General features: G+C 37.9%; 3 protein-coding genes and 1 long non-coding RNA gene across 10 annotated transcripts; 3 read left to right on the forward strand and 1 right to left on the reverse strand.

The window, feature by feature from the left end:
- The first annotated feature begins 545 nt into the window (after positions 1-545).
- On the forward strand, positions 546-5,716 carry LOC110708481 (cysteine synthase). 2 transcript variants are annotated; one of them, XM_021886614.1, is made up of 11 exons: positions 546-738; positions 1,687-1,741; positions 1,834-1,943; positions 2,063-2,120; positions 2,372-2,635; positions 2,725-2,862; positions 3,011-3,062; positions 4,524-4,603; positions 4,959-5,018; positions 5,142-5,222; positions 5,367-5,716. In XM_021886614.1, the coding sequence occupies exons 2-11, from the start codon at positions 1,700-1,702 to the stop codon at positions 5,457-5,459; spliced, it is 978 nt and encodes a 325-aa protein (XP_021742306.1). In that variant the 5' UTR covers positions 546-738; positions 1,687-1,699; the 3' UTR covers positions 5,460-5,716. The 2 variants fall into 2 exon arrangements, with proteins under 2 accessions (XP_021742306.1, XP_021742307.1); XM_021886615.1 differs by having other exon boundaries at positions 729-810.
- A 7,676-nt stretch (positions 5,717-13,392) lies between these two features.
- Positions 13,393-18,511, forward strand: LOC110708482 (cysteine synthase-like). Of its 3 annotated transcripts, none has more exons than XM_021886616.1 (11): positions 13,393-13,564; positions 14,195-14,247; positions 14,421-14,530; positions 14,633-14,690; positions 14,834-15,097; positions 15,208-15,345; positions 16,227-16,278; positions 16,603-16,682; positions 17,448-17,507; positions 17,610-17,690; positions 18,152-18,511. In XM_021886616.1, the coding sequence occupies exons 2-11, from the start codon at positions 14,209-14,211 to the stop codon at positions 18,266-18,268; spliced, it is 999 nt and encodes a 332-aa protein (XP_021742308.1). In that variant the 5' UTR covers positions 13,393-13,564; positions 14,195-14,208; the 3' UTR covers positions 18,269-18,511. The 3 variants fall into 3 exon arrangements, with proteins under 3 accessions (XP_021742308.1, XP_021742310.1, XP_021742309.1); XM_021886618.1 differs by having other exon boundaries at positions 17,448-17,499; positions 18,152-18,286; XM_021886617.1 differs by lacking the exons at positions 13,393-13,564; positions 14,195-14,247 and having other exon boundaries at positions 14,641-14,690.
- Positions 18,512-21,312: 2,801 nt separating this feature from the next.
- LOC110708484 lies at positions 21,313-24,186 on the forward strand. 4 transcript variants are annotated; one of them, XR_002508744.1, is made up of 4 exons: positions 21,313-21,997; positions 22,109-23,176; positions 23,342-23,758; positions 23,878-24,186. It is a non-coding gene; the product is annotated as an uncharacterized LOC110708484 (long non-coding RNA). The 4 variants fall into 4 exon arrangements; XR_002508743.1 differs by having other exon boundaries at positions 22,109-22,289; positions 22,889-23,176; positions 23,342-24,186; XR_002508745.1 differs by having other exon boundaries at positions 22,109-22,202; positions 22,349-23,176; positions 23,342-24,186.
- Positions 24,187-49,831: 25,645 nt separating this feature from the next.
- On the reverse strand, positions 49,832-50,260 carry LOC110708894. The gene has a single exon (XM_021887116.1). The coding sequence runs from the start codon at positions 50,258-50,260 to the stop codon at positions 49,832-49,834; it is 429 nt and encodes a 142-aa protein (XP_021742808.1).
- Positions 50,261-72,089: the final 21,829 nt, after the last annotated feature.

The raw sequence follows: 72,089 nt of genomic DNA on the forward strand, positions 1-72,089 counted from the left end.
ATATATAGGTTCAACTTGACCACACCGATATTTATTCGAATTGAACTTGAACCAAAACCAAGAATGATCCAACTTTAAGATTATCTGACCCAACCCTAACTTGAACCCGAATGTACCATCTATTAACCTGCCCTATCTCGACTCAACACAATCTGAACCTAAAATTGAACTCGATCTGAATTTGACTTCAATCGAGCCCGACCAACACTCGAAAATGGTGAATGAATTATAACAACTTAAATTTAAATTGACCCGACCAAAATCTGATTTGAGGTTAGATTGACCCGGCAAAACCTGATCCTGATTTGACCCGAAACTTGATTATTGACATTTTGACATACATGCCAACCAATTAAGGGAAGAACTATTTTTAAAAATGGAAGGATTATATTTTATTATTATTATTATTATTATTTTGAGCTTTCTTGATAAATGGAAGGATTGTATTTTGATGAAAATAAAAATAGAAAATAGAGAAACCTTGAATTTGAATGACAGATGGATCAATCATGAATTAGGACAACATTGTGGAAAATGGGCATATTATGCCAACACATATCCACATGTGAAATGATATTCAACATATAATTCTATATTTTTATTTAGCAAAGTCTATAAATCGTGCATGTAAAACAATTAATCATAAAATCAAACAAACGATTTTCTTGGATTATTTAATCACCTCTTTCCTCTGCAATCACTATCAATTCTTCCCCAGATTTCTATCTCAATTTTAAGGTTTGTGAACATCTTCTCCCTTTGACTTAAAATTCATTGCTTTCTACTGCTATTTTTCATTTCTTCAACTGGGTATGTTAAATAATTCTCTATTAATTTTGTTACACCCCTTTTATTGGGTTTTAATTGTTTACAATTCTGTGTTTTTCTGGGTTTTTTAGTTTATGATTTTGCCTATTTCTGTTTGCTCTTGATTGCTTGAATTCCGAAGAAATTTAATATTTGAGTGTTTTTGCTTAATTGATTGGTGGGTAATTTAGGGACTTCTGTTTTTTATTTTTTGTTTGGTGTTTTGAGGGTTTTTGATTTTGCATGGGTATAATTGCTATGATTAAATTTGTTCTGGAAAAATTGTGTAGCTAATTTTAATGGAGTATTCAACACATAATTGACATTGGTAAGAAATTATCAATGGTTTTGTTTGAGAAGGGGGTTTGCAAGCACATCTACACATGTAGCACTAGAACTAGATAGAAGCGAATAGGAGAGGATAGATTCTTGAGTCTGGAAGCTGACCCAATTCATTTTGGAATGAGGTTATGGCATTTTCTGGGAATACCACGAGAGATAAAATCAGCTGACCCAATCCAATTTAGGAATGAAGCTTTGGGGGCGGTGTTTTCTGGAGTATCATGAGGGATTGATTCATGATATAGGCAGCCGACCCAAAATTCTATTTTGTAATGAGGCTTAGGCATAGCCCGGGAATGCCGAGAGATATCCATGCTATACTAGAACTATATAATCCATAATATGAATTTCATTCTTAAGTGTCAAAAAGTTTACTACTAATAATTTGATTGAAAGTGATGTTCTTAGATATATAAGTTTCAGTCAGCAATTCCTTTATTGGTTTTTTTCATTTTGTTTATGGTTAAGTGCAATACCTGTTTGACTACCAACTTTCCAAGATGTATGGTTGAAGCTCATTGATTGTGTTGATTGCAGTATTTAATCCAAAATGGTTGAGGAAAAGGCCTTCATTGCTAAAGATGTTACTGAAGTAAGCAGCCTGACCCTTTTGTACCCACATGGTAATATATCATAATTTATTAGACCTTATCGTTTAATGTGTTAAATTTGGGACTTGTGTAGTTGATTGGAAAAACGCCATTGGTGTATCTCAACACTGTGGTCGATGGCTGTGTTGCACGTGTTGCTGTGAAGTTGGAAGGAATGGAACCTTGCTCTAGTGTCAAAGACAGGTTATTTTTGTCTTTTTGAGTGTGTAGTTATTTTATTTTTCTGGGGCGAGTGAGATCTTGGCATGGGTATCATTTGCTATATGTGTTTGACAATTCTTCAAATTATTGTGCTCTTGCAGGATTGGGTTCAGTATGGTCACTGATGCTGAGAAAAGCGGGCTAATTACACCCGGAGAGGTTAGTATACAATAACATTTCTGAATATAGAATTTTTATGTTAAGGTAGTGACAGGTAGGGGCAATAATGGCTATCTGAATGAAATTCTACATGATGAATATGTTGATTAATTAACCCCTTTTGGAGATTGCTAGGGATAATTTAGGTGGATAAGCTTAACATGGCAAGGTCTAAGCTCTGTTCAGTGTTGTAAAATTCTTTTGATGTGCTAAATTGCTGATGGATGTGTTCTTTTTTCTCTATGGTTTAGAGTGTCCTAATTGAGCCCACCAGTGGAAATACTGGCATTGGATTAGCCTTCATTGCAGCAGCTAAAGGTTACAAGCTCATTATTACGATGCCAGCATCAATGAGTCTTGAGAGGAGGACTATTCTCAGGGCCTTTGGTGCTGAGCTTGTCCTTACTGATCCAGCAAAAGGTATGAAAGGGGCTGTACAAAAGGCTGAAGAGATCCGTGACAAGACTCCTAATTCATATATTCTACAGCAGTTTGAAAACCCTGCCAATCCAAAGGTAATGCTTGTTGGTTCGCTTTTGTGTATTTCTTTATTGGATTTATAACTTATAGGAACATTGCTCTGACACTTATATCCTTTGTGTAGATTCATTATGAAACAACTGGACCTGAAATTTGGAAAGGCACAGGTGGAAAAATTGACATATTCGTCTCTGGAATAGGGACTGGAGGCACAATTACAGGTGCAGGAAAATACCTAAAGGAACAAAATCCAGATGTTAAGGTCAGTTCTGAGTTTCTGACATAGATGTGTGACAAATTTCTGATAGTGTGCTATATGAAGTTCTATGCTGATGTTTGTGAATATCTATGTCCGTTTTCTACTTCCTCTTTCGTACCCTTATCATATGTTTTTTGTCTTCGTTCTTCAGCTGATTGGTTTGGAACCAGTGGAAAGTGCTGTATTGTCTGGAGGAAAACCTGGTAAGTAACAAAGCTATAACCATTGAAACTCTTGTTGATCCCTTATTATTGCTGGGGAGAGGCCTAAAAAAAATTATTTTAAAATTTATAATCATTTAGTTGTCAGTAAACATGGATAATTGTGCTGCCAGTTTTTACTTTTTTCAAAGGAAAGCCATGCTAAAAGGTACTAGACTTGTCATTGAAGTAACTTCCCAGTTCATCTACTTGTGTTCATCCTATCTAATGATATGCTAGCCTGGACCTTGTAATACTCCCTCCGTTTTTAAATACTTGCTTCACTTTCCTTTTCCGGCCGTTTTTAAATACTTGCTCCATTTCCTTATTTGGAAAGTTTTTACAATATTTAATTAATTTATCTCACCAAGTGGACCCAACAATATTAATTTCATATTCTCTCTCCTTCAATTCTCTTCACTACTTTTGGGCTTTTACAATTTTTTATTCTTCCACCAACCCCACTACCTCTAATATTTTATTACTTTCTCCAATTTCTCCTAAAACTCCGCGCATGGAGAAATGGAGCAAGTATTTAAAAACGGAGGGAGTATTTTGTTATGGACTGATTTTCTAACTTAGTATTTCTGATTTAACAAGGCAATGAATAAAGATGAAAGCTTGATGTTTGATTGATGATGGCTAAAATGTTACAAATGATAGTTTAATTAGCTTGAGGCTATTACCCTCTTGATAACTTTAGGTTATCACTCTCTCTTAGTAAATTCAGGTTGCCGTTCTCTCTCATTTCCTCAATACAAATCTCATGCCTTCTATTGCTATGCTACTGCCCTTTTATAATCAAGAAAAACTACAAAAATAACCTGTTATTGATAATGTTTGTCCTCTACTGCCCAATAGTATCATAATTTGTTGCCACACTCCCTACTCCCTAGTGCTCCCTTAATTGATTTTGTCTCCTAGTGTTGCTCCTGTCCATTACATACTTGGCAAGGGAGGGATCCAACTTCTCTTGTTTAGATATGACCTGGGGTGTATAAAAGGAATGGAATTGGAGATAACTATTTTCCTTGCCGTTACAATATTAAATCCTTTCAATTATGGAAATATTTGGAAGGAAACTACAAGCTCGCATCTTCCCTCCCCTCCCTTTCCACAATAGCTATCCAAATATATTGCTGACCAGTCAAATTCTGTTTTGGCCTTTAGTACCCACATTGAAACTCTTTAGTGCCAAAAAAATCACCACTCACTTCCATGAACTACATAGCTTACTTGTAATTGTTGTAGAGAAAACCTTTATTGGTTTCTATCCCCAATCGTAACTCGTAGGGATATTATGTACTCAACTTTCTCTGATTATAACAACTGGTTCTTTGTCAACACATTATTCTTGGAGTTTTGAAAAATAAAAGAATCGTAGTCTAAGTTTATTAGGCAATACTTCTATTAGAGAATTAACTTGGTAAAATTGCATGTTTGACTGTTTGTGTACATGTACAGGTCCTCACAAGATTCAAGGACTTGGAGCTGGATTCATACCTGGTGTTCTGGATGTGAATCTTATCGATGAAGTGGTCCAGGTGAGCTTTCTACTCTACATGATGGATTTCTTCTTCTAATTATGTTAGATGCTAGTATGTATATTTCTCTGTAGCTCCACTTATGTCTTGTTCAGCTTAGTGGATTGTTCTTTTCTTTTATTTTTTTCTTTTTTCTTTTGTTAATTAATTAGGTAGGTGTTGTCCATTAGAATACAAGTTTTTCTCCGTTAATAGTCACCATTTACTTATAATGATACTCTCTCTAGCTGTAACTTCTTAGTATTACATACTTCACGTATGTGCTTTGATAAATATAAATAAATGGAGAACTCACTGCCTTTCATTTATCTTTTTCTTTTCTTCGTCTTTTGTGGCGGGTGGACTAAATATACAGATATCCAGTGAAGAATCTATTGAAATGGCCAAATTGCTTGCCCTCAAGGAAGGTTTGCTGGTAAGTTCTTGAAATTTTAGTGTATTCTACTTGCTTTCTCCACCTGCATCTGTCTTCCAATTTTCTTTGTACATCATCTTTGCTATGATAGTAATACGGTGTTTGGGAAAAATCATCTTTCAGGTTGGAATTTCATCTGGTGCTGCTGCTGCTGCCGCCATTAAAGTAGCTAAGAGGCCTGAAAATGCTGGAAAACTCGTAGTTGTAAGCCCACTGCTCTTTTTCTCCTATACTAGGTTTCATTTTACTTTCATAGTCTAATTAAAGACTAATAAAATGGAATATTACACAGTGAACATGAAGGGATGGCGGCTTCTTTTGACTAATTACATCCTCTTTTTTTATCAGGCAATCTTTCCCAGCTTTGGCGAACGATATTTATCCTCCGTCTTGTTTGAAACAGTGAGGAAGGAGGCAGAGAGCATGCCTATTGAGTCCTAAGCTTTGAGTTTACCTTTCATGGTCTCGGATACTTCACAGCCAGTGCTCCTTGAGGGTTATCCCATTTGTCTTAATTTTTTTCTTTTTCTTCTTCTGTATTCGTAGACTAGCGTAGCATGGCCTTTGTGTATTGGAATAATGACAGTTATGTTCCTGATCTTTGGTCATACTGCACTAGCAACCATGGTTTGCAATGTACGAAAATACTGTATTACATCCTATTATGAAACTGCAGTTATTGTACATTGTGTTGACTCCCTTATAATTTCCCAGGATTAAAAGATCCTTTACTTTGCTTAGTTTGCTAGGAACTCCATGTGATCAAATCTACCGTAATATATTTCTATTGGATAATCAATTCATATCACAAAAAACTTGATATGCTAATTATATTGAATCCTTTACCCCATATTTTTTTTTACTGGTACCTTTTTACAAAGTACTCCCTCTATTCCTTTTTTTGTGCTATGAACCCACTTTATGTTAGAATTTCATGAATCACATGGCAAATAAAGTGAGGGAAAAAAAATAGTAGTAATAATCTTTTGTTTTAGTTTCGGTGCGAGTTAGGTACTCCCTCACATAATACAAGGTCTCTTTTGAGCATTTATTCCTCACATAATAAGAGAAAGAGGCATTGTATTAAGGGACGGGGAGAAGTACTAATTTCATTCCATATTTGACTAATATTATAATATGAGGGTTTTTTTTTTAAAAAAAAATGGAATAAATTGTGATTCAACAAATAAACATTATTTCAAGTTATAGAATTTAAACAAATTTCCACATACTACATAAAATATAGGATTTTTTTGTAAAAATCCACCCCAAAATATACCATGTATTGAAATAAACACCCTTTTTTAAAAAAATTAAAAATAACCACCCATATTTTAAACATGTAGGTTTTACCACCCGGCCTATACTCCGACTAGTTTTCCGAGTATGGGCCCCACATAACGACTGTTTATTTATTTTTATAAAAGTTGTTTCTCGATTTATTTCCTCTCTTGTTTCACAAACTACTCCCAAACTAAAAATTCTTCATTTTTTCCACAAATTCTACCAAGTTTTACTCTAAGTTTTGCAAATTGAAAAGCAAATCCTTTGAAAAACGCACCAATTTTTTTACACCAATTTGTACAGCAAGGTAATTGAAGAACACACTTGAATTGGAAATTAAGATTCTTCATAATGAAATTGTGGGGCACATGCTCAAAAAACTTGTCGGTCGGGCCGGCCCTTACCGTGTGCAGGGTGAGCACCTGCACAGGGCCCAAAATTCTAGAGGCCCAATTTTTAGTTTCTTCTTCACTATATAGGCGTACAATTGTAGAGCTTTCATAAGCAATAGAGCATCTTTATATGTTAAGTAAATATAAATAGGCATTAATTCAGTCTTGCTCCCAAAATTCCCTTTAATGAACATTAATTCCTTCCCTATTCCCATCAATTTAAAATTTTTTATATAAATTAATAAATGACCTAATTTTCATAAATTTTAATTATTTATTTACTCTTCATATTATTCTTATGAAATTTCAAAACCCCTCTTAATTTCATAGAAAATAAGATTTTGCTTCAAAATATTACAGTAGAAGGGTTTTTTTTTCAATTATTATTGTTTAAAAAAAAAAATTATTATGTAAAAGACTAGTAGATTGAATGGTTGATGACCTTTAATTGTTACATAAAGTAGGAATTTTAAGAGTATAGGTTACGAGGCAAGGGCCCTGATTATCGGAGTAGTATAGGTAGGGGTTGTAAAACCTACAGTATTGTAAAATATGCGGTTATTTTTAATTTCAACAAAAATAAGTTATTTCAGCACATGTTAAATTTTAGCTTAAGAATTAGGTAGGGGCTGCGCGAACGCAAGCCCCCCTATCACAAATTATGACGTACACTCTCCCTCTTGGGGAGATGTTAGGCAGGCGCCCTTCCCAAGTGCAATGGAAGTCACCTCCCTAGGCCATGGGCCTTCTTGATCGCCCATTGACCCCGTCCAGGTAAGTATGTTTAAAGGTCGCCATATGCCTTTCATTTATACTCTTCTGAATCAAACCAGTTCCATGCTCTATTGATGTGGGAGAACTCCAAAATACTCGGTATACCATTATGTGCCGTTTTGATTTTTAATACTGTGCAAGTTTTTATATTTTGATTATGATGAAACAGATTGAATCCTTTTGTCAGGGAATAATCCTTTTTATCAATTTGAACACAAATTTGACAGTGTGAGATACAAAGTAATAGTATAATCCTTTATCAAGTTGAATACAAATTAGAGACAATGTGAGAATTATGACTCATTATGTGTGATTATCATTTGGATTTACTCATAGTAAAAGCTCAATTTTACAGCCTAGGGAAGGTAATCTGAAAGTGAACAATAATTTGCTAAATATAAGATCTCTCTAGATGGGAGCAACTTGTAATTGGTATATACTCACGCATTTTATACTTTGATATATAGTATTCCATCCTTTTTCTGAAATTTCTTCTCATTTGAAACTTAGACATGATTGGCATTTCAAGGGAATCTTCTAAATTTTTCTAATATACACAAAAAAAAAAAAAAAAAAAAACAAAAAAACAAAACTGGTGAGCAAATTTAGAACATCAAACTCCTATACTTTTTTTTACAAACATGTAATTAGAAATATCAATGATTTAATATGTATTTTTTTTTTAAAAAAAAAAAAAGGAAATGAGAAGGAAGTAGTTTTTTTTAGTTTTTTTTTTAAAAAAAAAATAGTGTTTTTAAAATTCTCCATTTGGATTTAGTCATAGTAAAAGCGCAATTTTACAGCTTAGCGTAGTGTGTTTTCGAGTTAAGCATATTTTCTTTTTTTAATCATAACACCTAAAATTTTACCATACACACTCTCTTTTAATCGTCTTTTGTAATTTATACATAAGAGGAAAAAAAATTAGTTATATGAGATCGTTTTAAACTCGTCTCCAACCCAAAACAAATGCAACCAAAATAACCCACAGCAGCACTGAACCACCCACCGCCACAAAACATCATAACCACCACCGCCCAGCCAATAGCACTTAACCTTACCGTATCCCTACAAACCAAACTCAAAATCCCAACACCAGAACTTTCCAGAATTTGAACATAAGATAGAAGAATCTTCTGACGGCTTAAATATTTCTTTACTAGGACTGGACAGGGGCCGCGCGAACGCAGGCCCCCGCTACCACAAATTATGACGTACGCTCTCCCACTTGGGGAGACGTTAGGCAGGCACCCCTCCGGTATGTGCAATGGAGGCCACTAACCTAGGCCATGGGCCTTCTTGATCGCCCATAGACCCCGTCCAGGTAAGTAATTGGAACGATGTCTATCCATCTTTATTTATACCAACTTGTTCTCGCTTTCTTTTCTATCTGACCAATGTGGGATACAAATTTGTCAGTCAGCTCAAAATTGTCCTACAACTGCTATCAATTTTCAGTGGATATATACTATGTATTCTAACTTCTATGACTTCAAAGAGAGCTTATTACCACAAATCTATTGCAATATATTGCCCTTTATTAAGTTATTATTAATCTTGATTGGATGATGCAAAATGAAATGCAGAAATATTACGTGGAATACACTAACTGAGACTTTTGTGTTAGCACTCCATACGACTAACAAAAATAATATAATTATTCATTGACATGAAAAATGACTTACCTAGCTTCATTTGTTAAGTCACCCTTCATAAATTGTAATTAAGGATGTGCAATCTCTAATGTTAGCCCATTATGATACGTTGTTTCCTCATTCTTATGTACCCTAAATGTCAATAATACGACAATTTTTTTGAGTAAAAATTTAAGTTTATAAGCTTGATAAATAGGTTGTTTATTTTTTTTACAAGAAGTCCTAAAAAGAAAATACAAACGGAAACTAGAAGGACCAACTAAGCAATTGTCAACGATGAGCCTGAGCAGCCAACCAGCGAGCAGGGGCAACCCACTGATGAGAAACATTGCGAAGTTTGCAAATAGAGAACTACAAGACAGAAAGCCGAATCTCGTGAAGCAATCAGTGGCAAGAAATATCTCCGTCACCACCATCTCGCATAAGAGAAAAAAAGATTTGAACAATCAGAGTAAAATAGGTTGTGTTTACAAAGGGGTGTTTTTGTGAACTTGTGTGGCGAGGAAGGTTTGGTAGGTAACGTTGGTTTCATTATTGAGTTTTCGAGTTTTTTTTTTTTTTTTTTTTTTTACAAAGAGATATATTAATTAAAAAAACAAGACTACAACCTAAGCTAAGTAAAAGGAAGTAAAACACCGCACAAATATACACTAAACTCTAACTCATACAAACTAAACTGAAACAAAACAAACACTAGTAAAATGTGGCTTTTGCACTTGATGGAGGCCTGATTGTTAGGCGAAATCCACGAATGGTAGTGGTAAAACCTGTCAAAATTAAACAAACAACACATATGGTATGCCTTGACATCGACCCATAAACACCTGGTTTTTGAGGTTTTAATTTGATATATTGGGACTTTGTTCTACTATTGCTCAATATATTCAATACTTGAGCAATTGGTTATTGCTCTTTGGTGCAAGTTGTTATAGGGTATACGCATTCGGTAGGATATAGAAAGAGTTTAGGTGTCTCAATCAATTTTAATCACAAATACTCGCTTCCAACGAAAAGGAAACTAATGAAGGTAATAATAATAATTGCATCCAGTTAGGATTAGAATAAATAGATCGGTTTAATATCCAGCATGTGGACTAATTTAACTACTCTATGACTTCCTCGAATTTATAACTCTCACTAGATTAGAGCAACTACAATGGTTGGCTAATTTATTTAATAGTTTGGCATGCCACATCATCTTCTTTAGCTACAACAATTCAAGCTATTTGTTGCTCCAATGGTTAAGCTAGTTGTAAATTAATTTATTTTTAAATTAATAATATTTTTTATCTAATAAATATTTACCAAGCTAATTAGCTCTACAAAGCTAATTTGCTTGCCAAAGCAAATGAACAAGATGTGCAACAATGGTGTAGCTACTAGCTTAATATTTTTAATATTTGCAAGCTAGTCCCTTTTCCCAACCATTGGAGTTGCTCTGAAGTACATGAATAAATTTGGGAGATACAGAGTAGTTGACGTGGGTGAATGTGATAAAACAACAACAACAATTATTTATTATTTATGTAATGACGTGGATGAAATCCAAGTGGTATAAAACGTGAATATAAACTTTTAATTTTAACAAATTTGTTCAGTTACAACCTCACCTCGTGACATAACACCGTGTGTTGTTTATTTGATGAATCCAACCTAATAATTTCTAATAAGAGCTAAATCGAGACACATGTTCCACTGCAAGTATCCATGTTGAAATGATTTCATTACTTTACTTTCTAGTTAATAACATATGACCTCATTTCCTCATCGATCATTTGACATATTTTAACTAGTACTCACATAAAAAAGACATAAGCATGTACTTCCTTCGTTTGAAATACATTTATGGTATGTTATCTTTATCTAATTGGATCTAAACTTATTTATTGTAACTATTTATTGTACTTATTTGAACTTGTTAAAATTTAGTTAAACTTTTTGAGTGTTTTTTTTTTTTTTTGTTTTTTTGACGGAAAACTTATTGAAATTTAGTAGACACTATTATTATTTTGTTTGTTTGGTAAAATATATCTTTTGGTATAGTACAAGTATATATTTGATAAGGTAAAATTAGAATTGCTTTCCTAATACTAACGTCTTGTTTTGCTTTGCTCGAAGCTCAAAAGAACATGGCGGCAAGGTAGAGTAGTGTGTATGTTAAGAACACAAAAAGAGACAGAGGATTAAAGGTTGAACTTTGATTGGTCTTTCAATATTAAGTTCAACTTCAATTAATTAAAAAATAAGCCAAACTTTATGGTCATTTTTCTAATATTAAGTCATGACTTGTTGTATATGAGTTACCTGTTATATGAGTTAATAACAAGTTAATGTTCCATGTTTCAAAACGTTATTGGTGAGATTTATTTTAATTAATTTTTTTAAAGTGTAATTAAATTAAAAGCTAACTAACACAATTAACTAATTTTAAAAACTTGAAAAATGAAAAAAAAAAAACCCAGCCAACCTCCTAATTGCCGGACCACCCCTCACCCCAACCAACCACCACCAAGCTCCAACCCCTATCCTTGTCGGCAACACCATCTAGCCCCCACCCCCACCCTTCCCTGCGAAACGGCGAAACCCTCTCAGACCCCAACCCCAGTCGACGACATCATCCATCCCATTCATGAACCCAAATATACTATCTTGACATGCAAAACCCCCATCCAACGAACCCATGTTCACCCCCACTCCCAACAATCGCCCTCGTCGGTGAAACCCCCACATTAGTCAATCGGACCCGTAAAACCTTCACCCTAGCCGGTGCCCATTGTAAACCTAGGACTACCTAACTCGACACCACAATTTCTAAAAAGATTATTTATGTATTTAAATTTAGGAAAATGTTAAACATAACCCTTAAGTCTACATATAAACATTAAAAAGACTCTTGAAAATTGTTTAAATTTAGAAAATCATGACAAAACACACACTAATTACACTAATCTACGCGTGTTTTTGTCATGAATTCCTAATTTTATACAATTTTCAAGGGCTATATATAAGCATTACCCTTAAATTTAATATTGAGGTTATTAATTAAGTTAATTTTATTTGATTGCGAGTTAATTATTTTTAAGTTAATTGATGACTTGACCGATCAGGTAAAAATACCAATTCATGAAAAATAGATATCAATGTTAGAATTAATCAAAGTAAATTTAATATTGAAATACTATAAAAATTCCACTTATTATTGATAATTTCTCCTAAAAGATTTGAATGCAATGGATTAGGCAAGGGCCGCGACGAGCGCAGGCCCTCTCTACCACAAATTACGACGTACAGTCTCCCATCAAGGGAGATGTTAGGCAGGTGCACCATCCCAATGATGTGCAATGGAAGTCACCAGCCTAGGCCATGGGCCTTCTTGATCACCCATTAGCCCCGTCCAGGTATGTAAGTTTTTCCGTCCTTTTTTCCTTTTGTTTTATACACTCCTCCTTTTCCTTCCCCTCTTTTCATTTTCCCATGTGGGACTTTACTTTGCCTTCCTTATGCTTATTCTACCTTAATGTTATCAAATTCTTCCCACTAAAACTATAATTATTTGGTGATTAAGCAGTTGGTGACCTGATTGAGGTTATTAATCTCAGTTGTTGCGAGGTTGGTGAATGTGGGTAGCAACAAGAAAGAAAGACTATATATAGAAGGAAACTGGTGAGCAATCAATAGGTTGGTTCGGTTCAACCTTTTTAAGACATGGAAGATTAGTTTACATAAACTTGGGTCATATTTTGTACAACTTTTATTGATTTATTTAGACAAAATAATTACCAATCAGCGCACGCAAAATATTTTTATTATTGATAAATTTATTTGAGAGCAATGCTTATATGATTTAATTTTGATGTTTAGTATACACTCCATAGTAGATTAAAAAGCAGTGCTTACATGGATCATATTTTAAACTTAAGCGTTAATACATCAAAATTAGTCATATTCATACTACACAGTAGATTGAAATACTTTGCTTTTTAAAACATTTACGGAGTAGTTTCTTAAAAAGGTTTTAATACATGACCACACATTTGAATCTCAGCATATAATACATCAAAATTAGTGGTATTCATACTACACAATAAATTAAAAAACAATGCTTACGTAAATCAAATTTTAAACCTTTAGTACCTTAAAAATGTCAATGACTTATGCTTATCGCTAACCATATGAGTATATCACATCGATATAAATAAATTAAAAAAACCTTAATAAAACCAACAAAAACAGTCGTGTAGATAATGCTTACTCCAAAAATAGTGTTTTATATTCGATCCTTAAAAAAAGTGTTTTATTAGAGACTACCGACCTCTTTTGACCTCTAACATTCAAGAATTCAAGATCAAATAGCTTAAAAGCTAAATGCATACTGATTACTGAAACTCTCTTATAATCTCAAAATTTCACAAATCACCTTCCTAATTCTACTGCAAAACTGGTACAGTTTTGTTATCCTTTAACGTTTTTGGTTCTTATGATTTTTTTTTATTAATTAGATTTGGGTAAATTAGCTGTGAGTTAGAGGATTAATAATTGTGTTTGGTAAGAGAGAAGAATGAAGACAGTGAACATTTATTTTTGAATCATGTTAATTTCCACAAAATTGCTTGTACTGTAGTGTCTGTACTGCTTGTTTGTTATGGTAGGAGGTCGAGAAAAAATAGTAATAATTGTCGCATTGTCCTAACCCCTCAAAATTAAGGTTACGAGTCTTATATATGACTGAATGACTAAAAGATGTTTTGTTGTTCTCAGTTCTCTAAATGATAGAATAATACTCTGATGCAAGTGAACTTGCTAGTATAAATTCTCAGATTTTGTACTATGAGTGGCATTTTAGTAAAAGTCAAATGATAAGGAGTTCAATTATTTCTGTAAGGTGGGTTGCAATTAAAATTGTTAGTATAAGTTTAATTTCTTGAAAACTATGAATGGCATATCTGAGTATACTGTAATCGGCTAAAGTAATTTGAATGGCAAAATCCAATCTTTAGTAGTACATGATGTTTGTTCTGTTAGATATGTTAAGGTATATTGTAAATCTATTTACAATTTTAGATTTTCGCAGTTGTGTTTGAACATATGGAAGGGGAGTGCAGTATTGCGAAAGATGTGACTGAAGTAAGTCTTTCTGATTAATATTGGTCGACTATGTCATTGTACATTTGACGGATACTCATATCTTAATTATTTCAATGAGCTAGCCAATTTTGTGCCTGATTTATAGATTAAAATTACAGGACTGTTGTGTAACTTATGATTGTTTCTGATGCATCTACTTTCTTAACTCGCAGTTGGTGGGAAACACACCTATGGTTTATCTTAATCATGTTGTAGATGGTTGCGTTGCACGCATTGCAGCTAAGCTTGAGATGATGGAACCATATTCCAGTGTTAAAGACAGGTGATTCACCCCATAAAGTTGCACAAAGGCAACTGCAAATTCACCTATTTTCATCCAAACAATATCAAAAATAAACATTCAGTCTTACTTTACTCAATTCAGGATTGCAGTTACTATGATTAAGGATGCTGAAGAAAAAGGCTTGATTTCTCCGGAGAAGGTGTGTCTTCGTATACCATTTTTATTTGTCATTTTTACTTCTTTCTCCACTACTTTATTGAGTGTACTCAGTCTAGAAAAGTGAATGTTCTACAAAATGTTGTTGCTAAGTACATACTTTTTTTTTTTTCTGGATGTCTAAAGACCGTTCTTATAGAAATGACAAGTGGTAATACTGGCATTGGATTGGCGTTTATTGCTGCTGCTAAGGGCTACAGGCTAATCATTGTAATGCCTTCGTATGTGAGTCTTGAGAGAAGAATAATTCTTCGAGCTTTGGGAGCGGAGTTGCATATCATGGGTCCAACAAAGAGCTTTCCTGACTTTATGGTCAAAGCCAAAGAATTATTGGACAAAACACCAGGTGGTTATTACATTAATCAATTTGAAAACCCTGGGAATCCAAAGGTATGCTGATATTTGTTCTAAGAAATCAGTGCACAAACTGCACACTCCATAGTTCAAATGGTTTTTTAATTGCTTTTTGGTTTTTCCCCATGTGGATTTTGTGCTTGCAGACTCATTATGAAACCACTGGGCCAGAGATCTGGAGAGCCACGGAAGGGAAAATTGACGCCTTTGTCTCTGGCATTGGTACTGGTGGTACTGTTGCTGGGACAGGAAAATTTCTTAAAGAGCAAAATTCTGCTATAAAGGTTTGGTTTTTCATTCTAGTCCATTGTCTAGTCAACCCCACCTTTTTTTTCCCTGCTTTTATTTTCGTGAATGGCCTGTGGGGATTGGAAAAAGGATGGGTTTCTACTCTTGCTAGTTAGACAGCTGAGTATGGTTTGACCATTGCATTCCCTAAGAGCTACTGTTGGACCCAAGCCGTAGGATAGACTTCTGTTGGCACAGACTAAATTTCTTCTGTTGACAAAATAACCACAAAGGGAAATATAAAAAGTGAATTTATTAAGAGCTGAATCTCCAAAATGCATTCAATCCTAACACCGGCTTGACATTGGATCTTCCTAAAATTGTTCTCATTCATTTTTACACCTTGTTTTAATCTCAAGAGTCAAGAATGCTGCTACTAAAGTGCAATTCTATGTTAATCTTCATACAAAAATTTCCACCTTGCCTTCTTGTAAGCCTCTTCAATGTTGCAGGTTTCTTCTTCTTACTTACATTGATTTGAGTAAAAAACTTGCTCCAATAAAAAAAAATAAAAAATAAAAAAAAACCTGATATGGAAAGAAAAGATAAGCAATGTTTTCCTGTTAACCTGACAAAAAGTATGTTTGTTAGGTTGCAGAATATGGGAATTAACATACATGTCCTTGTTAGTTAGTCTTCTGCAGTAGTGCCTGGAAAGTGGAACATTCCTTTGTAGCTGTAAATTAGGGTTTATTGTGCAGAAATTGTGCTTATGGAATGTGGGATTCCCCAATCCTGATTTCTGATTTTGGAGGCAATTTATTTCAAATACGCAAAATTCATTCTTTATCCTTTACTTTATATTTTCAGAAAGAAATCGTGAAATTGAGCTAGTACTTTCATCTCTTTAACTTTGGTGGTTCACATTCACTCTCAGGTCTATGGTGTAGAGCCAACTGAAAGTGCAGTCTTAAATGGAGAAAAGCCTGGTGAGTCTGTAATATGTGCACAGTACTGTGTACTTCACATGCTTAGATTTTGGTCGTCCTTAAGTGTTTGTGTTAAGCATCTACGATCTACCTGATGAAAGTGAAGTATCTGCTAGCTAAGATTTGTATGTAAATCAACCTCCTGTCAACTCTACTGCATTGCTATAACTTCCCGAGCTATTACTTAAACGCAAGCCTCATTTGAAGTTGTTGACAATATTTTGATTTTGGGTTTGTATTTTTTTAATTAATTTTGAGGAGCTGTGAATCATCTTGTGAAATTTACTATTTAATTAAGTAGACCTGATGCTTCTCATGCAACAGGCAAGCACAGAATCCAAGGAATTGGAGCTGGTGTCATCCCTCCATTATTGGACTTTGACATAATTGAGGAAGTTTTAAAGGTAAGGCTCAGAAGCTTTCTCTCCATTATCAGTCTGAATTGAATTCTTGAAACAATTTGCCTTTACAAACTCAGATCAAATGTTTAGAATGCCTACGGCTATTTTGTGGGAGACGCTAAACAGAAAGTGTCTGGATTGAATTCAGCCTTAACTTTGTTTTATTATCATTCTCATTTTGAAGAACAAAAAAGAAATTCATTGCCTTGTAATAGAGAAATTCTCCCTTAATTCAGTTATTCTTAAGATTGTGAGATGAGGTATTCCGTAACAAACATATTTTTAACACCTTTCTTTGATGACATGAAGTAACTTTTAAAAACAGTTAGTTCTTGCTCTTGCTCTTAAAGAAACACGGTGCATAGTTTGCATTCTTTGAGCACTCACAACAAAAGGCAGCTTGATTGCTTGCTTTTGGTCTCAATGGTGCTTAATTGGTGATAGTATTGACAACTAGATCCAAAGACACTAGTTTAGGTAATTGTAAAAAGATTTGATTGAATGAACGCCCGTGAAAAGATACTTATTATTCTGCAATGGGAGTTATTGAGACTACCAGACTTTATGCAGTGCAAGTATAACATACAGCTCTGCCTCGGCAGAAACTGGAGTGTTAGGCCAGGGTCTATGTCTAATAATGTCTATATTCTGTCGTCGTCATCACTTAAATCCAACTCAAATTCCAGTTTTGATGCTTAGTTTTGGCCCTAAACAACCCATATTGAGACAAGTAGATAGCTTGTGTAACATCTTAATTTGATGTAATAGGTGACAAGTGATGAAGCCATTGAAACTGCAAAGCTTCTTGCATTGAAAGAAGGTTTGCTGGTAAAATCACTTCAATTAATATTCTTTCTATTATATCCATCTCAGTGATGACTGTGATGAGTGTTCTTTCATGCATCATATGTGAACTTGGTAAACTTGCAGGTTGGGATATCGTCAGGAGCTGCTGTAGCTGCTGCTATTAAATTAGCCAAACAGGCTGAATATGCTGGAAATTTGATTGTTGTAAGTAGAAAATATTCTAGTTGGCCTAACTCTATAACAGTTCTTGATTTTTTTTTTTCATTTGGAGAAACCAACTCATTGTGTTTGCATGCCATTTGAAAGAGGATAGGATATACGGAGAAAGAATTATCAATACACTATTAAGAAATGTCAACCCCATTAATCGCAGATAAGTTTAGAGTTTACTCTTCTGAAAGCTTTGCTTTTTGGAGAATACTCTTCCATCCTCATTTAGTTGGTAATAGTTCAATAGGCTTTAAGTCTAAGGTACCTCCGAAAAAACGAGGTTGGGGCTGTCATTCCTCATATGTTACCTTTGAAAACACAGCCTCTTGTACTGTTTATCAGCATTTGTACTGGTTTCAATCCAAAACGGCATTCTACATCAGGATATTATAGTTTCTATCCCAAACAGCATTCTACATCAGGAAATTATATTCTTACTCCTATATGCTTTGCAGGTGCTTATTCCTAGCTTTGGAGAGCGTTATTTATCTACCGAATTGTTTGAGTCGGAGAGGCATGAAGTGGAAGCTATGACTTATGAAGAGGTCGATTTGCCAATGTCACTGTTATAAATGACCGCCTAAAATAAGATTTGATCAATTGTAATGCTTTCTTAACTCATATTGATATATCTTATTATAATTCTTGTTTGTAATGGTGTCATAGGCTGGTGTATCTCCATGAAACAACCTTGATATGGTTAGATTTCGAAAATTATTAGTTTTAATTGTCGCATTGTCCAAACCCCTCATAGTTAAGGTTATGACATGAATGATGATGATAAGTTCTGGACCTTGGTTGCTGATTTATAAAAATATTGTTCCCATCGTTCAACTTTTGAGTAAGGGTTATAATGGAAAGTTCAATTATAAACCGTTTCTATTTCAAGATAGGTGACAATTTATTCGGACATCTTACTTTAATTTAAGGCCATGTTTGATTCATATGATAATATGAGAAAAGCCCCTTAGCGTTATAAAGTAATTAACTCCCTCTTCTTCAACCAATGTGGGACACTTACATGTGGTGATACTTGGGAGGTCTATCTTCAACACTCCCCTTCACAAGTAAGATCCTTTTTTTAGGGTTTTTCTATACAGTAACCCTGTTTTTTTTACTTTTCTACGTTGTTCCCCAACATATATGACTTTCTACACTGTAACCCCAATATACCTTTTGTTTCCATACGATAACCTTGCCGTTATCCTGCCGTTAAAAAATTCCGTTAGTGGGGCCCACTCTCTATTTATTAATATTCTTTTTATCAAATTGGTATTCTGTCAAAAGTTTCGGGGGCTATTTTGGTCCTTAAAGGTCCAAATTGAGCTCAGATTTGGCAAAAAAATAACGTAAATGCCTCGTTTTTCTTATTAAAAATGTCTCTGTTTACACAAATTTCGAGTCTAAATTAATAAAGACGAGAAATAAAGTAACAAATGAATTTTATATTAATATGTGAATTTTGGGTACAATCTCTATATAACAGTTTATAATAAAATAAACTAAATCCTCTGATTCTGTTCCGCAGCTTGACGATGACACGTGTGTGACACCTGTAGGGTGACGTTTGATGACGTCGACTTGAGTTTGAATGCAGGGTGACGTTTGATGATGTCAACCTGTATTCAAGGGTTTTGTTTGAATACACCTGAACAAGGGCTTATGAAGCTTAATCCCGTTCAAATGTGTTTAAGTGTATCTGAACAAGTCGGCACAAATTTGATGTGCTTGTTGACTCACTTAAGAGAGAATTCCTTTTGAGTTTTATGAGCTCTTGGAATAATGATTTCTGGATCCCCTCAACTAATGGAGGAATGCCGTATTTATAAGAGATGAAAACCCCTTAAGTGGACTTAGTAGGTTTCGGCCTGGCCCATTTTATGACTTAAAAGTCTTTAAACCTGGTCCAATTTGATTTATTTTATAACCCGAATTGTATTTGATTAATTCGGATTATTTATTTGGGTGGGCCAAAAATAATTAAAATGGATCATTAAAATGATTTAACCCAAATTAATTTATTTAATTTAACGTATGACACTTATAAAATTTCCGTGTCTACAGTCTCGATTTACGTGTTCACATTATAACACACAAAACGAGACATTTACGTTATTTTTTTGTCAATTCTGAGCTCAATTTGGATCCCTAGGGGCCTAAATAGCCCCCGAAACCTTTAACGGAATACCAATTCGATAAAAAAAATATTAATAAGTGGGGAGAGTGGGCCCACTGACGGAATTTTTAACGGCAGGATAACGGCAAGGTTACCGTATGGAAACAAAATGTATATTGGGGTTACAGTGTAGAAAGTCATATATGTTGGGGCACAACGTAGAAAAGTGAAAAAAACAGGGTTACTGTATAGAAATAGCCTTTTTTTTTAATATAATTTTTTTATTATTAATTTATTATTATTATTATTATTATTATTATTATTATTATTATTATTTTTTATCTTTGTCTCAAATCAAAACAATGTTAGTAAGACTTAATTAATTACAAAAAGAAGAATAGAAATCATACCAAAAACAATCTAATCCGGGGGTTACCATTGACCCCAGGAAATCTTATCCGGGGGTTACCATTGACCCTCGAAAATCTGATCCGGGGGGTATTATTGACCTCAGAAACACATCCCAACACGCCTCCGAATAAAATCGTATAGCATGGAAATTTTAAGTAGAGCAGGGCAGAGCAGATTTCAGCAGAGCAAAGCAGAGCAGATTTCAGCAGAGCAGCTCTAAAGAACGGGGCCTTAGTGATCTTTGATTATTTATTATTATACATATGTGCATATACAAATGTACATATTAAAATATTTAAGAAAAATATACTATTATTATTATTTATTGATTTTTTTTATTATTATTATTGTTATTATTATTATTATTATTATTATTATTATTATTATTATTATTATTATTATTATTACTATTAACGAAGTCGGATTATTCTAACGGAGTCGGACTCGAATTATTTTTTTCTCGGACTCGAAGCGGATTTTTATCTCGGATCGGGGCGGAGTAGAGTCGGATCCGGATGGCTTCCGTTTGGAACACCTCAATTTGGAAGTTTTCTTTGATTTGAATTGCTAAAATGCTGGAATAGGAAGATCGATCTGTAATTAGGGTTATATCTGATTTGAACTACTAATATGAGTAATATACTACGTATTTTGTTTTGTAAATTTGTGATATTCTGTTTCTAGAAAAAGTGAGTTGATTAAGCTATAATTCGCTCAATTAAGCGAATTACAATTCGCTCAATTCAGCGATAATATGCTCATTTTAGAGCAACTCCAATGGTTGGGAAAAGGGACTAGCTTGCAAATATTAAAAATCTTAAGCTAGTAGCTAAACCATTGTTTCACATATTGTTGATTAGCTTTGGCAAGCAAATTAGCTTTGTAGAGCTAATTAGCTTGGCAAATATTTATTAGATAAAAAATATTATTTATTTAAAAATAAATTAATTTTCAACTAGCTTAACCATTTGAGCAACGAATAGCTTGAATTGTTGTAGCTTAAGAAGATGATGTGGAATGTCAAGCTATTCAATAAATTAGCCAACCATTGTAGTTGCTTTAGCGATAATTCGCTCAATTCAGCGACAGTTCAGCGATAATTCGCTCAATTTGAGCGACAATTCGCTCAATTCAGCGACAATATGATTTAGCCCAATATTAACAGTGAATTTCAATTTGTCGAATTATTCAATGAACTCTATAATCTTCTCTTAATGTATGTCGTGTTGCGTCCCATTTGTGTTTGAATGGTGCATATGCCTCCGGGGACTTTATGGGCTGAATTTGAAGGTAGGGACAGGTTCTTATATAGCTGTGTTATCAAATCTTGTGTTATCAAATCTACAGTTCCATGATCTGGGTAACAGTGAGATAGTACTCAAATAGGCTTCCATGATTTCTGTGGGAAGTGAAGTCAGCACTCTGTGACCAAGTTTTATCTCTAGCTGAATACAGAACTCAATTATATGATTGATTATTTGAAAAGCAAGATGAACGCAATCGCTCCAAATTTGACTTTCCTTGGTGGAAGCTTGATAGATCTTGCAAAGCAGCCTGGGAGCACAGTACAATTTCTTGGAGCAGAACTTTGAAAACTAAACAGGCAACCCATAAATATGGGCTTATCTATCATGCTTCCTTGATTGAGCAGGCTGCTCCTAAGCACAAGGGTAAACTATCTTGTTCTCTTGCAGCAAAAACTGTATTGGCTATTCGTTATTATGCTCTTGGAGATATCCCTGACCACATTATGGGTCTTGAGAATCAAGCCAAGGTAACAGCCCCATGATCAAATTTCTGCCCACTTTTTTTCTTCTATTTTATTTTTATTATGAATATCTCTGGACCTGTTCTCATATACCCTGCTTCATTTCTTCTAAAACAGCTTGAAGCCCGTCTAAGAAATCTTGAAGGTAAAGTGGGCAAATCTGCAGAATCAGCCAAGGGAAAACCACAAATACAAGTCTATGACAAAGATCGTAAGAAGGGAGCAGGAGCACTAATTACCCCTGCTATTTTGTTTACCAATTCACTCCTTGCTTCTCTTGCATGTCTTGCCTTGCCAGGTTGTCAGTTTTTTTTTTTTATTTCCCTTTATTTTAACACTGCATTCTATCTTTTGCAGACGTATAATCCTGCAGCTGGGGGCAAGAAAAATTTATTAGCACTTCAAAACTTTTTGTAAAGGTGGAGAGGGTAAACCCTCAAGTGCATAAACAGCCTTCCTTCACCAAGAAACTAAACAAACCTGCCCCGAACCTCCAAACAACTATCAAAGCAAGCAGAACAAATTCTATACAAGCATTAATCCTGTAAAGCCAATTGCAATCCTCTTTGCTCCATTTGGGAGAAATAAGCTACTGCATCCTCCTCTCCATTTAGGATCTGCAATCTACTAAGTTGTTTATTGTTATTCACATGCTCTCAGTCTGTTTTCTAAGTGATATCTTACTTCCATATTGCACGCCAAAATTGTGCAATGCTGGAAGATAATAAATATTCTTAATCTGCTTCTCTCATTGGATAGAACTTCACTTCAGTAGTGTGATTCATCCATAGCTCTCAATACTTTCTATACCAGTGTTTGAGTTTTGTAGTTAACTAATGATACTGCTACTGTTTTTAATTTGTTAACCAGTGTGCTCGACTTTTTAAAATTCTTCAGGTAGTGAAGCTGAAAGCATTTTCAAGTTTGAAAATACATCAGAAGCTTTAGCAGCTACTACTTTATTGATTGATGCCAATACTCGTGAATGAATGCTGTTATTTCTGAAATTGATGCTGGCAATTATTTGTTAATACTCGTGAAATGCTTTACATCGCGATTGGGTGATCATTCAAACTAACTTGTGGCTGAATTGCTGATTGGGTGAATGAAATATGCCCTCTTGATGTTAAAAGCTGGAAAGATATGCATGAACAGGCATTAGATTGATTATATGGAAGGATTAAGGTATGCCTAAATAGTTCTCAGAACTCTCAATTGTCGTGAAATTAGCCTAATAAATGAAATATGACAAGTACATAAATCAAGTCTCAGATTATGAAATGTTAGTCTCAGATTAAGGTTGATTATTGAGCTTCTTGATTGTTTTTGTGTCTTGTCTAATATTTACAGGAATTTGAAAACTCTGGACTTATACGAAAGTGAAGTTAATGATTCAAGTGGGAATTGGATAAGCCATTTTCCGGATACTTATACCTCATTAGTTACTCTGCCTCATCTCAGAGCTGCAATTCTCTTCTCTCGAGCGTTTGGTAAGCAGATGCCCAAACCTGAAATCACTCAGGCTCAACAGTGCAGTGCCTCTGGATAAGCTCTCAATTCTCTGGGAGAAGGCTCCTCAGTTTGTTGACATTGGCTCTGGCTCATTTTTGACTGAGCTCGACACTGAAGGCCATGATAAAATTACTAGGGCATTTGCTGGATGTAAAGGGCTCAAGGGGCTATCTGGGCTCTTTGATGTTGTCCTTGCTTATCTTCCCGCCCTATGAAATTAAAGAGGTGGATTATTGCAAGTGGCTACAAATACGGGTGGGTTTAGGCAAGATTTTAATAAAAAAGGGAAATTATGCATCATGATACCCTCTTTAATGTCAGGAACATAAAGGAAATTATGTGCCATGATACTTTCTAATCAATGATCAATGCAGGTACTTGATTACATTGAAGACAGTGGCCTTGAAGTGCTTGCAGAATCATGCAAGGACCTGCGGGAGCTACGCGTCTAATATGTATTCCTTTCTTTGTCATCAAGAAATCCAATATTCGTTAATTGCAAATAAGAAATATTGTACTTGTATATTTTGTTTACTCAAGGGAACAAGAGATATAATTAGATACAAACTCTAATGTCTTAATTATTATTATATTAGGATACTATCGGATTATCTAAAGCCTATATATATACACCTGCTCATATGTTTCATTGTTTCAATACACGACTACACTTTTAAAAATCAGTTACTTTGATTCTCTTGCTTATCTCTTAACTACGGTGATTTTGTTTTAGAGGTAATCGATTCCACAAATATTTTGCTACATATATTGTCTTATAAAAATATGGAAATGCTTTAACTATAATGCCCATGTTTGACATTTGTTATCTGTCTAATTTTTTATTTTATTTTACAACCACCAGAATTCCAAAATTATAGTTATTGTTACCACTTAACATAATTCGTTAGGGTTTCTGTAAGTGGGGCCTATTATTTCATTAAATCATAATTTAATTAAATAAATAAAAAAACTTTTAAAAAAATTCCCAGCCACCCCCCCTCCTCGTGCCGGCTTCTGTCGCCCGTGTCGGCGCCCAAACATTCCCCGATGTCGGCCCACCTCCTCCATTTCCCCTGCCCACTTTGCCCCAAAACCATCCTAAACGAGTGAAGACGTAACCCTAAAACCCGTTTAGGGTGGTTTAGACTTTAAACAAATGGATTTAGGGTAGGGGTGTCAGTTTTCAGGTGGGGGAAGGAGAAGGGGTGTGGGTTTACCGAGGCTATGAAGGTTGAATTTGGTTTTGTATGTTTTAGACATGGATTTGACAACCAAATTTGACCACCATAGCCTCGGTTTTGGTAGTTGTCTGAACAGTGTGACGGTGAAGAGGAGAGATAAGGGCGGTGAAGAGGGGCTAGCATTGAAGATTGATGTCGACGGTAAAGATTTGATGTAGCCGGTGACACAACATGGGTGGGGAAAGGGAGGGGGGTGGGGTCGTCGGTGACACAACATGGGTGGGGAAAGGGAGGGGGCTGGTCGGTGGCAGTGAGGGTGGCTGGACAGTGGTTGGGCCCCACTAACGAAAATAGTAACGACATAAGGCAACAGGTAGTGATAACTACGTGTAATCTTTAAGAATGATAAATTTTGTTAATCTAGTATAATATTGTAAATCATGAGATTTTCTGTGTGGCTGGACACACGGTGTGGCTGGCCACACATGACAAAAGTAGCCCCTGCGACCAAGTAAGTCCTAACCAAGTAATCCTTGAACGGACCACCTGATAACCCCAAAAAACTACCACCAAGAACCACCACCAACGAAAAACTACCAATCTAAACCACCAATGAACCATTACCAATCTAAATTTCCAACGAACCACTACCAACCTAAACCACCAACGAAACCAAATCTAGAATCCAGAACCACCAAACCACCACTACCCATCCACGAAACCACCAATACCCACCCAACCAAACAAGATCTAGAACCCAAAATTACCAAACCACCAACCTAAACCACCAACAAACGACTTCAACCTAGAAACGAAACCACCACCAAGCCACCAACCAACTCAGATCTAGAACCCAAAATTACATGGCTTCTAATTTGAATTTGCTTCAGATTCAAATCTCTTTTATAAGAATTACTTTGGTCAAGAATTGCTTTGGTTTAAGATACGTTTACAACTCAACAACAACAAGATCTGGAAATAGGTGTACGAAGACGACAACGGAAGTTGGTGTACAAAGATGACGGTAAAGTTCTTGTACGAAGACGATAAGGTTTGAGTAGATTGAGATGCTGAGTTGCGATGAAGAGATCAAAGAGTCGCCAAAAAGTATGAATGCCGACAAGGTATTGCTGTAGAAAATGGTTATGGAAGAAGAAAAGAGGAAAGAGAAAATAGAAGAAGAATTAAAAAAAATATTGTGCAGTGCAGCCAGTCGCATATGAAACCCATATCAGCTTTATGTGGGTGTTATTGTTTTCTTGGATTATGGTTCAAGCAGCTTGCTTTGTATTGTGCTGCTGATTGCTGTGTTGCATTACACATTAGCATCATTTGATGGTGAATTAGCTAAGAAGGTTATAAATGTAACTTGTTGTGGACAGGCAGATGGCTGGATTGTAGAGAAGATACCTTTGCTGGAGAATCCCAATCGTGTTCAATCGACAAGATTTTGGGGTGTTTACACAAGGCTTAAGATATTTAACATGACAAATTACCAAAAGGGTAACTTGATTTATGAGATATCATACTTTTGATCATCCAGTTCTGTTTATGGTTTTCCATTACTATGCAAATGCTTGTTCTATGTCGGTTTCTTGATTGCTGACTAGACAAACTTGTGTGTGTTGTGCAGTTGTGTATCTTGATGCAGATACAATCGTGATCAAGAGCATCGATGAGCTTTTTAGATGTGGGAAGTTTTGTGCTAACTTGAAGCATTCTGAAAGACTGAATTCTGGCGTCTTGGTTGTCGAACCATCTAAAACTCTTTTTAGCGACATGGTTAAGAAAGTTAGTACCTTGCCTTCTTACACTGGAGGTAATAGCTCTTCCTATAACCTTTTAATATTTTAAGCATGTTTAAGAAGTTTCGTGCTGAGGCTAATTTTGGTTAGGAGACTTTCAAAACCAAACTTAGGGAGAAGTTCTATCCACCATTCTTAAGGAAACAAAAGGCTCAAGAGTTCATCAATTTGCAAATGAACAATATGTCGATTACTGAGTACTTTAACAAGTTTATGAACTTGTCGATGTTTGCTCCTGAGGTAGTGCCTACTGAGGAGTTGAAGGCTCAAAGGTTTGAGCAAGGTTTAACTAAGCTGTTACAAAAGGACTTGGCTGGAAATACTTTTAAGACTCTTGATAAGGTGTATGGGAGAGCAACGCACCTGTACAATTTGAATGTCAGGAGCGCACCTGAGAGTGGGAGTGTTGGAGAAAAGCGTAAGGATTTTGGGAATTCGAGTGACCAAGGTAACTTTAAGTAGCCAAGGAACGAGAATTTCCAGAATATATAGGAATGTTCAAAATAATGGAGGATAATCTAGACCTAATGGCCAAGCTGAGAGGCATTACAACTGCAAGAGATGTGACAAGGATCATCCTAGAAAGGATTGTGATGGGAACTTGGTGGTGTGTAGATTCTGTAATAAGAAAGGTCATATGGTGTTTGAGTGTTTTTCCAAATTAAAGCAACAAGGGAATGGGAACAAGTTTAATGCAACAAGCAATCAAGGAGTTAATTCGAATGGTCATAATGGGAATGGAAAGAACGGAAATGTTGGCAACAACAACTCCGGGAATCAAGGAAAGAATGTCACTCCAGGTCGTTTGTTTGTGATGAGCAAAACGGAAGCTGAAAGGTCATCTGACGTTATCACTGGTAACTTTTCTATTCATTCTATTTGTGTTAAATCTTTGTTTGATTCTAGAGCCACCTATTCTTTTATTTTTGGTTTTGTTGTAGTGAAACAATTAGGACTAGTGGAACCAAATTTGATCGACTTGCTTATTAGTTTGCCTACTAGTGAGGCTGTGAGGTGCACCACGATACATAAGGGTTTACCTTTGAGGATTGGAGAGATGGATTTTCCATCTGATCTTATAGAATTTGAGTTGGGTGACCTTAATGTCATTTTGGGAATAGATTGGTTGGCCATTTATAAAGCTAAGATTTATTGTGAGATACAGAAGGTTTATTTAAGGAGTCCTTTGGGGGAGATAGTGTCTTACAAACATTTTGGGAAACCAAATGGTATTGGAATTATTTCTGCGATGAAGTTGTCAAAACTTGTAGATATAGGGTGTCCTTTGTTCTTTAGTTGTGTGTAAGACTTGGAAATGAGTAGTAAGGTGGATGTGGAAGATGTTTCAATTGTGAATGAGTTTTTGGATGTATTTTGTGAAGAAGAAAGATGGGAGCATGAGATTGTGCATCGATTATAGGGAGTTAATAATGTGACAATAAAGAATAAGTACCCACTACCAAAGGATCGATGATTTGTTTGATCAATTGAAGGGAGTTAGTGTGTTTTCCAAGATTGATTTACGTCCGGGGTATCATTAATTAAGGGTGGTTGATAAGGATATGCCTAAGACTACTTTTAGGACTAGATATGGGCACTATGAGTTTACAGTTATGCCTTTTGGGTTGACCAATAATGCACCTACAATCTTTATAGACTTGATGAATCGAAAATTCCATGAGTATTAAGATAAGTCTGTGGTTGTTTTTATTGATGATATTTTAGTATACTCGAATACTGAGGAAAAACTTGAGCCCTTGGGAGGCCGAGGATTATATGAGAAAGAGATATCCAGGTGAGTTACGAGGGCGTAACTCTTGTTCTTTAAGGGGGTGAATGCGTATAACTTCACGCTTTTTGCCCTATTTTATGCTATTTTATGGTGTTTTCATGCTTTTCATAGCTATTTTATTGTTTACGTATCTAGTGAAGTGCGTAAATTGGGATGGTGATAAAGTATTAGTGTCGATATTATGACAAAATTGGAATTCCAGCAACATAATTTTGAAATTTTTGAAATGGCTTTATGCAAAAGCTTTGCAATTTAAGGGATTTTGTGCTAAGTTTTAGGACGAAACTTCTTTTAAGAGGGGTAGATTGTAATCCCCGTATTTTTTAAATATTTTATAAATGAAATTTTATTTTATTTGTAATATTTATTAGTATTTTTCCGGGATTTAATTTTTAAAGTTTCAAATTATTTTCGGGTTGATAAACGATTTTATTACAAAGAGCTTTTTATAAACCTTCCTTCTATAATTTATGTCCAATAAACAAAGCTTAGTCCATTTTTATTCCTTAATTGGCCCATTATTTTTATGAGGCCCAATATTCCTACTTACCCTACAACTCTTTCTCCTATAAATACCCCATAAACCCCCAAATTTTTCTCACACAAAAGGTTATTTGTTTTCTCTTCCCTTTTTCCTTTATTTTTTTTTCTTTTTTCTTTTCTTTTCCTTTTTCTTTCTTTTTCTTTCTTTCTTTTCTTTTCCTCCTCCTTATCACGTGAGAAAGCTGCTGCCCCCATTTGCTGTCCCCACCTGCCGCCACCGCTCTCTTCGTCGCCGGCGACCACCCAGCCAGCGCCTGCCACTGCAACCACCTTTTCCCCCCTTCTTCCTCCCTTGTTTAATCTACTTTGTACAAATTTTAATGTATTAGTTTTGGGTTTTGATTTTATAGAATAAAGTTTATATTTTTAGTATCAAATTCATGTTTTTGATAGTTTAAACTTATAATTTCAGATTATAATTATTGTTATAATTTTCAGATTTTATAATTTTAAAACCTAGGGTACGAATTTATTGAAATTGGGATTTTAGGGTTTTTATGATCAATTAATTTGGGGCTTTTGTTCCTATTGTATTTATATTGATTAATTAAGCCTAAAAACATGTTTTTAAGGAAGTTCTAAGAACTTTTAATCTAATTTATATTGCTGGAAATTTGGTTAAGTATTAATTTATTGTTGTTGGTTGTTTTCTATAAAGTGATTATTACCTAGGTGACTTTTAAGTAATTAAAAGTGGCACAAAGGATTGTTTATACGAGGTACGTACATGTCTACTTCGTTGTAAGTAGTATCATGTTTAGGTACCAAAAGAAAAGAACTTAGTTTCATGTTTAGGGAACACTTGTATGGAAATTGTTTGGTTACACATTGATTTAATTCATGTGCTTATGTTTATGAGACATGTTTTGGTGAATTGATTGTGTTTGTATGGAATTATGGATGCAAGCATGTTGAATTATGTTGGATTAAATGTTTGTATATATGGATTGTTGATACAAGCATATTTTTATTGGGTTGGTTTGTTAACCACATTTGGATTATTGTAGGATTGGAATTGAATGGTTTAAGAGGAATGCATTTATTAATTATTCCACAAGGTTATTATTATATATTTATTAATCAAGCATGACTTATTAGTATGTTAAGTAAAGGTGGATTAAGCCGAATGGCTAGGTGAGTTGATTATGTTCAACAATTTTGGATAATTTGAAAGTTTAATGGAATTAAAGGTCAACTTGTGATATGATCACCATTGTCCTAAATAAGATTAAAAGTGAATTGATGTATGATTGTTATGTATGGTCTTCTTGAATGAGTCGGCTATTAATTAAAATTGTAATCACGTAAAGTGAAACATGGATGAGCTGTAAAACTCTGGAAAGCGTGCACTTCTAGAGTATTGACAATTATGGGTTGGGGTACACGGTGGTAGCGCGTGACTTTTCAAGGCTTGTTTGATCAACATGTCCTCTTTTCTTTTGGTATTTACATTTTATTTTATAATGAAAATTAGATGGGATCCCAGACTAACTTTGTGAGAATGGAGTCGCGCCCATTCTTGCATCGCGCTAAACTTTTCTTTTACATGGTCATTTGGGACCAAAATGATTTGGTGGATAGGACTATCTCTTCTATTTCTTACTCCAAATTAAATTAATTGAATTAAATATAAAGAGTCAAGTGTTTGGAATTGATTAGTAAGTATGTTGAGTCGATTGAATTATTTAAGTGTAGAGTCTTGATAAATGAATTCGAGTTGTATGTTTATTTACTTTAATTAGTTGAGCATACCAGGTTTTGTGCATTGTAGCTTGTATGTACTCAGCTTTGCTGATTGCGTGCTTTTGTGTGTTTTCTTTTGGTCATGGCCTTCTCCTTTCAATGACCCTGTGATGATCCAATTATTACACTTGTATTATCGAGGAGCAGTTGATAGGCTTATCGCGTACCTAACAAAAATAACCTAACTATTCCTTCTAACTGTGTAGTAGGGCAAGTAAGGATCGAATCCCAAGAGACTATGGTTCATTCAATTAATCAGACTCAATTAATCACTAAGCACGTCACCAATCAATAATGGATGATAATAATCAACTAATATATTAAATAACACAATTAACTAGAGGAAATATTAATCAATAAACTAAAGCATCCAAGATCAAGCATTACCACGATTATGATTGATAAACTAATAAATCTACCCCCAATATATAAATCAATTGACAAGAAGAAAAGCAATCCCTAATAATAATACCAAAGGTCTCTTCCAAGTTATCAATGGCTTCCCAAATTAACTATCAAGCCTACTTCCGTGGAATCAAGCGAATAAGGGACATTAAACACCATGCCTAGATTCCTAATTATTCAATCATCTACTTCCGTGATGATCTTCAAACCCTTAATTGGAATAACCTAATCCCGTTAATACCCAACTTCCGTTGCAATAAGAACAAAGGGATGATAACAATACTAATTATTCCTAATCTAGTATTGGCATAAACACAATCAATTAAGCATGTCAATTGGGATTATTATTGGGGAATTTAAAGATCTACTTTATACATCAATCATAATCGAGCTTAGCAAGATCCCGGATTAAGGAAACTACTCACACATCATAATAAAATCAAAATCAAGTTCAAAAACAAGAAACAGTAAAGAAAACATATTTAGAGAACAGTGAATATCAGAAAAGAGTGAAGTAAGATAAATACCAATTACTCCAATTGAAAGAACTCAAATTGTTGATGAACAATTGATTAATCTGGGATTAAAAGATTGAAATTGCTTAAAGGAAATAAAACTAGGGTTCTTGAGAGTTTTCTAGGGCTTAAGGAGAAAAACTAATGAAAAACTCTCTTTAAAAGTTAATTACAAAAGGGTATTTATACCCTCAAAAGATAGAAATTCGGAAATAGCTGAAATCGCGCAATCTTGAACATCGCCCGGTCAGACCGGGCAAACCTCGCCCGATCGGGCGGAGGAAGGCTGCGTAAAATACGACAGTTTTCCTTCTTTGCCCGGTCAGACCGGGCGAACCTCGCCCGGTCGGGCGCGCGTAACACGTTTCCAGAATTGCATCTTCATAACTTGACTTCTTCATCGCCCGGTCTGACCGGGCGAAGCCTGCCCGATCGGGCGCGCGTTGCACCGTTCAGAATTGGGCTTCTTCCTGTGAACTCTTCATTGCCCGGTCTGCCCGGGCAAGCCATGCCCGGTCGGGCACTCCACATAAATTGCAGTTCTTGGCTATCAACTCTTCCGAATCTACTAAAAACACGTCCAATTGCCTAGAAACGCTTCATATTCCTGAAAAGCTTACTAAAACAATCGAATACACTAAAGAAGAGATTGTTAGCAAGAAATGGCTCCGTAGAGCTCAAAACCATATAAAATTACTAAGTAAAACCGGGGAAAACCATTGTAAAAAACACGTATATCAAATTCCCCCAAGCTAAACCTTTGCTTGTCCCTAAGCAAAGCAATGAATAAATAAATCAATACTTCACCCCAAAAGCAATTCAAATCAATAAATACGATTAAAGGTAAACTCGACAGTTATGCATCAAAGTCAACCAATCAAATCCATCTGACTACTCATCCTGTCTGACAATAGTCAAATAGAGCAAACCACAAGAGCATATAGAATGCAAGACTAGTGTTCACACACTCAACTCTCATTTATGTGGCGAGTAAAAGATATACTCGATCGCTCTCCATCCAACTCCTTTAAATGTGAACAATGCCCTCCCAAACTCACGCACTCGTGTGTTTAAAGAAAACAAGCACTCAACCTAGCAGTCGACTCGAAATATATCAAATCATTCTTTGCATTGGAAAACAACTAATTTCACATTCACACAACTCTATGCACAAAGGTCAGAAGGTCTTCAAAGCTTGTAATGTAAGGCTAGGATAAAAGGTAGGAAATATTTGGGAAAATGTAAGAGTAAAGCTATGCTTAAGGGAGCCAAAATCCTAATAAATAAAACCAAGGTCAAAATGAATTAATGACCAAATCATCTCCAACACAACTCAACTCTACCAAAAATTCACCAAACATCCAATTATATTAAAAATTTCCAACACTTAAAATTTCACTCATATATACAAAATATAAAATTATAGAACTTGAGTGAACAAACAAACTTTGAACTCTCCTTTTTTTTTCTTGAGCAGCCTTCAATTAGAACACTTGAACATTGAAACAATTTTTTTCTTTTGCTTTTTCTTTTCCCTTTTTTTCATCTCACATTGGAATTTTTTCTTTGCACAATAAATTTTCAATTTTTTCAATCCACAACAATAAGAACAAATAAAAACTTCTCAAATCCACCCAAAATTGTGCAGATTACATGCACACTACAACTCCCTCACCTCACTCACTATTAGCTCCCCCAAGCCAAGCTTGGGACTAGTAACCAATGGGGCTTAAATAGGCTTGTAATGTGGCAAAATAAACAATAAAAGGGCACAAGCAACAACATGGGTAGCAAGAAGGGAACAAATGTATCTAATATCGTCTGAAAGCCACCTAGAGGAACAAATGCCTTCGTCCTCCTCAATGTGCATATTAATGAGTCATGCAAACATTACTCAAAGTTATAAACCAATACTCAACTTCATTGACATACCAGGAACTAACACACATTCCTAACCAAATCAACTAGTCAAGCACTATATTCACAAGTAGTTGGGCAAAATTGACTCATGTTAAGACATCCAAGTAATCAAACATCAAATCATGGCTAACCTATCCACAATACTCGTCATCATATACCAAGAATTAAAACAATTTTCATGAATGGGGCACAGGGAAGCATGATTTATTATTCATTGGATCGTATTTTTTGTATGTTTTTTTTTTTTTTTTTTTTTTTTTTTTTTTTTAAAAAAAAAAAAAAAAAAACTAAAATAACTACACTAAAATAAAACAAGAAAGATAAGAGAGATAAGGAGAGAGAGAGTACCACATGTACGAAGCAACTCCCCCAAGCTAAATGCGGCAATGGCCTCATTGCAGCGTAAGGAGAGCATAGGAATCTCGACGGCTCCTCAAAAAGAATCGGGTTGCCTCCCGCAAGCGCTTGTTTAGAAGGTCATTAGCTTGACCGTATTCATCCTCATTGAGTTTGTGGTGAGGAAGAGAATGTGATATCTGACTTTTCTTCAATAGGATCTCCCGCTCGATAGTGCTTCACCCTTTGTCCATTGACTTTGAAGGTGCCCCCGGTGTTGTTCCATAATTCAATGGTGCCATAAGGATATGCTTTGTAGACCGTGAAAGGGCCCGACCATCTTGACCTGAGTTTCCCTGGAAATAGTTTCAACCTTGAATTGAATAGAAGGACTTGCTCTCCTTCTTTCACAGAATTTGGAGGGGGAAGTTTCTCTATTACCTCTACTTTGGCTTTATCCACCTCAATCCCTTTGTTTGAAACTACATGGCCTAAAACGATTCCCTGTTGTACCATAAAATGGCACTTCTCCCAGTTCAATATCAGATTGACATCCTGGCATCTATGGAGCACCTTTGTTAGATTATCAAGGCAAATATCGAAAGATGAACCATAAACAGAAAAATCATCCATAAAAACTTCCATAGAATTTTCTATGAGACCTGAGAAAATAGCCATCATACACCGTTGGAACGTGGCTGGGGCATTACACAGTCCGAATGGCATTCTGCGATATGCGAAGGTGCCATATGGACATGTGAATGTAGTCTTTTCCTGATCACAAGGGCGGATGGGGATTTGAAAAAAAACCGGAATATCCATCCAAGTAACAGAAAAAGGAATGGTTAGCCAATCGTTCGAGCATTTGATCAATGAAAGGCAAGGGGAAATGATCTTTACGGGTGGCTTTATTTAATTTTCTGTAATCAATGCACATCCGCCACCCTGTAACAGTTCTTGTGGCAACAGGCTCGCCTTTGTCATTCTTGACAACTGTCATACCTCCTTTCTTTGGTACTACTTGTACAGGACTAACCCACTTACTATCTGAGATAGGGTAGATTATTCCTGCAGCAAGCAATTTGAGAACCTCTTTCTTGACTACCTCCATCATAGTTGGATTTAGCCTTCTTTGAGGTTCTCTAGAGGAGGCATGATCATCCTCAAGAATGATCTTATGCATACAAAAAGAGGGATTAATACCCTTGATATCATCAATGGTATACCCAATAACATTTCTATATTTTCTTAAAACAGCGAGAAGTTTCTCTAATTCAATGTTATTAAGCTCAGCATTAACAATAACAGGGTATGTATTTTTAGGACCAAGATATGCATATTTAAGATTAGATGGAAGGGGTTTCAACTCTACCTCGGGAGGCGTCGAACTCTCCCCAACACTCGATGTACTAAGGACTTCCTTGACTGGAGCGATGATTGGATTAGCTTTTGCGTCTTCTAGTAGCCTCGTGTACTCCCTTACTTCCCAATCTTCATCATGGATACTCCCTATCAACACCGTTTCAAGAGCATCTTCCTTTTTGATCAGGGGAAGTTGTTCTTGTTGTAGATCATCGAGGACATCCACTTGACAAATAGTCTCACCCATAGACGGATTTCCCATAGCATTCAGTAATGAATACTCCATTTTCTCATCCCCTACTTCAAATGTTATTTTCCCATTCTTCATGTCAATAATTGCACCTGCAGTAGCTAAGAATGGTCTACCAAGAATAATAGGGACATGGGCATCTTCTTCCATTTCCATAACAACAAAATCACATGGAATAAAGAATTTACCAACTCGCAATGGAACATCTTCAAGTATACCGAGGGGAAATTTAACTGACCTGTCTGCAAGTTGCAGAGATATCCTTGTAGGCTTTAGCTCACCCATTTGAAGCTTTTCGCAGATGGAGAGCGGCATAAGGCTTACACTTGCACCAAGATCGCATAGCGCTCTATTGATCTCTATATCTCCGAGCTTCACTGGGATTGAATAGCTGCCTGGATCACCTAGTTTCTTAGGAAGAGTGTTTTGCAGAATGGCACTACATTCTGCAGTTAGAGAAACAGTAGCATTCTCTGCAAGCTTCTTCTTGTTAGATAGCATGTCTTTCAAAAACTTTGCATAAGAAGGCATTTCAGAAATTGCATCCAAGAACGGTATATTAATGTGAAGTTTCTTAAGGATGTCTAGAAATTTACCGTACTTTTTCTCTAACTTAGCCTGGGCTAACCTCTGTGGGAAAGGGACTCTTGGCATGTATGGGGCGAGAGGTGGGATCGGTTCCCGTGGCTTTTCTTGAACATCATTCCTTGGAATTAGGCTGTCTGGATCTCCCGCCCGGTCGGGCAGTGATTGCCCGGTCTGACCGGGCGAAGAAGAGCTGCTTATGTTCTTCTGTTTGTCTGGAATTTCTTCTTGCGCCCGATCGGGCGGACCTTGCCCGGTCTGACCGGGCGAAGAAGAAATTCGCACAGTCCCCTGTTTTTCGTCGACTGCTTCTCGCGCCCGATCGGGCGGACATTGCCCGGTCTGACCGGGCGAAGAAGAATTTTGCAAAATCCCCTGTTTTTCACTCATTCCCTCAATATCTATCGTTGATGGTTCCCTTACGGGAAGGTCTTCCAACTGTTTTCCACTCCTTAAAATTACAGCATTCATGTGCCCCTTTTGTGGTTGCTCTGTTTGGCCAGGAAACGTACCTGGTGTTTTTGAAGATTGGCCGACTTGATGAGCAAGTTGGCTTATTTGATTTTCCATGAGCTTATTCTGGGCTTGTAACTGTTGGATGGAATTATTTGTGGTGTTGATGAAGTTCTCCATCATTAGTTCGAGATTGGATTTTTGAGGGAGTGGTTGCATAGGTTGCATGGGTTGTTGTACTAGGGGTGGTCTTGGTTGAAAACCAGGTGGATTATAATTGTTGTTTCGAGGTGGGGGCGGAGGTGGATTTTGCTGAGCCTGGGTGTTTTTGTATGAGAAATTTGGGTGATTCTTCCAACCTTCATTATAAGTATTAGAATGGGGATCGTATGGTCTTTTAGGGTTGGAATTGTAGAAGGCATTGGCTTCCTCAATTGATACCTCATTCGAATTTCGTGGGCAATTAGGTGCGATGTGACCTTGAGTATTACACATTTGACAAGTTTCTAGCACATTATTAGAAGATCCAGTTTGTAATCTATCGAACTTGCTTGAAAGTGCCTGCACAGAACTAGTTAAAAGAGTTAGAGCATCAACATCTAATTTACCTCCTTTCTTGACACTATTTCGGCCGCCTGGGTGATAGTTGTCATTGGCTGACATCTTCTCAACCAGCTCCTTTGCTTCGGTTGGATTTTTAGTTAAAAGGGAGCCTCCAGATGCGGCGTCGATATAGATCCGGAATTCATGGGTTAGACCGTTATAAAAGGTTTGGATTAACATCCATTCAGGTATGCCATGATGAGGGCACTGTCTCTGTAATCTCTTGAATCTCCTCCATGCGTCATATAAGGATTCTTCATCTGATTGCCTGAAAGTGGATAGCTCGTTCCTTAATCTTGCAGTCTTTTCTTGTCCCAAGAACTTGACCAGAAAAGCTTTTACTAGTTTATCCCATGTATCAAAGGAACCAGAACCCTCATCTCTTAACCATTCCTTCGCCCTATCCCGTAATGAGAATGGAAAAAGGCGAAGTCTAAGAGCATCATCTGTAACACCATTCAGCTTCATAGTGTCACACTTTTCCAAGAAACCATCTATATGATTCACTGGGCAATCAAGAGGTGTGCCAGCAAATGAATCATTGGATATGAATTGAATAAACTGCGGTTTCAATTCAAAATTCTGAGCGGTGATAGGTGGTCTAACAATGCTAGAAAGGAGTCCGGTTGTTGTGTCAGGGATACCGTACTCCAAAAGAGACTTTGTTGCTTGGTCTTCCATATTTCTGTTACCTGCTCTTCTTCTACTTCTTCGTCTTCTTGCAGTCGCTTCAATTTCTGAATCGAGAGGCACTAAGTCGTCTGACCCTGAGCGACGTGTTTGCATACAACAAAGAACTAGGCAAAGAACATCAAAAACACAGGAGGCAATAGCCGAAGCAACAAACAACGCTTAGTAAAAACGAATCACGGAAAATCAATATGAAACCGTTAGTCCCCGGCAACGGCGCCAAAATTTGATAGGCTTATCGCGTACCTAACAAAAATAACCTAACTATTCCTTCTAACTGTGTAGTAGGGCAAGTAAGGATCGAATCCCAAGAGACTATGGTTCATTCAATTAATCAGACTCAATTAATCACTAAGCACGTCACCAATCAATAATGGATGATAATAATCAACTAATATATTAAATAACACAATTAACTAGAGGAAATATTAATCAATAAACTAAAGCATCCAAGATCAAGCATTACCACGATTATGATTGATAAACTAATAAATCTACCCCCAATATATAAATCAATTGACAAGAAGAAAAGCAATCCCTAATAATAATACCAAAGGTCTCTTCCAAGTTATCAATGGCTTCCCAAATTAACTATCAAGCCTACTTCCGTGGAATCAAGCGAATAAGGGACATTAAACACCATGCCTAGATTCCTAATTATTCAATCATCTACTTCCGTGATGATCTTCAAACCCTTAATTGGAATAACCTAATCCCGTTAATACCCAACTTCCGTTGCAATAAGAACAAAGGGATGATAACAATACTAATTATTCCTAATCTAGTATTGGCATAAACACAATCAATTAAGCATGTCAATTGGGATTATTATTGGGGAATTTAAAGATCTACTTTATACATCAATCATAATCGAGCTTAGCAAGATCCCGGATTAAGGAAACTACTCACACATCATAATAAAATCAAAATCAAGTTCAAAAACAAGAAACAGTAAAGAAAACATATTTAGAGAACAGTGAATATCAGAAAAGAGTGAAGTAAGATAAATACCAATTACTCCAATTGAAAGAACTCAAATTGTTGATGAACAATTGATTAATCTGGGATTAAAAGATTGAAATTGCTTAAAGGAAATAAAACTAGGGTTCTTGAGAGTTTTCTAGGGCTTAAGGAGAAAAACTAATGAAAAACTCTCTTTAAAAGTTAATTACAAAAGGGTATTTATACCCTCAAAAGATAGAAATTCGGAAATAGCTGAAATCGCGCAATCTTGAACATCGCCCGGTCAGACCGGGCAAACCTCGCCCGATCGGGCGGAGGAAGGCTGCGTAAAATACGACAGTTTTCCTTCTTTGCCCGGTCAGACCGGGCGAACCTCGCCCGGTCGGGCGCGCGTAACACGTTTCCAGAATTGCATCTTCATAACTTGACTTCTTCATCGCCCGGTCTGACCGGGCGAAGCCTGCCCGATCGGGCGCGCGTTGCACCGTTCAGAATTGGGCTTCTTCCTGTGAACTCTTCATTGCCCGGTCTGCCCGGGCAAGCCATGCCCGGTCGGGCACTCCACATAAATTGCAGTTCTTGGCTATCAACTCTTCCGAATCTACTAAAAACACGTCCAATTGCCTAGAAACGCTTCATATTCCTGAAAAGCTTACTAAAACAATCGAATACACTAAAGAAGAGATTGTTAGCAAGAAATGGCTCCGTAGAGCTCAAAACCATATAAAATTACTAAGTAAAACCGGGGAAAACCATTGTAAAAAACACGTATATCAGCAGTATTGCACAGGTTAGCTTGATAATGTGAAGTTCGGGATTTGACATACGCATTGTCAAGGGATGTGTGTGATTGAGAGTATTCGTTCTTTGTGTTGAACTTATTTATGTTTTACTATTTTAGTTATGTTTTGGGATTTTGAATACTAGTTTGGTTTTAATAAGGGTCTTTATGGTTCTAATTTGTAAACTTTGACTTATTGGTTTTCTAAACTATGTTATTTTATAGAGTTATGTTTGATTTTCCACTGCGATACTTTGATAAAGCCTTAACGTTTTAACACGTGGCGGTAACATGCCAATGGTTCTCCACTATTTTCTTTAAAGTAAGTGGTTTGGAAAAGGGAGAATTATTAGGGTGTTGCACCCTTGTCCTTTGTGGTTGCGGCTAAGCAATGTTTAGCAATAATGGATTATTTGTAGTTTAATTTTTTTTTTTAAAAAAACCGTAAAAAAAAGTATTTAGACTTAGACTTAGGGTGGTTTAGACTTTAAACAAATGGATTTAGTGTAGGGGTGTCAGTTTTTAGGTGGGGGAAGTGTAGAAGATTATAGATACTAATTGCGGAATAAACATGAATCATATTCATACAATACCTAATCCCAAGATCTAATGCACAACACATAAAGAATAAGTAATTATACCTTTGAAGCGTGATTCCACGTGCGATCGAGGCGGAACAATGGGAGATAAAGAACCCCAAGCGTGATTCCTCTACTTGGTCCACGGACACAGATTAAACCTCCACTAATGCTAGTTAGTTGTGATTGAACCTTTCAATCAACCTTCTACGGAGAGGAGAGGACAAACGAGCCACGAACCACCACCACCACCACTGTGCGTCCACCGTGCGCCGGTGTCCGTATCGTACTGACAAAGGGGAGGAAGAGAGAGAGGCGTGTGCGAGAGAGAGAGAGAGGTTAGGTGTTTGGTTGCTTGCTTCACAACTTACTGTATGGTTGAATTGTTACTTCATTTTCAACCCTAGGAATGGCCTCTATTTATATATAACATATATAATTAGAGTCCAGGTGAAGCCAAAACACTTAGCCCACTTCTAAGTATACTAGCTGATGAGTGTCATTTCTGACACTATTTATATATACGTTCCTTAGATTTTGGATAAGTTCCTTTAGCATTTTAGTGTTTTTATTTTGGTTTTTGATATTTTGTGGCTTATTTCTCTTTTGTGTGCTTTTATAGGTTATTGAGTGGTTTTAGAAGGTAAAAAGATCAACCAAATAAAGGAATCAATGCGGAGTGCAACTGGAAGTTCCAGCCGAGGAACTTGAGAAACTGACGAAGATGAAAGCAGCTTGCTGAGCACGTTTTGTTCGTCTAGGTTCATTGAATCCACGAATTTGGGAAGTCTTGGGGAATAATTTACAAGATCTACAGTAGTTGGAAAGATATATATGAATGAAGAGAAGATCTTATCAATTGGTTAAGATATGGAAAGAGATATATTTTCACAATTTTATCTTATTACTTTCCTTATCTTTGAAAGATTCCCAATTATCTCTTAGCCTATTTAAAGCCACAAAATTAGAGCCAGACACGAAAGAAGAGACGAGAGAGAAGGGAGATTCACTCTAAAACCCTTCTAGGGTTAGGGGTCGTTGGTCACGTACTATTCATGATACATTGCAGTGGAGGAACTCGGAGTTGCCTAAGAGGAACTCAGATACGAATCTGAGGAACTTGATGGGTTCTTGTTTCGTTTTCTTTTCTTATCTTTGTATTATGAGTCCTTAGCTTGTTATGCTCAGTAACTATTAGTTTGAAGCCATGTATTACGTATTTAAGCCGAGTATTGTTGATTTTAATGATTAATGCTTTGGAGTATTCTTGAATTATTGTTTTGTTCACACGAATGATGATTTCTTATAAGTAGGTGTACAACTATTTGTTTGGGCTGATTTCTTTTTCTAATTAATACTACTAAGTCCATAATTGCTTGGGAACACTAATCGAGTAGCAAACAATTGTAGAGGAGGACGTTCCACTCTATTAATTGAAAAGTAATTCTTGATCAAGGCCAAATCACGTAAGTTCCGGAGTGTTGTGGTTGTCTTGGCTTGATGTTTTCCTAGTTCTCAATGCTATCATCAGGTTAAATTCCTTTCTCGTAGTATAGGGGTTATCTGTTGGTTAGGGTTAGTGAAAGTCGTATGGGATCTAACCATTAATAAGGGAAAACAGAAGAACTTGTTCCATAAGTCAAGCTATTCTAAAGGGTTAAGTAATAAGTCCGTGATTATACATTTGCATGGTGGATTTCTATATGTACTTGTTCTTATTAGTTTAAGTTCCTAGTTTTTAGTTGATCATTATCCTTAAACACCCCCCAATCATTTACTTCGTTGTTTTGAGTCTTAGTTAAGTGTTTTGGATCTTATTCTTAGTTATTTGCAAGCACATTCTTCGTGGGATCGACCCCTACTTCCGCTAATTACGTTTCGACATTGCATCACTAGCCCTACTCCTTACATGGCTTGTCATATCCTCATGAGGCCCAATAATGGGCCTCTAACTTGTTTAACCCAATACCCTTGTGTGTGACCTCATAGGATCCATTCTAGCGGGCTTTGGACCATTTGACTAGTCCAAAGATCATCGCTCATAGTCTAGCAACAGATGATGACGACCCAAGAGAACGAACTTATTATCTCCATAATAGTGGTCCTTGATATATCTAGTAATTGCACTTATCGAAGACATAATTCTTTCAATCTCCCACTTGTCTGAGATAAGTGCGTAGTATTCAAATTTCTTAAGTCAATGTGTGTCAATTTGATAATATGATTGCATCTCATGTCATGATCATATTAGTCTACAATCTTTTCTTGAAATCTGAGTTAGAATTACAAGACAAATGGTTGTTTTGTAATCCATTTGAGCACGACCATGCATTTTCTAAATTCTCCCTCTTCAAGGGGCCAATACACATTCCTAATTAAATAGGTAGACTTAATCCAATCTTGTGGCAACCAAAGCTCCCACTCAACTTCAGAAATAACCGGGAACACACCCTTTATAATCTCTAGTTTCGGGTAGACGTTTGAGTGCACCACAACCATAACATCCATTGAATGAAATCAATGTTCCACTCATGTAAAAGTAATCCACTAATATATCCGAAAGCTCTATACTTGAACTTCAAAGTAGGTTTATAGTTCGATCATGCATCATTCATGCATATCCATGTGATTGACCGAGCATCACTACGCTCTTATAGCCCATGAAACTGCGCTATCCAATCAATCTTACATGCTAGTCCATTAATAGAAATCATTTATGTCCATTTTAATGATTCCGAACTAGGAACTTAAACAATATATGAATTTAGTTTACCTGTGGGAGCTTAGTACGACTTTAGGCATGTCCCCTTAGAATAAAATTACTGGAAACAATCCAGATTAATGTTCCAGCAATGGCGCAAAGATTTGGGCCGTGGCGCCTCTGTTTATTGTCTATCGCCTGGCGACAATTCTATCGTGGGCGACAGGCTTTAAACAGTGGCGACAGTTCTGTTGTTTCGGCAACAGTCCAGTTCCTTAGTCAAGTCATCACGACGAGTGTAATTAAACAGTCTACTAATCAGTTTCACTAGTTTATTAACGGTTTAAACCATGTTTAAGTCTTTAATTGAGTCTAGGCACTTAGTCCCATGGTCACACACAAGAGTCAAAGCATGTCACTTACACTCACTTATAAAGCACACGCTTAACATGCTTGTCACACCATGACCATGTCTAGAGAGTCTTGAATGCGTGTTTTCCATCATTTTTTAGGGGGGTAAGTCGGATATTAATCCTCCAATTAACCGCTTGTTTGAACCCATTCCCAAAAATACGCACCCTATTTTTGCTTTTCTTTTTTTCTTTTTAAACCATAAAATCAAAGTCAATTTGAGTCGAGTCATTAAAACGAATTTGGTTTAATTTACAGCGCTTGTCAAGAAAGGAAGGGCGTCTAATCAAGGACAACACTTTCGTTCAAGTCTTAATTTTTGATAAGCCAATTGGTAGGAAAAGGAAAGCTAAGAAGATAATGTCAAGTCAAGAAGAACTCAATGAGGTTAAGGGACAGGTGGCTAACCTGGCTGAGATGTTGAAGGGTCTAACTTTTCAAATTAATGACCCTGCAAGACAACAACAAATGGAGCTCATTCAGGAAAGTTTGAGCAAACTATCTAATGACTATAGATTCCAGAGGATTAGCTCGCAAGGGGTCTCGGTGATCAAAGACCTTTTTCCGCAAAAGTTCAATGCCAACGAAATCCCGAAATTCAAGCCAATGGATAACCCTTATTTTCATTTAAGAGCATTTGAAACTGTAATGAACATTAAGGGAATAGATAAGAAAGATTTTCATTCTGTATTTTCTTTATCTTTAGAAACTGTGTGTCAACAATGGTACTTTTCTCTTGACAAAGAGAAAACCTCTAGTTGGGAGTCTATTATGAATGCTTTCATTGATAGATACAAGTGCAATGTTCAAGTTGAAACCGATCATAGGGAACTTGAAATATGATAGGCCGTCGTCGAGCCTACCAAAGATAAAGTCCTATCTTGGTCTCACTAGCTAATAGCAAGGGTAAGAAAGGGTCGAACCCAAGAGAGGCATTGAATCAACCACCGAAATACTACCGCATAAATAAGCTAAATGAAGTCGAAATTGATTTGGTTTTATGTAACAAGTGCTAGTTCAAGTCAACTAAAGCCAGGGGGAGATTAACAATATTTAGAGGATTCTAGGGCTCAGGTTATACCACTCAACTTCATCACATATCACGATTAGCATGCACAAACAAGGTAAAATGAGGGTTAAAATAGGGGAAATCACTAAAGCACCCAACTACTCTCTCAAGCTAGAGGGATTACTTGAATCATGAATACAACCTACTCTCGTGGATACAAAGCATAAAACAAGTGTTAAAGCATAATCACGATGACATAAACATTCCCTTGACTAGAAATTCCTATTCTCATGATATTTCAAGTCAATCAAGCATAAGGGAGCTAACTCAAGTTCATATCTCGATCTTTCGTTGAGAAAACTTGGATAATAGTTCTAGCAATGGCCATATACAAGAACTAAGCAATTAAACCACTTAAGCTCAACTAATTAACCCCAAACAAGTACCAAATTAGCACATGCAACAAATAATTAGTGACTACATTGAGGGTTTTACCCAAACCCTAGAAAATTAGACTATTCACAATCCATGGAGATTAAAGAAATTAAAAACTTCAAGTAATTCATGAACAAGATTCAACTAAGGATTAAGTTAATTAACAATCTAAGCATACAAGAATTAAACAAGAAAATTAACAATCAAAGCAATTGAAATGGAAAAGAAGAGTGAGAAAAACATTACTAGAAGCTTGAACTTGAATAACAATGGTGGAACTTGTCTTCTACAATGATTGAGAATGAAATTTCCAAGCTAATAATTATAATCTAACTAATGATTTGAGAATATTTGTGTTTCTACAATTACAAACTAAGAGAAAAGCTCTAAAAACTTGGGTGCCGTACAATTGAGCAAAGGGGGGTATTTATATGACCCTCAAAATAAAAAGGACGGAGAAAACAAGAGTCGGGCACGGCTACAGGTGTGCACGGATGTGCCAGGGGTGGCACGGACGTGCAGTCTGAGTGGCACGGACGTGCCACCCTAAGCACGGCCGTGCTGAAGCAGAGGTGGAGAATCAGTTTGCTACTGATTTGCCCAGGATATTCTGCACGGACGTGCTGGCTGACTTGCACGGACGTGCTGAAGTCTTGCACGTCCGTGACAAATCAGGCAGTAGCTATGTTTCTCTGGGACACTCCTGCACGGTCGTGCAGGGTCTTCTAGGCCCTTCTCTTCACATTTTCTTCGGTTTTGCTCCTTTGTCACGGCTTTTAACCTCGGTTTATCATCCATATGCTTCAAATGATTGTCTTTAGACCTAAAAACTCAACAAAAACACTAACAACCCGTAAAGCAAGGGATACACAAAAATTGAACGAAAATAGGATAGAAGTGAACCAAAATGCTAATATATCAAGTAAACAAGGTTCAAAATCACCCTAAAATCATATCAAATAACAAGTTATCAAATCCCCCCAAGCTAAGTTTTTACTAGTCCTCGAGCAAAACAAGCATGTCAAACCAAGAAGGAAGATTACTTGCTAATGATCAAACCAAGGAGAGAAAATACAAACACAAATCCGCATGGCAAGAACCATAAACACTTTTAGCACAAGTGAAAGCAATTTAAACCCCTAAGTCGCTTAAGAGGACGAGTTTTTATTTCGTGAGGGTTTCCCTTGAGCTTAACCCAAAACTCACATAAACCACACCAAACTATCATAACACATCGTTATCATCAAAGTGGTCAAAACACACCAAACCAATGTTTTTATTGCCCAAGTCAACTCATCGGGATATAAATCACAAGCAAGACAAGTGAGCAACTTTCAAGAATTACTATTCATACAAATGTGCACATGAGTTGGGGGTAGAGAGGCGAACTAAGCAAGGTTGCACTAGGATACTTCCTTATACCTTTTACTAGTTCATTAGAGCACGTCTAGATATTCCAAAGTTGCAAAGCCCTCTTTCGGTTATAAAATCTCAAAATGCAAGTCCACCTCCCAAAATGCACTCCCAAGCCCTTTCAACTACGCTATAATTCAGGAATTTACACAAGAAACATCACAATAGATAGTGTGTGGGAGGCATCCACAAATTAACCTCTAGAAAAGAAAAAGTGAATTTTTTTTTTGAGAATTTGGAGGAGTTTTTGACTTCCTCTTCTTTTTCTATTTTTATTCTTTTTTTTTTCCTTTCTTTTTTTTACATTCATTGCCCTCGCCTCTTTTAACTGTGAGCGGCTATTTCTTTTATTCGAAACATGTGGCTTATTATGCCACTTATTACACAAGATACACACATAACTAATTCCCTAGTAGAGTTTCATTTTGGGGAGGAAGGGAGACACACCAAGGGCACAAGGGACCGCAATTTGATTCAAACATATCCTACTTTGGGAAAATTTGACAATATCCTATGCTAGACGTGCAATTGAGCATTCATCGGTTTTCATTTCATATACACTAGTGCAATCAAGATTAATAAGCCTCTAAATGACCCCAACTCTTGCACACACCCTTCTAAAAGAACTTTTACTCATCACTCAAGAGTCAAGCAAGCAAATCATATAAGCATCGTCATTTGAGTCTCATCCAAGGGCTAATTAATTTTTTCGTTTTTTCAATTTTTTTTTCTTTTTTTTTTTTTGGGTTAAGGTTACTAGAAAGAAAGAAAAGATAGAAAGTTAGGAAAACTAAGCTAAGCATATAAAAAAAATTAAAACACAACTATATATCTAAATAAATAAAAAGAGAAGAGAAGAGAAGAGAAGTATTCACACATTAAGAGATTTGGATTTAGGGTGTTGTATTTCAAAGGGAGCAAATTTGGATGTTAAGGGGATTGGATGTTAGGGGAAGGAACAAGCAACATGCAAAGTATTTACCAACAAACACATACAAGAACCAACATAAGAACCAAAGAGGAAGACTCCCCCCCAAGCTATCATAAACATTGTCCCCAATGTTAAAACAATTAAAGCACAAGAAAGGGGATAAAGAGACTAACTCATTGGCTCGGGCCTCCTTGGGAGCTTGAGCCCTCGGGGTACCAATGCCGGTAGACATTCCGGAATTCACCCAATTCCGACCGAAGACCCTCGAAGCTTGTCCTCATGTTGTCGTACGAGGACCTCATGTCTTCGTGAGACTTTCTCATAGTCTCGAACTTGGTGGTCATCCGGTTGAACTTGTCGTTGATCATCTGCATTTGTTGCTCTAAGGTGAGGGGTGGGTTGCCCTCACCCATGCCTTGACCTTGGTACCCTTGTTGGTGCTCGTATTGTTGTTGTTGTTGGAATTGTTGTTGTGGAGGTTGTTGTGGTGGTGGTTTCTGTTGCTCTTCTTGCTCTTGATCCTCTTCTTCGTCTTCACCGGGAGCCCAAGGGTGGTCCCTCTCAAAGACCCAGTTGGTCTCATCGTAGATAAAGGTCCGCTCCGGGTCGGGGAGGTAGGCGTAGGACTGCCCACTCACGTGCCACAAGTAGGGGTGCGACCCTTCCACGTCCTCTATCCACCTCATCGTCCTCAGCGACTGCGTATCAATCTGCGTCGCACTTGGGCAAACATCCTGATTTGCAAAATCAAGGTTAAGAGCAGCAACAATAATATTGATCATATCACCTATGGTGATGTTACCGGACCCGGTGGCAACATCATCTAGGTGGTCTACAAACCAAGATCCTACATCTAAGGCCGTGCTACCCTCACTCAAGTGCCATAGGAAGTGAAGCTCCCTAGTGGACACTACCCCTGAACTATCACCTCTAGCGAACCTCGTGTTCTCTACGGTGCGCTGTGACATCCTAAAGGCGGGGTGGATGATGGCCGTGGCCTTATCGGTCCTAAGGTTGTAGTTGAAGAGGCCGGTGATTTTCCTCCAAAACTCGCCCGCATTATAGCTACGGGGTGGCCTATCTTTTGGCCCGATGGTTCCGTTCGTAGGCCACCCAAAAGCTTGGTTCACCCTGTTAATGGTCATGTTCTGTTGGGTGTTCATGAGTTGAAAGGTAATGCGGCGGGGGTTCTTGTTGGTGTCCCATTGGACTTGGAGGGTGGAAAGGAACTCAAGAGTTAATCTCTTGTAGGTCGAGGCATGCAATTCTAGCAAACCACCTAGGCCACATCCCTAGAATAGCATTCTAATGTCCTCCCCTACCCCCAAGGACTCGACCACATCCTCATTGTAGAATTTGGTAGGCCTAATTCTCCTCCTACTAATTCTTAGAAAATTGTTCGAAAAGGTTTGGTTATTGAATATTATTCCCATTGTATCCACTTGTGGTGGATCAACGGGGGGAGGAGAAGGGTTGCGGTACCTAGCGTCCGTGTTTCTATGTCGATTTCTTCTAGACATGGTCGGTCTTTATGCAATGCAATTAAACAAACCACAACCAAGTAATCAACACAATAAAAACACAAGAGGCACTAAGTCCACTAAGACACAACCAAAGCTCAAACAAGGCCTACAATTACAACACAATCAAGCCAAGCTCTAAGTCTCCCACCTAAGACAAGTAAATCACCAAGCAGCAAAGACCATTTCAATAATGCATCCGCAATAATTCTTCATCAATTTCATGCAATATTATCAAACAAATCAACACAACAATCCACCTAAACAAGTATGTTCTTCCTTCACCAAAATCAACTCCTTAATTCCATACTTACAAAAATTTCAATTCTCAAAACACACCGAACACCACCAAATTCACTAAAACTTTGTAATTATCAACTATCAATCACTCACAACCAATTCAAACAAACTTTCTCAAGCAATTTCATGCGAAAATTCAAGAATTTAAACATAAAATTAGTGAAAGGGAGGAACGATTATACCGAGCTTATCGTGGGTGTTAAACCCGCAATTGAACCTTTCTTGCCTTCCTTTTGGTTGCTTGAGAACCCTCCTTCAACCAATTGCTTCAAAATTAGCTCCCAAAGAAAACCCCCAAATTGATTTTTCAAAGTAAGGGTTTAAGTTTTTGGTTGATTTTTGGGTTTGAATGTGATGAAAGGAGTAGTAGTTTGTGAATTTGTTGAAAAGGAGTGAAGATTTTGGTATAAAGAGTTGAATTTGGGTGAGAATTTGGGTGGGAATTGAGAATTGAGTGAGTTTTGAGGAGGGGAAGAGGAGTTTTTAGAGAGAGGAGGAGTGAGAATCGTGCTTGAGAAATGTGAGAATGAGTGATTTTTTTTAATTCTCTAACCCCGTGCTTATTACATCCAAAGTCAAGGCTGCACGGACGTGCCAAATTCGGCACGGACGTGCAGCTTCGAGCAGAATTAAAGGGCTTACTGCCTCATTTGGCACGCCCGTGCTGACTTTCACGCACGGACGTGCTGATTTTGGCACGTCCGTGCTGAACTTCAAAGGTTGGTTGCTCCATTTTTGCTCGTTTCTGCCTGATTCTGCACGAACGTGCGATGTTCTACACGTTCGTGCAGACCTGATGCTGCACATTTTTCTCTTTTTTTTTTTGAATAATAATAGTAAGGCATAATAATAATAAAATTACTTTTATTACCATTATTATTATTATTATTATTATTTTTAAAATTCCCTATTACTTCACTTTCACAAAAACCTTTTCTTACTTCTCTTTTCATCAACACCTACAAAAGACACTGAGAAAAAAGTTAGTAATAGTAAGAGTGATGGAAATTAAGTAATAGTTTATAAGAGAGAGATAGTTGAGAAACTCGGGTTGCCTCCCGGAAGCGTTCTTTTAACGTCACTAGCTTGACGACATTGCGGGATCAATGAGAGTAGGGAACATCAAACTCATCAAGGTGAACAACCTTGGCTTCCTCATGCACAAAACCGTCAAAGTATGCCTTAAGCCTTTGGCCATTCACTTTGAACGGTTCACCATTGTCATTTGAGATTTCTATCGCTCCATATGGAAATACCTTCTTAACGGTGAAAGGTCCACTCCATCTTGACTTAAGCTTACCCGGAAATAACTTCAACCGGGAATTGAATATTAGGACCTTGTCACCTTCCTTAAACTCCCTTTTGCTAATATGCTTGTCATGCCAAGCTTTGGTCTTTTCTTTGTAGATCCTTGCACTCTCATATGCATCCAACCTTAATTCTTCCAAGGCATGGAGGTCAAGCAACCTCTTCTCACCGGCGCTTTGAAGGTCAAAATTCAATGTTTTGATAGCCCAATTGTAGACACCCATTTGTGTCTCCCCAAAACCAAACCCGGTGATGAGTGCCTTTCATGTCAAATCATAATCGAATGAAACGAAAGCGTGGAAAGGTCTAGTGTTGCGGAAAGTTTTATTTCTTTTCTCCTCTCCCTGTTTTTGAAAACTTTATTTTAAGAAAACAGCCAATCCAGTTTGGTGTCCATGATATGGGTCCAATAGTGGTGTAGTTGGATGGGGCTTGCAAAGACCTTTCCAATGATATATTATAAGCCCAATTCCGATGAATATTGAGGAAGTTATGGCCAATTTACTAAACTGGGCCCGGTATGAGCTTTATGTACGGCCTAATGATCTAGGGGAGGGCCTAATATAATTTATCATTCCTAATGCAATTAGGAATGGTTTTAGTCTTCTAGAATATTCTAGAAGGTTTTTTCATTCCTAATTCAATTAGGACTCTTCAGAGTTTTAATCAAGATCAAATATCATTTTCGATGGAATTATATTATTTTATCTTCCAGTACGGGAAATTTATCAGATTTTCGAAAACGCGTTGAAAATCAGTTTGGCGTCCAACTCCAGGCCTTGGCGCCTGGAACTAGGATTGGCGCCAGGCGCTAGCCATTGGCGCCTGGCGCTAGCCACTGGTGCTGGCGCCAACTAGCCAGGGCTGGCGCCAATGTTGTTTTTCGATCTTCAGACTCTGTTTTGTTAAATTATCTTTTTTGGATGATTTTCTCTATAAATATCGTGTCAAAATTCCGTTTTGATTCATCAAGAATCATCAATTCTCTTCTTCATTCATCAACTTTCAATAACATTAATTCTTTAGCATTCTTTTCTTTTCTTCAATTCTTTCTTGCTTTTTAATACAAAATTCCGCATTCAAAAGATCTAGAAACACCTAGCCATATTCGAAGTTGCCTTCTCCCTAGACGTGAAAGGTTTTAATTTCTGAGGGTTTGGTCCCAAATCTCTCTTTCAATTATTTAATTTAATTGCTTTGATTATTATTTTTCCTTGAAGTTACTAACGTGTGTATTTTGTTATTAGAAAGAGGTACGAGGCATCCAAGTAAGTACTTTAATTGATTAATTGATCTTATGATGTAGAAATCATGTTTACATTGTTATTATGATATTCCTAGTATCATGTTTAGGGTAACTTTAATATCAAGTATGATTAAAAGTACGATGCTTCCTATGTTCTTCCTAATATTAATTCATGTTAGTATCATGTTAGGGCTAAAGATTTGATTTTTATTGCTTAGTGACATGCTAGGATTTGTTATTAATCTTGTTAGTATCATGCCTAGGATCTTGCTATGCTTTAACATGATTATGATTATTGATTATGATTGATATTATTATTATTAATGATGTTGATTATTTATTATGTTGCTTGATATGCATATTTTTTATATTTATTGCTTGATCACCTTTTATTGCATGTTAAAGGGAATTGGTATTTGCAACCATGCTTAATAAGATAATTAATAATCTTGTTAGGGTTAATTGTGATTATAATTCAAGTGATCACCAATAATAGTTTATTTGTGCATTAAATTCAACCAACATAGATTAAACAAGTTTAGGGTTAATCCTATTGATTGTATGTTAGTCAGAAAGCGCACATGAATACGAGCAGAATAAAGTAGAGGCCTATTATTAGGGCAGGTTCAATCTCTTTTAGGTTGGATTTGTACCATAATCCCCGAACCCTTATTTGGTTCATGACCTTATGGAGTTGACGATCTCTTGGATCGTTAAGGGGTGTAACCTTCACCTCGTGAATGGTTTACAAGTTCCTTAAAAAAACTTGTTGGCGACTCTTTTGCTCTATCTTCTTCCCTTTTAGACGCCACCGTACTTTAGTGTATGATCACAGTGGGGTTCAAGCTAGTGGGATTTTAAAGGCTTGAAATTATTCCCTACAGTTTTTGGCGACTCCACCGGGGAAGATTTCTATTTTAATTCCTGAATTTGTTTCAACAATGATCTAGAATGAGTGGATGAGACTCGAAAAGTTCTAAGTATTTCATGTGCGTAATTTTGATTAACATTATTGTCATATGCATAAAAAGGTTCTCATTGGAAAGACCATCCGTAATGAGTTAAAAACATAGGATTTTACACGTAGGAAATTTGAGAAATGTCTTTCACAACTAGGACTGAAATAACACTGCCCGAAACTGGATGATTTTATTGAGCACAGAAAGCTGCTGAGGCATGTGGGAAGTAGCGTCAGGGGCCAGAGCTTGGCGCCAAACTTTTAGCCGTAGCGCTAGACGCCAGTATTGGCGCCAGGCGCTACAGTTAAAAGTTGGCGCCAGTCTCTGTTTGCTGGCGCCAATTTCCCCCAATACCGAGCCAGAAATATGCGTTCTAATTTCGACCGGTTTTTCGTATTGTTTGCTCGATCCTACTTCCCGATTGAATTTTTTCTCACTTTTCTGAAACCCATATGTGTTCTACATATGGACATAACCCTCTTGGAATTCATGCTCTATCTACCCGATTGAACGCTCCTGGCAACAAAGGGTACATATGAGATGTTGAATTCACCAAACCATGGAAGTGAGTTTTTTCTAAAAACTCGCGGTGTCCCATCCACACGCGCTAACCCTTCACGGTTAGGCTTCTGCGCGGTGCATCCGGACAATTAACCATGGACCCTATTTGACTAAACCATATCCCGAACTTTAGAGAACTAGAGCCATGGTTAGGTTGCGAACTCATTGCATCATATTGTGCCTACTTGACTAATTGTGCATTATTTGTTGTGCATATATATTCTATGTCTCTCCTAACCGTTTGTTGATTTGTGTTGAGACTAAAATTAATGACTTAAAGAACTTTGCCTAATTAATTAATTAATTTGAGTCAATAAAGTTTTTTTTCATCGGAATTGACCTAGTACGACTTTAGGCATACCCCAGTTGACTAATAATACCAAAAACAGTCCCAGACCAAAGCTCCAATATTGGCGCCAAAGTCTAGGCTGTAGCGCCACAGTATAGTGTGTAGCGCCAGGCATTAACTAAAACGTCCGACGCCAATCACCATATTGTGACGCCAGTCCTGTCGCTTGGCCGACAGTTCTCGCTTGGCCGACAGTTCGGATTATTTGTCGAGTCATCACCTAATGTCTAATTAGTCAGTTTTCTGTTTAATTCGGTTAATTTTGCTGACTATAATGCTTAATTAAATTAATATTCGAGTTTAGGCACTAAGTCCCATGGTCTTACAAAAGAGTCCAAACATGTCACTTACACTCAATACACACACCAATACACATGTTTTGATCATGATTAAGAGAGTCTTTTGTGCGCGCCTTTTTTCGTCATTTTTTTAGGGGGGTAAGTCGGATATTAATCCTCCAATAAATAGTAATACTTAGTTCCCTAAAAATATGTACATTATTGTTGCCAAAAATATGCATATACTTTTTTAAAAATAAAAACCATAAAGTCAAGTTGATTCGAGTCAAGTAATTAAAACGCAAATTGGCTTAATTTACAGCGCGTGGTCAAGAAAGGAAGGACGATTAATCAAAGATAACCTCTTCGTACAAGTCCAACTTTTCGACAAACCTATAGCCCGCAAGAGGAAAGCAAGAGTCATAATGGAAACTCAAGAAGAAGTCAATGGTCTCAAGAACCAACTGGCTACTGTAACTGAGACACTGAAGCTTCTCGCACTTAAAATCGATGATCCCGTGAAGCAACAACAAATGGACCTCATGCAAGAGAGCCTAAGCAAGTTGTCTAGGGACTACAAGTTTCAAGAACTCACATCCCAAGGGGTCTCGGTGGATAAAGATCTTCTTCCGTAGAAGTTCAGTGCCAACGACATCCCAAAATTTAGGGCAATTGACAACCCTTACTTCCACTTAAGAGCATTTGAAACAATAATGAGTATCAAGGGTATCGATAAGAAAGTCTTCCCTTCTCTGTTCTCACTATCTCTCGAGACCGTTTACCAACAATGGTTCTTTTCTCTTGAAAAAGAAAAGACCTCTACTTGGGAATCCATAGCAAACACTTTCGTTGATAGGTACAAGTGCAACATTCAAGTCGAAACTGACCATAGAGAACTTGAAATCCTCAAACAGAAAGAGAATGAAGGCTTCACTGCTTTCTTTAATAAGTGGAGAGAAACCCCAACTAAAATGATCGAGGTACCAAGTGAAAAAGAGTCCGTGAGACTGTTCATTAAAAACCTCCAAGAAAAATATTCAAAACATCTTAAATATCAAAATAACCTTCATACCTTTAAGGCTGTTTATGATATTGGGATCAATATTGAAGATGACTTAGTTAAATCTAAAGCTGCCAACAATAGCTCCAACGGTGGTTGGAAAGGAAAGAAGAATGACAATCCTTCTTCTTCCAAAACCGCCCACTCAAATAATGTTAGCACCTTTAATCTAGGAGAAGTCCTCGCCATGAACAACCAAGGACAAAAGAAACCATTTAGGAGAAACTTCACTCCTATTGGCATGAGTTATGACACCGCATTTGATCGATTAAATGCAAAAGGTCTTATAACTCCCATTGGACCATTTGGGGATCCACCAGTTGAGAAGAGGTCGCCTAACTGGAACCCCAACGCACATTGCAAATATCACCAAGGTAGGGGCCATTCTACTGAATGCTGTTGGAAGCTTAAGGAAGCTATCCAAGACCTAATTGACAGTAACAAGTTGCCTTTGCCCCCTGCCAGTAAGAAGCCGAGTATTGACAATGCACCTCTAGCTCATACTTTGGCTATCTCCGATGAAGAAAGCGAAGTTGACCCCTCACCTCTCATTAAGCCTGTCAAAGCAACCAATGTCGAAGAAGGAGAAGAAGAAATCTTTTTTGATGTCAAAGATAACCTTCCAGAACCAGCAAACGAGGAAGACATACGATTGCTCACACTGTTTATGAGGAAGACATCGCAACTGTTACGTGAAACTCTCAAAATTATGAACGACCTTCACAAGAAATATGATGAACTTCCATGTCCAAAGGAAGAACCTAAAAGAGAATCCACACCAGTGAAAACGACTTATGAGGCAAAGTATTTTCCCTTACAAGTCACCGAAAGACCCAAGAAGAGCAATAAATTTTATACTCCAATTGGGATCCCGTATGCACAAATGTTTGAAATGCTCTCCGAGAGTGGCAAGGTCAAACCTCTCGAACCGAGACCATTTGAATCATTAAAAAGGATAGATAGATATTACTGTCAGTACCATCAGTCAGGGGGGCACACCCTAGAAAACTGCTTCAAATTCAAGGATTTGGTGTAGAAAATGATTGATAAAAAGGAATTAGTCCAAGTTCAACAAGAAGAGGACATAACTGTTAATGGAGTATGGGACAGTGATGAAGAAGATGTCTACCTAAAAGACATAGTAGGACCTTCACCTTCTGTATCATACACCACGGACGATATTTGGGCTGAAGAAGATTCATCAATAGACGTCCTCACAAGATCTGGAAGAATGCAACCTCCCGTTTCAACACAACCTATGCCTACTGTACAACAAGTTCCCATACCTATCATCGTAGACAATGACATCATTAAAAAATTCAAGAAGACAAAAGTTGAGATGAATGTATGGAAGCTTCTGGCAACATCTCGAGAACATAGGTTGGCTGTGATGAATGCCTTGGATAAAATCGGGATAGATTTTGACACCACTCCTGAGGGACTAGCTAACTTCCTCACGAGTGACCTCCCTAGTCCGATTAATCTAATCACCTTCTCCGATAAGATTTACCCCCAGAAGGTGACAAACACTACAAGGCGTTAAACCTCACGGTAGTCTGCAAAAGGATGAATGTTCCCATGACTCTTGTAGACAATGGATCGACTATTAATGTCTGTCCACTTAGGACTGCGAGGATGCTCGGCATAAGGGATGAGGATTTAACTCCGTCCACACAAGGAATAAGAGCTTACGATAATACTCGACGTCAAGCTCTTGGCAAAATAACCCTAAATGTGACGGCAGGAGCATTAGAACATGCTACTACTTTTCAAGTGGTAGACATCAAAGCCTCATTCAATCTGTTGTTAGGACGCCCTTGGCTCCATGATCTAAAGGCCGTCCCTTCATCTCTCCACCAACAAGTGAAAGCCATAGTTGGAGGAATTCCAATCACTATTGACGCTTCGCCGATGAGGATCAAATCAATAGAAAATCCAATTATCAATGTGGAACACGACGAAGATGATGAAGACCTATGGGGCTTTAACGAAGAAGTCTCCTTAATCCAAGAGGATGAAAGGACATCTCTTTGCCACGACCCCCATTCCAACATGATTATCAACACCATGCTAAAGAAACAAGGACACTTCCCTGGGATGACCTTAGGAAAGAAGAAGGAGATAGCAAAACCGGTGGAGTCACCTGGCCTCCCTAAACTAGATACTTTTGGACTTGGTTTCGAACCGACTCGGAAAGATCTCAAGCGAGCCCAGGACAAGTTGAAAGCACGTAGGGACGCTCGCATTCAAAAGAAAGCAATTCTAATGGATCAGTACCCTCTTACGCTTAATGGTCAGTTTATAAAAGAAGGAGAGGACTATCCATGCCATGAATTTCCCGAACCATTTGTTGTAAATGGCATACGACAACCAGGATTCGAGATTTTCTTGGATTGCTACTTCACTGACGAAATCCCAACTCCCGTCCATAAGGAGAAAGCACCCCCATGCTTTGACTATAACGTTATGGGATTAATGTCCGGACGAGAAAAGAATGAGCCAGTTTATGAGGAAGATAACTCCTCACTCATTCAAACGGTCCTACAAAGCGAAATCTTCGATCCCTCAAAGCTAATTACTCCAGCTGAAGGATCATTGCAAGGGTGGCGCAAGACTATCAAGGTGACTACCCCGAGTGGAAGGAAGATATCGATCACGACAGGGCAAGGGCCGATGTTTGAAGAATCGTCAGAGTCAGAGTCAGAGTCTTTCCCTTTAGAATCTTCTAAGTCTTTAGCTATAATGCCTCCCCTTCCTGTTTCTTCTCCTAGGATAGTTAGTGATCCAGTCCCTAAGGACATATCACTCTTTGATGTAATGATCTCAGAGTATAATAATATCTCTCATTCTCCTTACTTCTCGTGTTCTTCCCTAACCCAAGATGACGAACATTGCTTAGCTAACGATGAAAAAGATAAAGAAATTATTAAAGCAATGGAAACACTTGAAAAGAAAACACCAGTAATTGAAGAGACTGAAACAGTTGACATCTCAAATGATTCAACTCATAAAAGAGAAGTTAAAATCGGACTAACATTGAATAAACAAGAAAGAACCGATTTAATTAACTTGCTTAAAGAATTTATCGATGTATTTGCTTGGTCATATGAAGATATGCCAGGCATTAACAGAGAAATAGCTCAACACACTATACCATTAATTCCAGGAATGAAACCTGTAAAACAAAAGTTGCGTCGAATGAAACCCGACGTAGCACTTAAAATAAAAGAAGAAGTTCAAAAACAAATAACTGCAGGTTTCATCAAGGTATCCAAATACCCCGAATGGGTCGCCAACGTCGTCCCAGTTCCAAAGAAAGACAGAAGGGTAAGGATGTGTGTCAACTATCGAGATCTAAATAAGGCAAGTCCAAAGGACGACTTCTCTTTGCCACACATCGATATTTTGGTAGACAACACGGCAAATCACGCGCTTCTCTCATTCATGGACGGATATGCAGGGTACAATCAGATTCTCATGGCGGAAGAAGACATGGAGAAAACAACCTTTATCACACCGTGGGGCACTTACTGTTACACGGTAATGCCATTTGGGTTGAAAAACGCAGGTGCTACTTACCAACGTGCAGCAACTGCCTTACTCCATGACATGATGCACAAAGAAGTTGAAGTATATGTCGACGACATGATTGTGAAATCAAAGGACCGTCCAGGCCATCAAGTAGCCTTAAGGAAATTTTTCGAAAGGCTAAGAAAATACAATATGAGGTTGAATCCAACAAAATGTGCTTTTGGAGTCACAAGGCAAGCTCTTGGGATACGTCATAAGTTCTATAGGAATAGAGATAGATCCAACCAAGATTAAAGCAATCATGTCGATGGCACCGCCCAAGACCGAGAAACAGATTCGAGGATTTATTAGCCGGTTGCAATACATAAGTAGGTTCATATCAAAACTGACAACGATATGTGAACCAATTTTCAAAAAGCTCAAGAAGAATGTACCAGTAATATGGGATGATGAGTGTCAAAAAGCCTTTGACAAGATCAAAGCCTATCTCGCAAATCCTCCCGTATTAGCGCCAGCACTTCCCGGAATACCTCTAAGGTTATATTTGACGGTTACCAAAGAGACAATGGGAGCCATGCTAGCACAAGAGGTAGAAAACAAAGAGAATGCAATCTATTACCTAAGTAAGAAGATGCTCGAATACGAAACACGCTATACACCACTCGAGAAATTGTGCCTCGCTTTGGTGTGGGCCACAACTAAGTTGAGACATTACATGTTGGTACATACCGTTTTCGTAGTATCCCGATTAGATCCACTCAAATACTTGTTCGAGAAATCAACACTCAATGGACGTATTTCAAGATGGATAGTCAACTTAGCCCAATTTGATGTGCGGTTTATGCCACAAAAAGCTATTAAAGGATCTGTAGTGTCAGACTTTCTGGCAGACTTTCCAATAGAAGACTCGACACCGATACAGGACAATGAATTTCTAGATGAAGATTTGATGGTCACCGAAGATGATACTTGGACCTTGTATTTCGACGGAGCCTCAAACCAAAAGGGATGTGGCGTCGGAGTGCTACTAGTATCACCTAAAGAAGAACACGTCCCAATCTCAATAAAGCTTGATTTCGACGTTACCAACAACGTTGCTGAATATGAAGCATGCGTGGTAGGCCTTGAAACAGCCCTGGCATTGGGAGTAAAGAAGTTAAGGATATTCAGAGACTCTTCTCTGATTATCAATCAGATATCTAAAAGGTGGAAAGTAAGGAGCGAAAGCCTAGCCCCTTACCAAACTTATCTGGAAACTCTTACCGACCAGTTAGAGAAGGTAGAATACACATATATACCTAGAGAAGAAAACCAATTTGCTGATGCCTTGGCAAGATTAGCCTCAATGGTTAGGATTCCCACGGATATCGAGCAAATGCCTCTAACTATCGAAAAAAGACACAAACCAACATATATACAGGCTATAGAAGACGACGACCCAGTCCAAGACGAAGATGAAGAACAAGAAGAAGAACCATGGTACACAGACATTCTCAACTATGTCACCAATGGAGAATACCCTCCTCATGCTGACAAAAGAGCAAAACGAGCCTTAAGACTTTTGGCTTCTCAATATGTACTCATAGAAAACGAGCTACATAAAAGGGTACCTAAAGGTCGAGCTCTCCTATGTGTAGGAAAGGTGGATGCACAAAGAATAATGAGAATGGTCCACGAAGGAATCTGTGGAACTCATGTAAATGGCAAAATGTTAGTCTAGAAAATAATGCGAGAAGGGTATTATTGGACTACCATGAATAGGGACTGCCATCAATACGTGAAAAGATGTCCTAAGTGTCAAATTTATGCCAATTTACAACACGTTCCTCCATCTTTGCTCTACACTGACACATCACCATGGCCATTCTCTACATGGGGAATTGACATAATCGGCAAGATCAATCCCCCAGGGACAGGAGGCCATGAACTTATTCTAGTAGCAATTTATTACTTTACGAAGTGGGTTGAAGCGCAATCATACGCTAAACTCACTGCAAAACATGTAGCACTCTTTATCGAGAGAAATATCATTTGTCGATATGGAGTCCCACATGAAATGATAAGTGACAATGGAACTCACTTTCAAGCCGAATGTGAAGAATTGCTACATAAATATGGTATCCAACATCATCATTCGTCCCCTTATAGACCTCAAGCAAACGGAGTAGTCGAGGCAGCTAATAAGAATTTAAAGACTATCATCGAGAAAATGACAGAAAATTATAAGGATTGGCCTGACAAGCTCCACTTTGCACTGTGGGGTTATCGCACGTCAATCCGTACTTCAACAGGAAATACACCATTTTCTTTGGTATATGGAATGGATGCCGTACAACCTGTCGAACTAGAAATACCATCTCTACGCATTGCGCTAGAGAGTAAACTTGATGAAGTTGAATGGACTAGGGCACGATATGAAGAATTGATCCTACTCGACGAAAAACGACTAGAAGCTCTACATCACACTCAGTGCTATCAAACTCGTATGGCTAGACATTTTAATAAGAAGGTCAAGACAAGAAATATCAAAGTAGGTGATTTGGTATTAAAAGCACTAAGGAAAAATGTTTTAGATCCAAGGGGAAAGTTTAGACCTAATTGGTCTGGCCCCTACGTTGTCAAAACAATCCTGTCAGGTGGTGCAGCAAAATTAACTGACATGGATGGCAATGAATTCTCAAACATGACCAATCTTGACCAACTTAAAAAATACTACCCATAATTACTTGAGTAGGACACTCAAGAGAGCTACGTTCGACCTGATTCCTTAGGAAAGGATACGTAGGCAACCCTTCACGGGTGCGGCCACTTTATTTTTCGACATCTCTGTATTCCAGAATCAACTAGAAGTCAACAAAAATTCGGAAAATTACTGGCGTCACAGAATAGAGTCTGGCGCCAACCACAAGCCATTAGCGCCAGACGATGGTATTGGCGCCTGGCGCCAGACCTCAATAGCTGGCGCCAATCTGTAACTACTGGCGCCAACTCAGCAATAAAATCTGGGCGAATTTCGGTGTTTTTCGGAAAATTTTCGACTTCCGTACTCACAAAATTTCTGGAAAATTAATTTTTTTTTTCAATTTTCATTGCTTTAATAATAAATTTAAAGTAACAATTTAATTGAAAGCTGAAATTTCATTAATAAAATAAAATTACATTGTTAATGGAATTTAAATAAGGCTGAATAAATTAACTTTAAATAAAAATTAACAATCTAATAAATCTAAAGCTAAGCAATGTTTTAATCTTTCTTCTCCTTTTTAGCTCTTTTCCAATTCTTTTCCGTTTCCTCCTCTTCATCCATTACTTTAGCTAGTAGGCATCCTTTAGAGGACCTACATTCAATTTTGAAATAGATTGTTTCCCCTTCAGCTAGCACCTCATGCTTCTTTTCCACCCAAACCTTTTTGTCTGTGGTGGTTACTTTCCTTTTCCCCTTGTCTTTAGTAGTATGCTTCTTCCTAAGCATTGTAGGTGTTTTGAATTCAATTCTTGCACCTAAGCGTTCTTTGGCCGGTGTCACCCTGTCACCTAGACGATTCTTCACATCGGTTCTACCCTGATCAATTAAAGATTTCTTCAGCAACCACTTCTTTACATCATTAGGTAAAGAAGGGGGAACCTTTTGGGTAATCACTTCCCATAAAGGTCTAGCGCTCCAGTAAGTGTCAAATTTATCTACTTCTTGAGATACGGGGTACTCATAGGGAGGACGAAGATCCCCGGAAGGAATATTTTGAAGCAAGCCATATTGTCTTTTTACCCTACAAGGATAATAATATGTTACGTAGAGTTGTCAGTTTCTGACCCGAACCGTTAAACCCGACTATTTCGAACCGATCCGAAAAGGAATTGAACTGTTTAAAACCCGTTTTTTGGAAACCGAAAACTGACCCGACCCAATTTTTTCCAAACCGAAACTGAACTAAACCGAATTTGTGCAAACCGTTACTAACCCGACCCGTTATCAAGCCAAACCGTTACAACCCGAAACTGAAAGCAACCCAAACCGATTACGTTTAAACCCGATAGTAACCCGACCCGTTTTAAACCGAAAACCGTTAAAACCCAATAAAAATCCGATAAACCTAAATCGTTCCAACCCGTAATCGGTTGTGACCGAACCGGTTATAATCCGTAACCCGTTGTGACCGAACCGTTTACAACCCGTAGCCCGTTACGACCGAACCGTTTAAAACCCGTAACCCGTTATGACTGAGTCATTTACAACCTGTTACCCAATATGTTTATGATCTAATCTGTTTCAACCCACTACTCGATAAACCCAACTTATTTATGACTTGACTTGATTATAACATGACTCGTTCCTACCCATTATATGACTAATTCGACTCAATAATCATCCGACTCAATTTTAATCCGATATGATTTGATTAGAAACCCGTTTCAAATTGAGTAAACTCGTTTTCAAACCAACCAAGTTCAATCTAAACCGATTATAACCGAAACGATAATGGTTGGACCCGATTTCACCCGATCTATTTTGAACCGAAACCCATTTTCGAACCGACCCAGTTAAACCCAAACTGATTATGACCCGAACCAATTACGACCCGTCCTGATTAAGACCCGAACTGTTTTTAACCGAAACCCACATTAAATGGGCTAAACCCGTTTTCAAACCGACCCACTTCAACCCAAATTGATTATGACCCAAACCGACTAGAACCCGACCCGATAAGGACCCGATCCGAATAGAAACTGCAATTAAAAAACCAAACCGAACTGACCCGATAATTTTCAAAACCTACCCAAACCGACCCGTTTATTATTTCAATCCGTTATAAACCGACCCGTTATAACCCGAAACTGATAAACCCAACCCAAACCCGAACTGTTTAACCGAATTGACACCCCTAATGTTACGCGAGACAAGCTTGGGAGACGGCAGAAAGGTTTCTTGTTAACACCAATCATCCTTTTTATTTTCCACCATGGGATGACCCACTTGATAGCAAAATCACGTGATTCAAAGACTTTTCTCCACCCATGGCGCCCAATTTTAGGGATGCGCTTCTTCCTTCTCACGAAGCAAGTGGGAATATAATTTTCAATGTCGTCCGGAGGGCTAATTAATCCTAGCCTCTCCATTAGCCACATCTGTAAAAAAAATGGCAATGCAAATAAATTAATATTACAATACAAAAATATATTTTTTGATTTCTGTAATTAAAAATATTATTTTTCTACCTGCAATAAAATTGGAGAGCCGCGAAGAGGTGCTTTTGGGTCCCTTTTCAATTCATCTAGACTAATCATAGTCTCTCCAACTATCAATGGCATTAGATTTCTCCCTGATTCAATTTGTTCTAGCACAGTGGTTATAACTGATTGACCCTCGTTATTTTTACCACTACTAAGACAATATTGATTAAGAATGCAGAATAAGAACGCCCTTCTGCTATATATGTGAAAAGATTCAGAAAGAGGTTTATCAAAATAATAGTGTGCGAATTCTTTCAAGTTCACTACATTGCCATCTACTATTTTTGATAAATCCCTTTCCTTCAAATTAAAGAAGCGCTCAAAATCCTTATAATAATATGCATCTACTCTAGGGATTACTACCAGGTCTATTGCAGGGAAGCCTAAAATAGCACCAAATTCCTCTGGCAAAGGGCTAATTTCATCATACCCTATTCTAAAACAATGTGTATCGATGTTCCAAAATTCTAAGGCGGTATGTATGAAGTCTATGTCTAAATCCTACCCCTTTGATGCCATAAATCCTCCCAAGTGAAACAAATCCCATTCTTTTCTTTCTCTAGCATTAAGAGATCGACACCATTCATGAGAATATTGGGTGAAGGTTTTAGTGACTAAAGACATGGTTATTATTTTTCTCTAAGGAGGAGAATAATTTTTTCGCTGGAATTATGAGAAGAATCGGCTGAGCAGGGGACTATTTATGTACAAATTGCGAAGAATTTCAATCTGAATGAAATACGGAGTCAGCGTCAATTGGCGTCAAAACCCCGACATTGGCGCCATCAATCAGTGCTTGGCGCCACACGCTAAGTGTAGCGCCTGGCGCCACGCGCCACAGGCTGGCGCCAAGTCAGCAGGGAGGCCGCGCGTGCTCAGTTGCGTTTTGATATTAAACTTGAGTCGGTTAATGACTTTATGGCCCCGTTTTCAATTTTTTCTAAATATTTTTTTCTATCCTTTTCTTAATTAATTAATTAAATATAGCAATTATTTTTAGTTAATTTTATTTCTTTTTTGGATTTTATATTAATTTTCAAAAAACCAGCTTTTTCTCCGTTTTATTTTTCCTTTTTATTTTTCTTTTTGGGGGAGAGAGTCGGATAATACCCTCCATCAATAATAAAAATGACGGAATTTTTGCGCAAAATTGTTATCACACTCCTTTTGCACACACTAACATACACTAATATAATAATAAACAATTAAATGAAGTTACATAACATAAAAATACAAAGTGTCTAAATAATGAGTCAAAGGCAAAGTTCTATAAAAAGTCAAAATAAAATACATATACAGAAACAATTTACGGCGCCGGAGGACGTAGGCCCATCATGCCATAAAACTGCGCCGTCCGAGGAGTCACCTCTCCACCAGCTCCGGCCTCAACACCAGCTCCAGTCTTCGTAGGAGGAGGAAAACTCAAGACAGGACCGCTCCAGCCAAGGTCAACCTGAGGCTGAGACCGCGGAGGCTGCTGCGATGACGAGCCAACCTCGTACATCCCACCACCTCTGAAAGCCGAGGTAGCCTCTCCTACCGGTGCAGTAGGAGCACCCTCAGAAGAAGAACCTGAACCCTCAGCAACGTCGGCTCAAGCAGCCTCGGAACGACCACCTCTACCTCCTGACGAAGTACGACGACGTCTCGAGCTAGACCTCGCCGGATCTCTCCGCCCCTCAGGCCTCGTACGGGTGTGAGAAGCGATCGGCTGACCCTGCAAAAAGAACTAAATCAGAAACAAGGTAAAACTGAAGCCATAATGCAATAATAAGTAAAGAAAAGTTACCTCTCGGACAACGTCGTCCCGACGATAGGTAGCCGCGTTCCTCATCCGGACGAGCTGGCTCCGGAACGCATCTATGCGTCGTGCCATAGCCGAAACCACCTCGCGTGGGAACTGTCAGAAAATAAGTCAGCAAAAATACATGATAACTGAATACAAGATTCTGAATTAAAACTAGGCTTTCACTAGTCCGGTGACGAGGAATCGACCGCTCCACGAAGCGCTCGCCCTCAGGAGCCGGAGAAATCATCTCCTCGATCGGCCCGTAGGTTCCCTGGTAGTGAATGGACATACGGGGTGGTACAAACTCAGTGGGACCATCCTGATAAAAAACAGAAAGAAATCAGCAAGGTATTACTTGGGGGCTACTCAGTGAAAGATAAAAAGTTAAGAGCCTTACCCTCACATCCTCAGCCGGTACAGGGGCTGGAGCTAATAAAGGAAGTAGCTCCTCGGTGTAACACCGCCCAAGGATCACATGGGACCGCCAGAGGGAGCCAGATCCCTCAGCCATGCTCGACAGCTGTCCCTCATCGAACATGTGACGTGGCGGAGGAGCAGGAACAACGAAAACATCCGAAGAGTGTTGTCTAGCAACTCTCTCTCCTAAGTATACAACCGCTCCGTAGGTCCCCAGAAAATAGCGACGCTCAGCAGAGTACTGTGCGGCTAATCCAGGAACTGTCCAACCGCCCCATGGTCGGTATACTACCTCAGGTCCCTATAAAAAGCACCAATCAAGTAAGAACATGTCCCTAAAACATCGCAGAATAGCAAGATAAACACTAAAAGCGTACCGAGATGATCCGACTCCGGACACGTGCAGTAGACAGGTCCACATGGTGGCCGCCCCAAGAGGCGCTCATCGGATATCCCCTCGGCGATGGTCTCGCCGGCGCAACGGAAGGAAAGTACTCGTAGAACCAGATCTATAAAAAGTTAAAAGCGTGAGTAAATGCTAACTAACATGTAGGGCTAAACTTTATAGGGAATAATGTTTACCTCTACGACCTTCCTGAAAGCAGACAAAGCGACGTTCGTCCTAAAGGACCGGTGACGACACGAGTCCCTCAGCGCGCGAACGAAATCAGTGTAGGCCAAGCTGGCCCAGTCATAAGTCCCGATCCGCTGGAGATCACGGACAGCAGGGAGGTAGTAAAGCAATGCCCTACTACCCCTGTCAGGGGAGAATGTCCCTGACAACAACATCAGCACGAAGATATGCACCCGCTGCTCTCGGGTGGTCGCATCATCATCAAGAGCCGCTGCCAGCGTCGAGCGGCGAATCCCTCTAGCACTGAATTGAGTCGTCTCGACCTCAGCTCGGGCCCGAACAACAATCGACCCCAACAAATCCTCGACCTCTGGAGAAAAGACGTCGATCCCGCCGTCGAACGACAACGGCACAAAAGTAAACTCCAGTCCTGTGATGAGACTGAAGTCTGTAGGGGTGACCATCATCTCGCCCCAGGGAAAATGAAAGGTGTTGGTGGTGTCCTTGAAGAACTCCACCAAAGCGCGTACTACGTGGTGACCCCCGCTAGAGGCGATCATAGCCTCGGAGGTCTCGAACAGGGCAACTAGTCCGCAGGACTCCCATAGGAGTCTCGTCTCGCAGTCTCTGGCGATGTGCATCTTGTACAAATTGCCTAGACGATCACAGCCAGAGCCGTGATGCCGTGTCCTCCCAGGCTCGGTTCCCCGTCTCACCCGCTCAGAAATGTGGTGAACAGGGGCAAAGAACAAGGTCTACTTATCCCACTCTGGGAGCCGACCAAGCGAAGTGGACGGTGTGGTGTCGTCCTCCACGGGCTCATGCTCCCGTCTAGTGTTTCGGGACCGTGAACCTGAGCCTCGCTGTCTAGCCATGCTACATTGTGCAGAATTATCATAAATTAAGGTTCTATAGTATCTAAGGTTCGCCTAGCCGCATGATACTATGTTCACAAAATACAGAGTACGTAGTACTAAAACAGAGCATAAATTCAAATTGAGCATGACAGCATTTTTTCAAGCAATCAAACAATTTCTTGCAACACTATAGTGATTATTGTGACAAATTGAACAAGAATTGCTAGCAAAAAAATCAAGAACAAGCCACATTGTTCTTCACGACCTTAAGAGGTCCAACAGTGGAAGATTGCTCATTTCTTCACCAAATTGAGCTAAACAAGTCTCAAATTACTCCCAAGGCAATATACAAGCATAAACAAGCAATTTTATGGCATAAAACTTGATAAACAAAGCAAATTGAGCATTATAAATTTCGAATCTTCATGAAATTCGTGAATAAACATGCCAAGAATTCATAACAACCGGTGTGAGTTTGAGGGAAACTTACATAGATCGGGAATATAGATGAAAAGAGCTTTGATTTGCAGCAAATTTGAGCGAATTTGGTTGAGAAACGAGTGAGAAACGATCAAATGAAGCTTTCGATTTCTTCGAGCAGCGTTCGCGATAAACCAGAGCAAGAAATGAACTTAAAATGGGAATTTAAAGAGATTCCCGTGCTGGCGCCAGTCCCTAGGCATTGGCGTCACTTTCTGTGCTTGGCGCCTGACGCCAACATCAGCGCCTGGCGCTAATGCCATTAGGCTGGCGCTGATGGATTTTCAGCGACGCCAAAGCAGCCAGCCACTTGTTGGGGTTGTGCTAGCCTTATGCAACATATTTTTGGGTTCCTTGGTACGCCAGTTAGCCCTTCTAAGCAATTTGACATGATTAAGTAATCGGTTTGATTACGTAAAGTGGTCGACCTGATGAAAAGATCGTCTCACTTAGCTTAAAGCGCCTAAGCATTGGCTCATCAGCAAAAGTCACCGACATATAGGTTCAAGAGCATAGGGCACCGACATACAGGTTCAAAGCAAAAGAGCGCCGACGTACAGGCATAGCAAAGGCAAAGTTCAGGCGAACTTTTAAAGATCGACAGGCGTGGATCTTCGGTAATTTCCTTGGGAAAATTATCGTATCAAATGAGGATGACTTCAAGAGAAGATGTCTTCGACATCATTCCCTAGCTTGCGGAAAGTTGTCATGAACAACTGAAGGTAATTTCAGGCGAAGTTGTCTTCGATCATAGTCCCTTAGGCATGGAAGATGATCATAATGTGGATGAGAATTATTTCAAGAGAAATAATTTTCGATGATATTCCCTTGGACGTGGAATATTATCAATGCGGATGGGGATTATTTCAAGAGAAATAATCTTCGTTGGTATTCCCTTGGACGTGGAATATTATCACAGCGGGGAGGATAGTTTCGGGAGAAGCAATCTTCTAATTTGGAAGCAGTTACGGGCGTAGCGGTTTTCAAGCGGGATGGCATTCTCTAGCCTGTAGGAGGTCATCAAAACAACAGTGCATCAACAATTGGTTACTTTCAGAGACGTGTGCTCGGCGGTGCAAGATACGCGTTTCTTAACTCTTTTATCTGTTTAACTAATGCTAGTTTTGCAGGTATCGGCGTTACAAGATTGATTTAGGATCGCAGAACATTCTGAATCATTCTCCGTCCCTATCGTTACTTTGGCTTTCGTTTTCAAAACTGGCGTTTCTCCAAACTCAGTCAAAGTGGGGGCTTCTGTAGACACCCATTTGTGTCTCCCCAAAACCAAACCCGGTGATGAGTGCCTTTCACGTCAAATCATAATCGAATGAAACGAAAGTGTAGAAAGGTCTAGTGTTGCGGAAAGTTTTATTTCTTTTCTCCTCTCCCTGTTTTTGAAAACTTTATTTTAAGAAAACAGCCAATCCAGTTTGGTGTCCATGATATGGGTCCAATAGTGGTGTAGTTGGAAGGGGCTTGCAAAGACCTTTCCAACGATATATTATAAGCCCAATTCCGATGAATATTGAGGAAGTTATGGCCAATTTACTAAACTGGGCCCGGTATGAGCTTTATGTACGGCCTAATGATCTAGGGGAGGGCCTAATATAATTTATCATTCCTAATGCAATTAGGAATGGTTTTAGTCTTCTAGAATATTCTAGAAGGTTCTTTTCATTCCTAATTCAATTAGGACTCTTCAGAGTTTTAATCAAGATCAAATAGCATTTTCGATGGAATTATATTATTTTATCTTCCAGTACGGGAAATTTATCAGATTTTCGAAAACGCGTTGAAAATCAGTTTGGCGTCCAACCCCAGGCCTTGGCGCCTGGAACCAGGATTGGCGCCAGGCGCTAGCCATTGGCGCCTGGCGCTAGCCACTGGTGCTGGCGCCAACTAGCCAGGGCTGGCGCCAATGTTGTTTTTCGATCTTCAGACTCTGTTTTGTTAAATTATCTTTTTTGGATGATTTTCTCTATAAATATCGTGTCAAAATTCCGTTTTGATTCATCAAGAATCATCAATTCTCTTCTTCATTCATCAACTTTCAATAACATTAATTCTTTAGCATTCTTTTCTTTTCTTCAATTCTTTCTTGCTTTTTAATACAAAATTCCGCATTCACAAGATCTAGAAACACCTAGCCATATTCGAAGTTGCCTTCGCCCTAGACGTGAAAGGTTTTAATTTCTGAGGGTTTGGTCCCAAATCTCTCTTTCAATTATTTAATTTAATTGCTTTGATTATTATTTTTCCTTGAAGTTACTAACGTGTGTATTTTGTTATTAGAAAGAGGTACGAGGCATCCAAGTAAGTACTTTAATTGATTAATTGATATTATGATGTAGAAATCATGTTTACATTGTTATTATGATATTCCTAGTATCATGTTTAGGGTAACTTTAATATCAAGTATGATTAAAAGTACGATGCTTCCTATGTTCTTCCTAATATTAATTCATGTTAGTATCATGTTAGGGCTAAAGATTTGTTTTTTATTGCTTAGTGACATGCTAGGATTTGTTATTAATCTTGTTAGTATCATGCCTAGGATCTTGCTATGCTTTAACATGATTATGATTATTGATTATGATTGATATTATTATTATTAATGATGTTGATTATTTATTATGTTGCTTGATATGCATATTTTTTATATTTATTTCTTGATCACCTTTTATTGCATGTTAAAGGGAATTGGTATTTGCAACCATGCTTAATAAGATAATTAATAATCTTGTTAGGGTTAATTGTGATTATAATTCAAGTGATCACCAATAATAGTTTATTTGTGCATTAAATTCAACCAACATAGATTAAACAAGTTTAGGGTTGATCCTATTGATTGTATGTTAGTCAGAAAGCGCACATGAATACGAGCAGAATAAAGTAGAGGCCTATTATTAGGGCAGGTTCAATCTCTTTTAGGTTGGATTTGTACCATCATCCCCGAACCCTTATTTGGTTCATGACCTTATGGAGTTGACGATCTCTTGGATCGTTAAGGGGTGTAACCTTCACCTCGTGAATGGTTTACAAGTTCCTTAAAAAACTTGTTGGCAACTCTTTTGCTCTATCTTCTTCCCTTTTGGACGCCACCGTACTTTAGTGTATGATCACAGTGAGGTTCAAGCTAGTGGGATTTTAAAGGCTTGAAATTATTCCCTACACCAATGAGCCCGATGCTCAAGTTCTACCGGCAAGTGGCATGACTTCCCATAGACAAGCTTGTATGGTGTGGTGCCAATAGGAGTTCTGAACGCGGTGCGATAGGCCTATAGGGCATCATCAAGCTTTGTAGACCAATCTTTTCTAGACCTATCCACCGTTTTTTCAAGAATCATTTTTACCTCCAGGTTTGAAATTTCAGCTTGACCACTTGTTTGGGGGTGGTAAGCTAATGACACCTTGTGCCTCACACCATATTTCTCAAGGAGAGCTTGAAAGGATCGCTTTGCAAAGTGTGAACCTCCATCACTAATCACAGCCCGGGGTACTCCAAACCTTGGGAAAATTACTCTTTTGAAGAGCTTGACCACAACCTTAGCATCATTAGTAGGATATGCAACCACTTCCACCCACTTTGACACGTAATTCACGGCCACTAGAATGAACTTGTTCCCAAAAGAGCTCGGGAAAGGCCCCATGAAATCGATGCCCCATACATAAAAAATTTCAAGTTCAAGGATGTTGTTCAAAGGCATTTCATTTCTTTTTGAAATATTACCGGTTCTTTGACACCGGTCACAAGCTTTCACCACACCCCACACATCTTTGAACATTGTTGGCCAAAAGAAACCGCATTGCAATATTTTTGCCAAGGTCTTGTTAGCACTCATATGTCCTCCACAAGGTGAGGAGTGACACATTGTGATAACATCTTCAATTTCATTATCCGGGACACACCTTCTAAAAAGGCCATCAACACCTTGTTTGAAAAGCAAGGGGTCATCCCAAAAGTATTGGCTAACATCATGAAGAAACTTCCTTTTTTGTTGATAAGAGAGGTCGGGAGGAAGAATAGAGCAAGAAAAGTAGTTTGCAATGTCCGCAAACCATGGTGCCGGTGTTTGGAGAATAGCAAATAGTTGATCATCCGGGAATGAATCGTCGATTGGCAAGTTATCAAGATCACCTACAAAGATAGGTAACCGTGAAAGATGATCGACCACAACATTTTCGGTACCCTTCTTGTCTCTAATCTCAATATCACAGTCTTGTAAGAGCAAGACCCACCGTATCAACCTTGGCTTCGGTTCTTTATTTGACAAGAGGTACTTCAAGGCCGAATGGTCGGTGAAGACTATGACTTTATACCCCAACAAGTAGGACCTAAACTTCTCAATTGCATGAACAATAGCTAGAAACTCTTTTTCTGTGGTCGTGTAATTCCTTTGTGCATCATCTAATGTTTTGCTAGTGTAGTAGATAGCATGGAGCTTCTTATCCTTCGTTTGTCCAAGAACGAACCCAATGGAAAAATCCGAAGCAATACACATGAGCTCAAAAGGAAGCTCCCAATTAGGGGGTTGAATAATAGGACCCGAAATCAATGCCTCCTTCAACCTATCAAATGCTAGAAAACAATAATTAGTAAACACAAAAGGGGCATCCTTTACCAACAATTGAGTCAGCGGCTTTGCGATTTTTGAAAAATCCTTTATGAACCGGCGATAAAAACCCGCATGTCCAAGAAAGCTCCTTATCCCCTTCACATTTG

Source organism: Chenopodium quinoa, unplaced genomic scaffold, assembly GCF_001683475.1.
Source record: "Chenopodium quinoa cultivar QQ74 unplaced genomic scaffold, ASM168347v1, whole genome shotgun sequence".
Classification (NCBI taxonomy): Eukaryota; Viridiplantae; Streptophyta; class Magnoliopsida; order Caryophyllales; family Amaranthaceae; genus Chenopodium; species Chenopodium quinoa.

What these genes read in the sequence shown, in the direction of transcription:
- LOC110708481 (XM_021886614.1), top strand. Translation starts at nt 1,700, where the DNA reads ATGGTTGAGGAAAAGGCCTTCATTGCTAAAGATGTTACTGAA. An exon ending in GGCTAATTACACCCGGAGAG is followed by an intron (nt 2,121 to 2,371) that starts GTTAGTATACAA and finishes TCTATGGTTTAG; the next exon opens with AGTGTCCTAATTGAGCCCAC. An exon ending in CCCTCAAGGAAGGTTTGCTG is followed by an intron (nt 5,019 to 5,141) that starts GTAAGTTCTTGA and finishes ATCATCTTTCAG; the next exon opens with GTTGGAATTTCATCTGGTGC.
- LOC110708482 (XM_021886616.1), top strand. Translation starts at nt 14,209, where the DNA reads ATGGAAGGGGAGTGCAGTATTGCGAAAGATGTGACTGAA. An exon ending in AGCAAAATTCTGCTATAAAG is followed by an intron (nt 15,346 to 16,226) that starts GTTTGGTTTTTC and finishes ATTCACTCTCAG; the next exon opens with GTCTATGGTGTAGAGCCAAC. An exon ending in CTTAAATGGAGAAAAGCCTG is followed by an intron (nt 16,279 to 16,602) that starts GTGAGTCTGTAA and finishes CTCATGCAACAG; the next exon opens with GCAAGCACAGAATCCAAGGA.
- LOC110708894 (XM_021887116.1), bottom strand. Translation starts at nt 50,260, where the DNA reads ATGGGTGTCTACAATTGGGCTATCAAAACATTGAATTTTGACCTTCAA.